Source organism: Ranitomeya variabilis, chromosome 1 (assembly GCF_051348905.1).
Source record: "Ranitomeya variabilis isolate aRanVar5 chromosome 1, aRanVar5.hap1, whole genome shotgun sequence".
Taxonomy (NCBI): domain Eukaryota; kingdom Metazoa; phylum Chordata; class Amphibia; order Anura; family Dendrobatidae; genus Ranitomeya; species Ranitomeya variabilis.
The window spans coordinates 1,004,167,305-1,004,228,252 of NC_135232.1; the positions used below are offsets into that span (position 1 = coordinate 1,004,167,305).

At 43.5% G+C, this 60,948-nt stretch overlaps 1 long non-coding RNA gene across 1 annotated transcript; it reads right to left on the reverse strand.

The window, feature by feature from the left end:
- Positions 1–28,603: 28,603 nt before the first annotated feature.
- Positions 28,604–59,885, reverse strand: LOC143782757 (uncharacterized). Its single transcript, XR_013217044.1, has 5 exons — positions 59,771–59,885; positions 59,161–59,244; positions 44,395–44,596; positions 42,796–42,910; positions 28,604–28,703 (listed from the first exon to the last, which is right to left on the reverse strand). It is a non-coding gene; the product is annotated as an uncharacterized LOC143782757 (long non-coding RNA).
- Between the last annotated feature and the right edge of the window lie 1,063 nt (positions 59,886–60,948).

A 60,948-nucleotide genomic window follows, 5' to 3' on the forward strand; every position in this document is an offset into this window, starting at 1 on the left:
GGCAAGCTGCCTATCCAGCACATACAAGAACAGCAGCAGTGTAAGGAGGTTGCTTTCCCTGCTCCTTGCCTGGAACCACTTAGCCAGACAGCTGGGTTGTTGGGGGGAAGACTTTCTGCCCTGGACAGAGGGGACAGGTTGACTGCTGGGAAAAGAGAGGGGAGTGGTCAGAAAAGTGCGGGAGAGAGAGCGCGCGAGAGAGGGGACAGCGTGCCAGAGAGAAAGCAGGCTGCAGCGCCGCGCTCCCCATGACAGAGTGCTCCCCGTGAGGGCACTGAGGCTGAGATACCCACCAGAGTGACGGCTGGATGTGAGGGTGTAGATTTGGAAGCCTCCAGAATCAGAGACAGTGACTGTGCAGCCCTGGTGACCGCAGTGACAAGCAAAGAATCCCTGGTGACCGCAGTGACAAGCAAAGAATCCCTGAGTGTGATAAGTAACTACCCAGAGCGTGTGTGACAGCGTTAATACAGGGAGACTGTCAGCCTGGTGCATAGAGGCTCTTGCAGAAGCAACGAGACTGTGCTATTTCCTGGTTTCACTTTCACTTTGCGAAGAACAGATTGCAGAGAGACTTAACCCCGGACCTTCCAGGAGACACAGAAGAGACTTCAGGATCCCAAGCCCTGCTGGTGACTGTATCCACATTGGGAAAAGGACCCTCCAGTCAGGCCCTCCCTGGGCTGATAAGTTACAAGAACACTCGTTAACCCTTTGATTCCGCTTAACTGTTTACTGTTTTACTTGACTATTAACCCCCTTTACTCCCTGCGAGGAGAATTTTACCCCTGTTAATAAATCCCCTTCAACAGTTGGTCTGTCTGTTCCGTGGTGACATATGCAACCCTGCACTCTATTACACTTGGCGTAGTCGGCAGGATGTCACACGGTGGCACGGAAGGGGCAGACCAAGCAGTTGAGGGAGGCCCCAGGTCTAGCATCTCCCTGGGAGCCATGTTAGCTAACCTACCAAAATTTTCAGGGAGTAATGTCATGTTGTGGGGTTGGATGGAGCGCATCCGAGGGATGATGCGGATACATCCTATGACACAGGCTCTGCAGGCGGAAATAGCTGTGATGGCCCTAGAGGGGGATGCCCGGGACTCTGTTATGCTAAGACCCCCCCAGGCGAGAGATACCCTGGACAAAGTATTACGTATACTTGAGGAGACGCATGGGGACCCCACTGACGTAGGGGAGCTGCGCATGCGACTGTTCCGCCGGGTACAAAGAGAGGGGGAGACCGTGACGCAATATATGAACGCACTGCAGGAGCTTCATACTGCCATTATACGGAAGGACGGCATAGGTGTGGGGTCAATTGACGTTGTACTGCGAGACCAACTGGTGACAGGCTTGCGAGATGTATTGATGAAACAGGCCCTGCGAGAGCGCATGCGTGTAAAGCTAGATATGACTTTCTCTGAGGTCGGGAGTGAGGCACGCACACGCGAGCAAGAGCAAGGGGTGGTAGTGCCAGTGGGAAAGGTATGGAGCAGGGAGGTAACAGCCCCTCAATGGGTAGAAGACTTGAAGAAGGAGCTTAAGCGAGTCCGTGAGGAGGTGGCTGAATATAAGAAGATCCCTGCTGCAGAAACCGCCCTCCAAAGTGAGACTAGTGCCGTTCGGCGAAGAAGACTGCCTAGATGCTACAACTGCGGAGCATCCAGTCAAAATGAAGAGGAGGCAATGTGGACCCGGGATTCCCAGCTGAAGATAAGAAGAATCTGGGAGGAGATTGAGAGTCTGGGGAAAGCCCTTACTGCAGTTTTGGGGACCAGCGGCATATCCCGAGGTAACGTGCGGAAGCCGCCAGAAAGAGATATAGGAGAGGTGCGCCACATAAAGAAGGCTTCGGTGGCGGCCCCAGAGTGTAACTCCGTATCCTGGGATGAAGAGCAACCGCAGATGAGAGATGTCCCCTGTCGAGGTCGACGATCCAAACTGAAGCGCCCTCCAGACAGACGCAGACGTGAGTGCTGGACGTGCAGAAAGGTGGGACACATGTCAAGAAATTGCCCTACCCGAGAAGAGCGGTGGCAGAGATCCGCTCACCCCTCTGAGGGTCCTGCTAACTGGAGGGAATGTCTCCCCTGGAGGGAATGGTACGGCAGGAAGAGAAGAGTTCCACCTAGGACAAGACAGTACCACAATGTCGGACGCCAAGGAGAGGTGGAGAAGGTGTCAAGCATCTCTGGTGAGACTCAGACCGGCAGGAAGAAAGTGACGTTCTCTCGAGAAGACCACCAAAGTGCTTTACTACCCTGTCCAGCACGAATTCCTGAAGAAGGAGAGAAAGTGCCAAGTGTTCCTGCGACACTCGTTTTCAATGTCGGAGCTGATGAGGAGGAGGAACCACTGATGTCGTCCCCTGAGGTGAAGAATGTGCTGGCTGTCAGCTCACCAGTTCCTGATCGGACAAGGGAAATGGAGCAGCTGTGTGAGACAGGGCGTGTGGCTGAGAATACCTGGGAAGTGATGCCCGCAGAGCCCGGCGCAGATGACAAAGAGTCCGGCCTGCATGGTCTTAATTCATCTGACTCAAGGTTTGACAAGAATGCTCCTGTCAAAGAGAGGGGGAGCTATGAAGAAGAATTGCGTGTACTAAGCCCCCAAACTGAGGAGCCTGAACAAGAAGTCCCTAAAGTTTCCGATAACGACAAGGAGGAGGATGAATCATCTACGCAGACATCTGCTAGCGGCAAAGCTAAGAAGAAGAAGAAGAAAAAGAAGAAGACAGCAGTTGTTGATGACGCAGGGAAAGCATATCTCAACCTGACTGATGAGCAGCTCCTAAACCATTTAGTCTTGGAGTATCTACAAGAAGAAAGGCAGAAGGAGATGCAAGAATCGCAGGTATCTGACTCCCCTCCGAAGAACAAAGAGAAGCACGAAGAGTCCTCGCCCGTGGAATGGCGAGCTTTAAGAGAGGGGGAATGTAAGGAGGTTGCTTTCCCTGCTCCTTGCCTGGAACCACTTAGCCAGACAGCTGGGTTGTTGGGGGGAAGACTTTCTGCCCTGGACAGAGGGGACAGGTTGACTGCTGGGAAAAGAGAGGGGAGTGGTCAGAAAAGTGCGGGAGAGAGAGCGCGCGAGAGAGGGGACAGCGTGCCAGAGAGAAAGCAGGCTGCAGCGCCGCGCTCCCCATGACAGAGTGCTCCCCGTGAGGGCACTGAGGCTGAGATACCCACCAGAGTGACGGCTGGATGTGAGGGTGTAGATTTGGAAGCCTCCAGAATCAGAGACAGTGACTGTGCAGCCCTGGTGACCGCAGTGACAAGCAAAGAATCCCTGGTGACCGCAGTGACAAGCAAAGAATCCCTGAGTGTGATAAGTAACTACCCAGAGCGTGTGTGACAGCGTTAATACAGGGAGACTGTCAGCCTGGTGCATAGAGGCTCTTGCAGAAGCAACGAGACTGTGCTATTTCCTGGTTTCACTTTCACTTTGCGAAGAACAGATTGCAGAGAGACTTAACCCCGGACCTTCCAGGAGACACAGAAGAGACTTCAGGATCCCAAGCCCTGCTGGTGACTGTATCCACATTGGGAAAAGGACCCTCCAGTCAGGCCCTCCCTGGGCTGATAAGTTACAAGAACACTCGTTAACCCTTTGATTCCGCTTAACTGTTTACTGTTTTACTTGACTATTAACCCCCTTTACTCCCTGCGAGGAGAATTTTACCCCTGTTAATAAATCCCCTTCAACAGTTGGTCTGTCTGTTCCGTGGTGACATATGCAACCCTGCACTCTATTACACTTGGCGTAGTCGGCAGGATGTCACACGGTAGCACGGAAGGGGCAGACCAAGCAGTTGAGGGAGGCCCCAGGTCTAGCATCTCCCTGGGAGCCATGTTAGCTAACCTACCAAAATTTTCAGGGAGTAATGTCATGTTGTGGGGTTGGATGGAGCGCATCCGAGGGATGATGCGGATACATCCTATGACACAGGCTCTGCAGGCGGAAATAGCTGTGATGGCCCTAGAGGGGGATGCCCGGGACTCTGTTATGCTAAGACCCCCCCAGGCGAGAGATACCCTGGACAAAGTATTACGTATACTTGAGGAGACGCATGGGGACCCCACTGACGTAGGGGAGCTGCGCATGCGACTGTTCCGCCGGGTACAAAGAGAGGGGGAGACCGTGACGCAATATATGAACGCACTGCAGGAGCTTCATACTGCCATTATACGGAAGGACGGCATAGGTGTGGGGTCAATTGACGTTGTACTGCGAGACCAACTGGTGACAGGCTTGCGAGATGTATTGATGAAACAGGCCCTGCGAGAGCGCATGCGTGTAAAGCTAGATATGACTTTCTCTGAGGTCGGGAGTGAGGCACGCACACGCGAGCAAGAGCAAGGGGTGGTAGTGCCAGTGGGAAAGGTATGGAGCAGGGAGGTAACAGCCCCTCAATGGGTAGAAGACTTGAAGAAGGAGCTTAAGCGAGTCCGTGAGGAGGTGGCTGAATATAAGAAGATCCCTGCTGCAGAAACCGCCCTCCAAAGTGAGACTAGTGCCGTTCGGCGAAGAAGACTGCCTAGATGCTACAACTGCGGAGCATCCAGTCAAAATGAAGAGGAGGCAATGTGGACCCGGGATTCCCAGCTGAAGATAAGAAGAATCTGGGAGGAGATTGAGAGTCTGGGGAAAGCCCTTACTGCAGTTTTGGGGACCAGCGGCATATCCCGAGGTAACGTGCGGAAGCCGCCAGAAAGAGATATAGGAGAGGTGCGCCACATAAAGAAGGCTTCGGTGGCGGCCCCAGAGTGTAACTCCGTATCCTGGGATGAAGAGCAACCGCAGATGAGAGATGTCCCCTGTCGAGGTCGACGATCCAAACTGAAGCGCCCTCCAGACAGACGCAGACGTGAGTGCTGGACGTGCAGAAAGGTGGGACACATGTCAAGAAATTGCCCTACCCGAGAAGAGCGGTGGCAGAGATCCGCTCACCCCTCTGAGGGTCCTGCTAACTGGAGGGAATGTCTCCCCTGGAGGGAATGGTACGGCAGGAAGAGAAGAGTTCCACCTAGGACAAGACAGTACCACAATGTCGGACGCCAAGGAGAGGTGGAGAAGGTGTCAAGCATCTCTGGTGAGACTCAGACCGGCAGGAAGAAAGTGACGTTCTCTCGAGAAGACCACCAAAGTGCTTTACTACCCTGTCCAGCACGAATTCCTGAAGAAGGAGAGAAAGTGCCAAGTGTTCCTGCGACACTCGTTTTCAATGTCGGAGCTGATGAGGAGGAGGAACCACTGATGTCGTCCCCTGAGGTGAAGAATGTGCTGGCTGTCAGCTCACCAGTTCCTGATCGGACAAGGGAAATGGAGCAGCTGTGTGAGACAGGGCGTGTGGCTGAGAATACCTGGGAAGTGATGCCCGCAGAGCCCGGCGCAGATGACAAAGAGTCCGGCCTGCATGGTCTTAATTCATCTGACTCAAGGTTTGACAAGAATGCTCCTGTCAAAGAGAGGGGGAGCTATGAAGAAGAATTGCGTGTACTAAGCCCCCAAACTGAGGAGCCTGAACAAGAAGTCCCTAAAGTTTCCGATAACGACAAGGAGGAGGATGAATCATCTACGCAGACATCTGCTAGCGGCAAAGCTAAGAAGAAGAAGAAGAAAAAGAAGAAGACAGCAGTTGTTGATGACGCAGGGAAAGCATATCTCAACCTGACTGATGAGCAGCTCCTAAACCATTTAGTCTTGGAGTATCTACAAGAAGAAAGGCAGAAGGAGATGCAAGAATCGCAGGTATCTGACTCCCCTCCGAAGAACAAAGAGAAGCACGAAGAGTCCTCGCCCGTGGAATGGCGAGCTTTAAGAGAGGGGGAATGTAAGGAGGTTGCTTTCCCTGCTCCTTGCCTGGAACCACTTAGCCAGACAGCTGGGTTGTTGGGGGGAAGACTTTCTGCCCTGGACAGAGGGGACAGGTTGACTGCTGGGAAAAGAGAGGGGAGTGGTCAGAAAAGTGCGGGAGAGAGAGCGCGCGAGAGAGGGGACAGCGTGCCAGAGAGAAAGCAGGCTGCAGCGCCGCGCTCCCCATGACAGAGTGCTCCCCGTGAGGGCACTGAGGCTGAGATACCCACCAGAGTGACGGCTGGATGTGAGGGTGTAGATTTGGAAGCCTCCAGAATCAGAGACAGTGACTGTGCAGCCCTGGTGACCGCAGTGACAAGCAAAGAATCCCTGGTGACCGCAGTGACAAGCAAAGAATCCCTGAGTGTGATAAGTAACTACCCAGAGCGTGTGTGACAGCGTTAATACAGGGAGACTGTCAGCCTGGTGCATAGAGGCTCTTGCAGAAGCAACGAGACTGTGCTATTTCCTGGTTTCACTTTCACTTTGCGAAGAACAGATTGCAGAGAGACTTAACCCCGGACCTTCCAGGAGACACAGAAGAGACTTCAGGATCCCAAGCCCTGCTGGTGACTGTATCCACATTGGGAAAAGGACCCTCCAGTCAGGCCCTCCCTGGGCTGATAAGTTACAAGAACACTCGTTAACCCTTTGATTCCGCTTAACTGTTTACTGTTTTACTTGACTATTAACCCCCTTTACTCCCTGCGAGGAGAATTTTACCCCTGTTAATAAATCCCCTTCAACAGTTGGTCTGTCTGTTCCGTGGTGACATACGCAACCCTGCACTCTATTACAGCAGCACCAGCAGCAGCTCTAACAACAGCAGAAGCACCAACAGGAATAGTTCAGACAATAGCAGCAGCAGATTGAATTGCTTGCAGAGGTGGTTTGTGGAAGTCTCCTGACGGTAGCTCCAGGTGGATCTGAAGACTTGTGAGGTTCTGAGAGGGTGATCCCGAAGATGTATGGACTGTGTTACAGCATTTTGTTTTTCTCTTTCCTGTTTTGCCCAAAGGGCCTTGTTTCTCCCTTCGTGTTAGTTTATGCCATCTATATAATACACCAACAGAAGATTTAAAGAGACAGTGTTCCTGTTTTCTACCTCCATGTACCGCTGAGTGAGCTGCACTACCACACCTCTTAAATGCTATGACTTCATCGCAGGGGCCTGATCGGTGCCATGATGACCCAATGTCATCATGACTACATCTGGGTCACCAGGCTCTAGCATTCTTGTTAGATCAAGCTCAGTGCATGATCTAAGAAGTTTGTGTGAGAGTAGACTATCATGTCTAATGCATTGCAATGCTAGTGCATTAGAACTGCGATCAGACTACAGAAAGTGAAAGTCCCATAGAGGGACTAAGTAAAAAAGTTAAAAAAAAAATTAGAAAAAGCTGTAAAAATATTATTTAAAAAAAAAAAATCACAAAATAAAAAATATATATATAGTGTGCCCATAAGTAAATATTTTTATGAAAAAAACAAATAAAGTACACATATTTGGTATTGCAGCATCCAGAACGACTGGACCTATAAAACTGTTCCAAAAGTTAACCCCTTTAGTGAACACTGCAAAAAATAAAAATACAAAACGAGGCAAAAATTTATGCTTTTCATCCTACCGCAGAACAAAAAGTGGAATAAAATGCAATCAAAAAGACGACTGTAAATAAAAATGGTATTGCTGAAAACGTCATCGTGTCCCACAAAAAACAAATCACCATACAACTCTATCAGCTGAAAAATAAAAAGATATAGCTCTCAGAGTAAAGAAATGCAAAAATAATTATTTTTTCTATTAAATAGTTTTTATTGCGTAAAAGTGCCAAAACACAAAAAAACAATATACCGTAAATATATTACCATAATTGTACTGACCCAAAGAATAAATCTACCTTATCAATTTTGCCACACACGGAATGGCATAAAAAAATCCCCAAAACATCTATTCCTGAATTACTGTTTTTTGTTTATTTTGCCTAACAAAAATCTGAATAGAGAGAAAGAATAGAAATAAAATGTTGTTTTCCTGACAATGGTACCAATAAAAACATCAACTTGTCCCACAAAAAAAAAGCCCTCACATGACTGTCAGTAGAAATATGGAAAAATTATAGCTCTCAAAATATGGCGATGCAAAAACTAGTTTTTGAAAAAAAAGCGTCTTTTAGTGTGTGACAGCAGCCAAACATAAAAAACGCTATAAATCTAGTATTGCTGTAATCACACTGACCTGAAGAACAGAGTCCTCTAATAACTTATACTTTACGAGGAATGGCTTAAAAAATAAATAAAATCAATTCTTCACCTGCTGTTGATTTGTTCATTCTGCCTCCCAAAGATCACAGTAAGGCTCAGCTCACATTTATCCTGCGCTCTGCACTGAGAACTTACACCAGGGGTTCAGTGTAAAGCTTTGAAATACGTATTCCCTATAATGAGGCAGATGGAAGCACTGTGGAAGTTGTCTGGCCTATGATTCAACGGTGTACATCTTTTTACATAAAAGTGCTGTCGACCACAGTTTTGTGGACTTCTGAAAAGAAGGACACAGCTGAACAGAGGCCAGATGCAGCTCAGAGTGCCTTATTATAGAGATTGGATCCCTCGGGGGTTTCATCTGAATTACGTCACTCAGAGCGTTAAATGGAAAGCCCAAAGCAAGGAAGTGCTCAACATAGAGCGCAGTATAAATGTGATTCCAAACGTTATGTAAAATGTTCCCAATAAAAGATTCAAATCAATCCACAAAAATCAAGTCCTCACTCAGGTGTAGAGGTGATACAAAGGCTCTGGAAAAGCAAAATGGCTTCTCAGCCCCCAAAAGAAATCCAGCTAATTCTGCGCCCCAATGTGCTTAAACAGCATTTAGCGTCCACATGTTTGGTATTTCTGTAGCAATGATAGTCCACCTATTTACAGGTGCGTGTCTCCAGAAGTATAAGCGGGTCATAACGCGCTGGTCACTACAACATACTGGTCACTACAATGGCAGTTTGCAATTTTCACTCAGCAACATCAACTGCTGCTTGTTTCTGTAAAACACCCATGGAGTCAAAATCATCACTACACCTGCAGATAAATTCTCAAAGAGGTATAATTTCCAAAATTGGGTCACTTGAGGAGGGATTCTGCTCTTCTAGCACTTAGGTGCTCTGTTTATGGAGTCCGCATACCATTCTAGGAAAATCTGCATTCCTGGAGGCAAATAGCACTCTGTCCCTCCCGAGTCTCGCTGTGTGGCTATTTCCCAGTGTGAAAATGTAAAATTTGTGGATAAAACTAAATTTTGGTGGTTAAAATGTAATTTTTCTCTTCACGGTCCAATTGTATAAAATTCTGTGACCCAACTGTGGTATCAATATGATCACTGCACCCCTAGATGAATTCATTGAGAGGAGTAGTTTGCAAAATGGGGTCTTATGTGGGGGGTTCTGCTGTTCTAGAACCATAGGGGGTCTGACAATGTGACATGGCACCCTCAAACCAGTCCAGCAAAATCTGAACTCCAATATGCCTCTTCTTCCCTTCTGAGCTTTGCACTGTGCCTCAAAAGTAGTGTATAGCCACATATGGGGTATCGGTGCACTCAGGAGAAAATGCACAACAAATTGGGGGTACATTTACGACTGCTATCCTTGTAAACATGAAAAAATTTGGGGCTAAAACAAAATTTTAGTTTTAAAAATATTTTTTATTTTCACAGCTCAACGTTATAAAGTTTTATGCTGGGGGTTCAAGGTGCTCACCACACATCTAGATAAATTCCTTCAGGGGTTTACTTTCCAAAATCAGGTCATATATGGAGCACCCCAAATGCGACATGGTGTCTACTAATTATTCCAGCAAATTTTGGATTCAAAAAGTGAAATGGCGCTCCATACCTTCCAAGCCCTGCTGTTCACCCAAACAGTAGTAATTCCTCACATATGAGGTATCGCTGTACTCAAGAGAAATTGCACAACATGTTTTAAGGTGCAATTTCGTGTGGTGAAATATGTATATATATATATATATATATATATATATGTGTGCAATTAACTATGTATAGATTTGTTGTGTGACTAGTAATAATGTAACATCTGTCCTGAAAACTGCAAGTCTCACCCAGGTGTTAATACGTATTTTCCTGAGACAGCAGACTTCTGTCTCCAATCTCACCAGGGGGTCGTGCTGGGAACCAAGAAGAAAGGGAACATATGTCCGAATCTGGGGGTGACCTTTGGCCAGCACACGCCTATCACATGTGCACGGGGGCTTATCTTAGTTATCGCATCATTGCTACAATATGATGAAAACACAAACAAGGCTATTGACCTATCAATTTACTGCAGGGGCTTATTTTAGTTATACCACTGCTGCTACAATATATCACGAACTGCAGGGATTTATGTATATCCCGTTTTCCAGTTCTGCTTCGGAACTTGCAGCTCTCCGGCACCCCCTTACCCTCAGGTCAGTCAGGGAACTACACTTAGGATTAGTTGCCGGACGGGCCGCTTCATTGTGGACTGGCTAGCAGGCACGCTGCAGCGAGGGAATTATAAGTGCTCAGGCCGCAGCCAGTCTATAGCTTATAAAACCCCGTTCCGTCGCTGCCAGCTGAACCCAACTAGCCAAGAACGCACTTCACTGCCACCAGCTCAGATTTCTCGACAGAGGGGTTCGAGCTAACCCAAATTAGTAGCGTAATTAACTTCAGAGGACTCAGGGTACGTTTTAGAGCAAGGAAAACGAAGCTAGTAATTATTATAACTTTTACTCCAAAAAGATTAGGCAGTATTTTACAAAAGGTCTATAAAGATTTTACAATATGAGACAAAGTATGTACATGAAATTACATATAAAAAACAGGGATTAAAGAAAATTAACACTCACATGCTGTTTAGATCATTTCAGGCCAACCATACTGGTGGGAGGAGCCATATATCCCAATTCATCAGGGAGTCTTGATGTTGTGAGGTCCCAGGCCAGGGACGCATTTGTGCACTATTATTTGTGTACATTTATTCGAAGTACAGTAGTTTTCAAAACACTGGCAGTTAAAACATGGCAGTTAGACAGGGCAGGAGACAGGTAAGGCTTCTTTCACACTAGCGTCGCAGAGCGTCGGGCCGACGTACCGACGCTAGCGTTGTTTGCGCTGCACAACGGGTGCAGCGGATGCTGTTTTTCCACACATCCGCTGCCCCATTGTGAGGTGCGGGGAGGTGCGGGGTGGTGGGGGCGGAGTTCCGGCCGCGCATGCGCGGTCGGAAATGGCGGTCCGTCGGCGGCAAAAAACGTTACATGGAACATTTTTTGCAGCCGACGGTCCGCCACAACACGGCGCAACCGTCGCACGACGGTTGCGATGTGTGGCAATGCTTCGCAAATGCGTCGCTAATGTTAGTCAATCAGGAAAAAAAGCATCCTGCAAGCACTTTTGCAGGATGCGTTTTTTCGCCAAAACGACGCATTGCGACGTATTGCAAAAAACGCCAGTGTGAAAGTAGCCTAAGACAATTTAAGATTTATATTCCTTGTTCATTTGGAACAGAACAAATATTCATCATATGTATTTGTATAATATATATCCTGGCTGCTGCATTCACTGCCCTTGCATTAACTCTTCAGACTCCATCCATATCGGCCCCTCTGTCCTTGCCTCTCCTATGTATAGCACTCACACTCTGTTCACATAGCTGAAGCGCAGTGCAGATCCACTCAGTCCCACCATCCAAAACAAGAGAAGCTTTCACAAATCACTTAACCATCTCCTCACTCTTTCTATCCTCCTTCTCCTAGTTGCAGGAGACATCTCTCCCAACCCCGCCCCCCCATGTTATAGCCAAACCTCCCAACTGCTACACTCAGAAACCCCTCTAACCTTATTAATATTCCATGCATGCCTTCTGCCTCTTTCAATTGTGCCCTTTGGAATTCTCGCTCTGTGTGTAATAAACTCACTTTCATCCATGACTTCATCCTTTCTAATTCTCTTAACCTCCTGGCTCTTACTGAAACTGGATCCAGCAGTCTGACACCACCACCGCTGCTGCTCTTTCATATGGTGGACTACGCTTTTCTCTTACCCCAAGATTAGACAACAGAGCAGGTGGAGGAGTTGGTCTGCTCCTATCAACAAAATGTACCTTCCAAGTTATCCCACACGTAACCTCACTTGTATTCCATTCCTTTGAAGTCCATGCTGTCAGACTCTACATCTCCTTCTACATACAAGTGGCAGTGGTGTATCGTCCTCCCGGCCCCTCTCATCAGTTCCTGGATCACTTTGCCACATGGCTTCCACACTTTCTCTCCTGTGAGATCCCACCCTCATCATGGGTGATTTCAACATCCCCTTTGCTTTCCCCCTCTCCCCATCTGCTTCTCACCTTTTATCCTCCTCTTTCGGCCTTTCGCAGCATACTAACTCTCCAACGCATGAAGACAAAAACTCCCTCAACTTGGTCTTCTCCCAGATTTGCTCAGAGGACGATTTCACATACCCTCTCTCCCGCTCTCTGACCACAACCTTCTTTCATTATCTATCAAGAACTGCCATCCCGCTCAGGTCACCCCCACTTTCCACAAGTATAGAAACATACAGGCCATTAACACCCAGAAACTTATGAAGAACTTGCAGTCCTCATTGGCCCCATCTTCTCCATCTCATGTCCTGATTCTGCACTGAAGCACTATAATGAAACACTGCAACATGCCCTGGATGAAATTGCACCTCATTCATATAGAACAACTCAGCACAGACGGCGACAACTGTGGCATACTCTGCAAACACGTTTCCTGCAGCGGTGCTCCAGGTGCACCGAACGTCTGTGGAGAAAATCTAATCTACCCGAAGATTTCATCCATTATAAGTTCATGCTTAAAACATACAACTCTGCCCTTCACCTCTCCAAACAAACCTATTTTAACACCCTCATCACCTCACTGTGCAATAACCCTAAACGTCTCTTTGACACTTTCCATTCCCTACTCAACCCAAGAGTGAGGCCCCAACCACAGACCTCTATGCTGATGGTCTGGTCAATTACTTCAAAGAAAAAATTGACCACATCTGACAGGAAATTATCTCCCAATCCCTTCATACCATGCACTTTCCTCCCACCCCCACTGCATCTATCTCTCTCTCTGACTTTGAACCAGTTACAGAAGAAGAAGTAGTCAGGCTCCTTGCATCTTCTCGCCCAACCACTTGCACCAGTGACCCCATTCTGTCACATCTCCTCCAGTCCCTTTCCCCTGCTGTCACCTCTCACCTAACAAAAATATTCAACCTCTCTCTCTTCCGATATTTTTCCCTCCTCATTTAAGCATGCCATCATACATCCATTACTTAAAAAACCATCCCTCGATCAAAACTGTGCCGCTAATTATAGATCGGTCTCTAATCTTCCCTTCATCTCTGAACTCCAAGTACGCCTGTTCCACTCCCGTCTCATCCGCTATCTCTCAGATAACTCTCTTTTCGACCCTCTTCAATCTGGTTTCCGCTCTTTACACTCTACTGAAACTGCCCTCACTAAAGTCTCTAATGATCTACTAACAGCTAAATCTAATGGTCACTACTCCATGCTAATTCTCCTGGATCTCTCCGCAGCATTTGATACTGTGGATCATCAGCTCCTCCTCACTATGCTCGCTCCATCGGCCTCAAGGACACCATTCTCTCCTGGTTCTCCTCCTATGTTTCTGACCGCTCCTTCTCTGTATCTTTTGCTGGTTCCTCCTCCTCTCACCTTCCCCTTACTGTTGGGGTTCCTCAAGGATCAGTCCTAGGACCTCTCCCCTTCTCTTTGTGTACCTCCCTATTGGACAAACAATCAGTAGATTCGGTTTTCAGTACCATCTCTATGCTGATGACACCCAATTATACACTTCTTCTCCTGATATCAAGCCTGCCTTTTTAGAAAACACCAGTCTTACCGCTGAATCTAACATCACGTCCTCCCTCTATCTGAAACTGAACCTGTCAAAAACTGAACTCCTTGTGCTCTCTCCCTCTACTAACCTACCTTTGCCTGACATTGCCATCTCCGTGTGTGGTTCCACCATTACTCCCAAGCAACATGCCCACTGCCTTGGGGTCATACTTGATTCCGAGCTTTCATGCACCCCCCACATCCGATCACTGGCACGCTCTTCTTATCTGCATCTCATAAACTTTTCTAGAATTCACCCTTTTCTTACTTTTGACTCTGCAAAAACTCTCACTGTTTCACTCATTCATTCTCGTCTGGACTATTGTAACTCCCTCTTAATCGGCCTCCCTCTTACCAAACTCTCCCCACTCCAATCTGTCCTGAATGCTGCTGCCAGGATTATATTCCTCACCAACCGTTACACCGATGCCTCTATCCTGTGCCAGTAATTACGCTGGTTACCCATCCAATCCAGAATCCAGTACAAAACTATTACCCTCATTCACAAAGCACTCCATGGCTCAGCACCACCCTACATCTCCTCCCTGGTCTCAGTCTACCACCCTACCCATGCTCTCCATTCTGCTAATGACCTAACGTTAGCATCCTCAATAATCAGAACCTCCCATTCCTGTCTCCAAGACTTTTCATGTGCTTCGCCAATTCTTTGGAATGTACTACCCAGGTTAATACGATTAATCCCCAATCCCCACAGCTTTAAGCGAGCCCTAAAAACGTATTTGTTCAGACTGGCCTACCGCCTCAACGCATTAACCTAACTATCCCTGTGTGGCCCATTCAAAAAACTTAAACCATAATCAGGTTCCTCGCATCATGTTCTCATACACTTTATGCAGTTGCCCTCTGTGTCTGTACTGTTATATAATTAGGTTGTTAACTGGTTCATGCAGCTTTACATGAACACCCAATCCTTACACTATGGCTGGTCCGAACAACAAAAGCAATTGTTACCATCCATCTCTCGTGTCTCCCCTTTTTCCTCATAGTTTGTAAGCTTGCGAGAAGGGCCCTCACTCCTCTTGGTATCTATTTTGAACAAATTTTTGTTATGCTGTAATGTCTATTGTCTGTACAAATCCCCTCTATAATTTGTAAAGCGCTGCGGATTATGTTGGCACTATATAAATAAAATTATTATTATAATTATTATTAATTTCTCCTGTTACCTGTGATGCTAGTCACTTCTCACTTCCAAGCCGTGAATCAGAATAGTCAAGGAGTCTAAGGTCAGAAGCTAAGATACCGGATCAGAGCAGAAAGAGTTAAACAGACCAATGGTCAGAATGAGGCCTGGCCTGAAAGTAATAGAAAAATTAAACCAAGGGAAAAACAGGGACTATCTGGCCTGTCTGGGATTTAACCTTTTAGACGATTCAATGTAAGTTAAATTCTTTTGATCAGTGACCACCGTAACTGGATGAACCTCCCCCTCCAAAAAATGCCACCGTTCCTCAAGGGCCAATTTGACATCAAGTAACTCCCGATTCCCAACATCATAATTTCTCTCTGCCGGCAAAAATTTTTTTTAGAAAAAAAGCACACGGATGCAGGTTAGTCAGAGTTTTGCGCTCCTGTCCGCACTCTGATCTCCGAAGCATCCATCTCCACAATGAACGTTTTTTGGAGATCAGGTTGGATCAAAATGGGTGCAGACATAAAACACTGTTTTAATATTTTGAAAGCCCTGATACAACCCAGCGACCAAACCTTGAGATTCTCCTCCTGACGTGCAAGGTCAGTAAGTGGTTTTGTAATTTGATACATTTTCCCTTGATAAATTTCCTATAATAGTTGGCAAATTCAAGAAAACTCTGCAAAGCCTTAAGATCACGAGGTTGAAACAAATCAATTATGACCTGCACCTTCCGAGGGTCCATCTTCAACCTTTTTGCTGACAAGCTAAACCCTATAAAAGAGATTTCCTGAACAGTTAGAGTTATCCCGCAATCTCTGTAATACAACACAGATATGTTTCTGCTGAGGATCAAAATCTGGGGAAAAAATTAGAATATCATTCAGGTAAATCACAATATATCTATCAATGCATTCAGAGTAAAGATCATTCATAACATTTTGAAATACAGCTGGTGCATTGGATAATCCAAAAAGCATGACAAGGTTTTCAAAAAGATCCTCAGATGTTAAAAAGGCCGTTTTCCACTCATCACCCTTCCAGATGCGTATCATATTATAAGACACTCTAAGATCAAGTTTAGAAAACACCCTGTCCCCCAGAAGCTTATTATATAGGTCGGGATGAGTGGAAGTGATTAAGAATTTTTAACCATGATTTTAAGTTCTCGGAAATCAAGGCAAAGAGGGAGATCCCATCTTTATTTTTAACAAAAAAAAATTCAGCAGCTATAGAGGAGGAGGAAGGACGGAGATGACCATTCCGTAAATTTTCATTTACATATTTTGTCATGGTGATACGTTCAAGCCCGACAAATTTTAAAGGTGAGCTTTAGGCAATTTGGTGCTAGGAATAAGATCAATAGCACAATCATAGGGATGATGGGGATGTAGTATCTCTGCCTCCTTTCAGAGAACACATCTCCGAAGTCCTTCAGGTACCCTGGAAGACCCTTCAGACTAGCGGATCATATTTGTACGTTTTTTTAGACATTTCTTGTAACAATTGGGGCTCCATTCATTATTTGAATGAGTCTTTCTAAACTAACTGTCTTTAACCCTAACTTCAGAACCAGCCCCGAATCAATAAAGTTAGCAACAAACCCACAGTTAAAGGGCCACTGTCACCCCCTCCAGCCGTTATAAACTAAAAGAGCCACCTTGTGCAGCAGTAATGCTGCAGTCTAACACGGTGGCTCTTTTAGTTTTTGATTCCGTTATTCCCTCAATAAAGCGTTTTAAAATTTGCCCTAACTACCTGTCTGCAGACCTGGAGGCGGTCCGAAGCCTCCTCTGTGAATCTCCCAACGGCCGTCACTCTTCTCTTCTGGGGATGTGGTCGCCGCCCCCTTCGCGCTGTTTCTTCTTAAATCCGGCGCCTGCGCTGTGCGTGCCTGCCTGTGACAGGCGCAGTCTTCATTGTCCGTCATAGGTCAGATGCAGGGTGCCTGACTGCGCCTGTGCGGGCAGTGCGGCCACCCTGTTGCTGAATCCCCGCCCCGCACTGTGTTATTCATTATGCACAGTGCGGGGCTGGGGTTCCTGGGCATGCGCACCGAGCTGTTCAGACGCTCCCCCAGCTCAGACGCTCCCCCAGCTCCCCCGCCTTCCAGCGTTGTTATTTGCGGCTGCTTCATTCCAAACGCTGGCAAGGAAACCTGTATATTATGGCAACGCTGGAAGGCAGGGGACCGGGGGAGCGTCTGAGCTGGGGGAGCGTCTGAACAGCGCAGTGCGCATGCCCAGGAACCCCAGCCCCGCACTGTGCATAATGAATAACACAGTGCGGGGTGGGGATTCAGCAACAGGGTGGCCGCACTGCCCGCACAGGCGCAGTCAGGCACCCTGCATCTGACCTATGACGGACAATGAAGACTGCGCCTGTCACAGGCAGGCACGCACAGCGCAGGCGCCGGATTTAAGAAGAAACAGCGCGAAGGGGGCGGCGACCACATCCCCAGAAGAGAAGAGTGACGGCCGTTGGGAGATTCACAGAGGAGGCTTCGGACCGCCTCCAGGTCTGCAGACAGGTAGTTAGGGCAAATTTTAAAACGCTTTATTGAGGGAATAACGGAATCAAAAACTAAAAGAGCCACCTTGTTAGACTGCAGCATTACTGCTGCACAAGGTGGCTCTTTTAGTTTATAACAGCTGGAGGGGGTGACAGTGGCCCTTTAACCCCTTCACCCCCGGAGCTTTTTCCGTTTTCGTTTTTCGCTCCCCTCCTTCCCAGAGCCATAACTTTTTTATTTTTCCGTCAATTTGGCCATGTGAGGGCTTATTTTTTGCAGGACGAGTTGTACTTTTGAACGACATCATTGGTTTTACCATGTCGTGTACTAGAAAACGGGAAAAAAATTCCAAGTGCCGTGAAATTGCAAAAAAAGTGCAATCCCACACTTGTTTTTTGCTTGCCTATTTTGCTAGGTTCACTAAATGCTACAACTGACCTACCATTATGATTCTCCAGGTCAGTACGAGTTCATAGACACCTAACATGACTAGGTTATTTTTCACCTAAGTGGTGAAAAAAAATTCCAAACTTTGCAAAAAACAAAACAAAACAAAATTGCGCCATTTTCCGATACTCGTAGCGTCTCCATTTTTCGTGATCTGGGGTCAGGTGAGGGCTTATTTTTTGCGTGCCGAGCTGGCATTTTTAATGATAGCATTTTGGTGCAGATACGTTCTTTTGATCGCCCGTTATTGCATTTTAATGCAATGTCGTGGCGACCAAAAAAACGTAAATCTGGCGTTTCGATTTTTTTTCTCATTACGCCGTTTAGCGATCAGGTTAATGCTTTTTTTTTTATTGATAGATCGGGCGATTCTGATACCAAATATGTGTAGGTTGGGTTTTTTTTTTATTGATTTATTTTGATTGGGGCGAAAGGGGGGTGATTTAAACTTTTATATTTTTTTTATTTTTTTCACATTTTTTTTTACTTTTTTTTTTACTTTTGCCATGCTTCTATAGCCTCCATGGGAGGCTAGAAGCAGGCACAGCCCGATCGGCTCTGCTATGCAGCAGTGATCATAAGATCGCTGCTACACAGCAGAAATGCCGGTGTGCTGTGAGCGCCGACCACAGGGTGGCGCTCACAGCCACCGGCGATCAGTAACCATAGAGGTCTCCAGGACCTCTATGGTTACAATGTACAAGCATCGCCGACCCCCGATCATGTGACGATGGTCGGCGATGCGCTCATATCCGGCCGCACGGCCGGATGCGGTAGTTAAATGCTGCTGTCTGCGTTTGACAGCGGCATTTAACTAGTTAATAGCGGCGGGTGATTGCGATTTCACCCGCCGCTATTGCGCGCACATGTCAGCTGTAAAAAACAGCTGACATGTCGCGACTTTGATGTGCGCTCACCGCCGGAGCGCACATCAAAGCAGGGGACCCGACATCTGACGTACTATACCGTCAGATGTCGGGAAGGGGTTAATGAACGCCAATGTTGATAACACCTGGTTCTCAAAGGATAATATCGTTTTCATCAGTACTTTATCAGAGGAAGAAAAACGTACCTGGGAGTCTGGGTGACCTTCTCGACTGTCAGCCAGATTCAGATGTTCTCCCAATTGTTTGATAGCTTGAGGACGAGTTTGGCAATTCTTAAGAAAATGTCCAGAGAGACCACAGCGTAGACAGAGTCCGAGATCTTGTATACGTCTTCTCTCTGCCTCACAAAGACTGGCAACTCTAACCTGAGGTAAATGCACCTCCTCCAGGGAAGTATACACTGTGTTCCAAATTATTATGCAAATAATATTTCCTCATATTTTCTCTAAATTACCTATCTGAATTGCAGTCATTGTTATTTTCCAGTCATCTACTATTCTAGTATAATTGCAATGTTTTGGAACAAACTGCCTATGAAAACAGTATCTTTTTTAAAAAAAAATAAACACTCAAAATGCATGTTCCAAATTATTATGCACAGCAGAGTTTTCAACCTTTTTTTTTATTTTGAACAAAAAAATGGTCAATTGTGAAGTTATAAGCATTATCAGCTTATTACAAAATGAAATCAAACAGTTTTCAAGTGAAAACTTTATTCTAGGTGATGTTACATTTGCACATAGGACCCCTTGTTCAAAAGAAGCTTCTGAACTCTCTCGTCCATTGAATTTGTCAGTTTTTGGATGGTTTCTGCTTCAATTGTTTTGCATGTGGACAGAATACCCTCCCAAAGCTGTTGCTTAGATGTGAACTGCCTCCCGCCATCATAGACACTCCTTTTGATGATGCTCCAGAGGTTCTCAATGGGGTTGAGGTCAGGGGAAGATGGTGGCCACACCATAAGTTTGTCCTCTTTTATGCCCATAGCAGCCAGAGATGCAGATGTGTTTTTTGCAGCATGAGACGGTGCATTATCATGCATGAAAATGATCTTGCTGCAGAAAGCACGGTTCTTCCTCTTGAACCATGGCAGGAAGTGTTGTTTTAGAAACTCCACATAGATTATGGAGTTCATCTTTACCCCTTCAGGGATCATAAAGGGGCCGACAATCTCTCTCCCCATGATTCCAGCCCAAAACATTACTCCACCTCCTCCTTGTTGGCGCCTTAGCCGTGTTTTCATGGGGTGTCCATCAACCAGCCATCCTCCACTCCATCCATCTGGACCATCGAGCGTTGCACGGCACTCATCGGTGAACAAAACAGTTTGGAAGTCAGTCTTCATGTATCGTTTGGCCAACTGGAGTCTGCTTGTGTGCAGTGGATAGAGGTGGTCGACAGGATGGCTTACGCACAGCTGCAAACCTCTGAAGGACCCTGCATCTTGTTGTTTTGGGGACGTTGGAGGCACCAGCAGCTTCAAAAACATGTCTGCTGCTATGACAAGGCATTTTTGCAGCTGCTCTTTTAACCTTATGCAATTGCCTGTTGGAAAGAGTCCTCAATTTTTCTTTATCAGCACGCACACGTGTGTGCTGGGAATCCGCTACATACTTCTTGATTGTGCGATGATCACGATGAAGTGTCTTGGCAATGTTGATTGTAGTCATGCCTTGACCTAAATACTCCACAATTTGTTGCTTCTCAGCAGCCGACACATGCTTTTTCTTTCTCATTTTGGCAAAAAATGTAGGCTGCTTAATAATGTGGAACAGCCTTCTTAAGTAGTCTTGCCTTTATTTGGACACACCTGCCAAACTAATTTGCACAGGTATCTGCAATTGCTTTCAGTGATATAAAGAGCCCTGACACACATCACCATCAATGAGTTTAAATGACAAGCAAAAAAATTATAACCTTATCACTCCTAAACTCTTTGTGCATAATAATTTGGAACACAGTGTAAAGAGCAGCCTTCTGTTCACCACATCTCTCACAGATTCTGTGGTCCATTCGTATGGCCTGAGTCATGGCCTCCATCAGGGAACAGGGGGCATCGTGAAGACCAGAGCATCCTTGAGGGTTTCGGAAAGGCCTTTTTGGAACTAGCACCTGAGAGCAGCATCATTCCATAGAGCTTTGGTGGACCACTGCTGGAAATGAGAACAGTAGGCCTCAGCTGTGCGACTCCCCTGCGCCAGGTTCATGATCTTAGCCTCAGCGACCTGGATTCTGTCGGGTTTGTCATATATCAGACCTAAACTGTCAAAAAATGGCCCAACAGAAAATTGTTCTAGGGCTTGTGGGTACAAAGAAAGTGCTCAGGTCTGAAGACACCCTCGCAGTAGGGACATGATTATTCCTACCAGCTGGAACTTCTCCCCTGACTACTGGGGCCGCAGGGTAAAATATAACCTACAACTCTCCCTAATTACCCTAAACTTGGTCTCTCCCCAAAAAATATATGAGGGAGGGATATCACAGGTTCCAGAGAGACCAACTATACATCATAGGGTACTGACGTCACAGCCACTGCCGGCAGTGGAGGGCTATAGAGGGTCTTCATCAAACTGTTAATCTGACCCTGCAACTGATATTGCAATGACTCCAGACTCTGAAAACCCTTAGCCAGGTCCTGAGTCATCTGCATCAAATTAGCCACATGGTCACAAAGCGTGTGAACAAGAGCCATACTGGCGAAAAAAAGAAACGCATCAGCCAGATGTAATGTGTCGCTAATCACTTCTCATGGCCAAGCCGTGAGTGAGAATAGTCAAGCAGTCCATGGTCAGAAACCAGGAGAGTACATCATAAACAGAAGGAAGAGACAAAAGCGTAGTCAGGTAACGTACTGAGGTTAGAACACAAGGAGGATAACGGATGAGAGCAGAACGATTTAAACAGACAGATCTCCAGAACGTGGTCCAAGGTTAAGCAACAAAAGATCAAGCATACAGAACTCAAGGCACAGAGAGAACAATCCTCACTAGTTGAATATACTTCTGGCAGAGATCTGGGAGAAACAGCTCAGTTAAGTAGCATGGCAATCACCTGTGATAGTGAACACTTGGAGCCATCCAGTGCCTCCCAGTCTCAAATTGGATAGTTGAGCTGTCAATCAATACACTGGCAGCTCAGTACGCCCCTGTTCCAGACTGGATGACTGAACTGTCAATCAAAGCATCGAAAGCTTCAGCCCACCCCTGTACAAGATTGGATGGCTCAGCTGTCAATAACTTCATCCCAGACACACTGAGGAGTGGAACAGTGACATTACCATTATGAAAATGCAAACATTGGGGCTAAAAAACATTTTTGTGGGAAAAATTCGATTTTCTAAAAGTCAGTTTCCAAAATAGTGTCACTTGTGGGGGGATTGCCACAGTTTAGGCACATCATTGGCTCTCCAACCAAGTCCTCTAATGATTTATAAAAAAATTGGGTCTAAAGTAAAATTTTTGTGAAAAAAGTTACAGTTGTGCTTAAAAGTTTACATAGCCCGGCAGAATTTTTGTACTGCTATGAAGTACTTCCTGTTGGCGACGTTTGGAACGCATTTGACAAATGGAGCAGAACCTCCGCCTTAGCTCCACATCACTTCCTGTTTGGGCGCCGATACCTACTATTATTTGTTCCCAGCTGCCCTCTTTCTTGAATGCAGGTGGAATGCATCTATGGCCAGAAGGCCATAGTAACACATATGTGCGCCTTGATACATTTTCCCTGACAATATGGATAACACGCATAAGCGCTATCAAGGTGTACCACATCAGTAATTATAGAGGCTTTAAATAAACACACATCTGGACCGAGGGTATGCAATGTATCAACTTTGCACAACACCAGGAGGGACTGATCCTCATGTGCCTGACACCTTTGTGTCATATTGGGTGGACCAACAGCAAGACTACTGCTAGCTAAGTGACCTCTAGATATTATTTTTCACTTCTGATGAACCCTGAATAGGGGAAACGCGTCAAGTGTTTCTAGAGTGTCTAATCAATTCCCTAATGGTCTTTTTTTTTCATAATGATTTATTGTCAGTCACATATCTACCTAACTCATGAAAGCAATATAGTTTCTAATCTCATTGCCTTTGTGTGATTGCATATCTAGCTGTCAGTAGCAATATACACTTGGGAAGTTCCATGCAACTGTATATTTATTTTTGTTATGCAATGATCTACCATTGACCATAGCTTGTCCAGTTTTATCTATACATTATGAGAAACTGTTAATGTTGGCAGCTAATTGTTTTTCAGGTGGCGACTTATGTCATGCTTGTTATACTGTTGCTCAAAACACATCAGTAAGGTTGCTAATTATCCTTTCTTCCCCCTTCTACCACATATTTTTATAAGCTATCTCTAATTATTCATAATGGTCTGTCTACAGCACCAATAGGGATAGAAGGGACAGACATCAGGAGCGGGGGCTCCATCTGAGCAGGAATATAGGGTGCCAACCCCCGCTGACAGGTAGGGCACATCAAGGGTATTTTACCCTCCCATTATTCTATTGAACCTTTTTCTGGCCTTACATCCTAAGCATGCTTGCACTTTAAAGATTATACAGTGCAATATACTATTATTTCTGGCTGGCTGAGCTCTGTAACAAAAAACTACAGCCACTTTTTTACCTTTATACTCTAGACTACATACAGTAACATAGTAGTTATTACAATGTAAGTACTTATTACATAGTACTTCTACCTCCCCCCCACCGGCTTTCTATCCTGACAGAGAGATTCAGTGATAGAAGGGCCTGTCAAGGAGGAGTGGGGGCGCCAGTGTGTAGGTTTCAGGGTGCCAACCTCCGTAGCAAGGCAGGAGAGCATATAGCAACCTGGTAGAATCAGGCACCTCCCTGACTCCTATCTTTTACTTTTAAGGGAGATGGTGGTCCCTTGTTTGTCTGTGGTTTGAGTTTTTCATGTCAATTTTGATTTTTAAATTCCCTAAATAAAGGTTACATTTGAATTTACAATTAAGTACAGAGGCTACTGCGGTGATTTTCCAGGCCTATCAACAAATGAAAAAAATGCCATTCTGTCTTTCCAATTCTCCGCTTTTTATTATATTGAGATTACCTTGCAGCAACCATAAAGTGACAATAGTTTGCAGTGTCATTCAGGAGATTTAAGCCTGACTTCTTGCAGAAAATCAATATTTTTATTTGCATAGTATGGTGCAGTGAATTCATTGTGCAGGGAAATGCATTGTGGCTCAATATAAGTGCAAGGGTGCGAACTTTTGAAAAATATGCTAATGAATACCAGATCGATATATACACTAAGCAGTCTGGAAATCCGCAGAGAAAACATGTCAACTTCAGCAAGTGAATATGAAAGTAGAAAAAGTGCTGTAGGATTTATACAAAAATACGAATCCTTTATTTAATTTTTATTAAAATTCTATATCCATTTCAGGAAAAAGCGGTAAGAAATAACACATTTTGACCGTTAAACGGTCTTAGGCTACTTTCATACTAGCGTTAACTGGAATCCGCCACAATGCGTCGTTTTGCCGAAAAAACGCATCCTGCAAAAGTGCTTGCAGGATGCGTTTTTTCCCCATAGACTAACATTACGTATTGCGACAGATTGACACACGTCGCAACCATCGTGCGACGGTTGCGCCGTGTTGTGGCGGACCGTCGGGACCAAAAAACGCTACATGTAACGTTTTTTGCTCACGACGGTCTGCTTTTTCCGACCGCACATGCGCGGCCGGAACTCCGCCCCCACCTCCCCGCACTTCCCCGCACCTCACAATGGGGCAGCGGATGCGCTGGAAAAATGCATCCGCTGCCCCCGTTGTGCGGCGGAGACAACGCTAGCGTCGGGAACCTCGGCCCGACGCTAGTGTGAAAGTAGCTTTAGTCATATCATAAACAATGCAGACAAAAATACTATTTAAAAACAAAGACCACCGCCCCTCAAAAGATGGAACAACAATATTTACATACAAATAAACGAAAAAAAAATCATATAATGCATATGTATAATATTAGATTAGCACCTGACAAAAGTCCAAAAATGTTGGTAGAGTGAAATACTGCAGGTTCGAATGGTAATGGAAGCGTGGTATGAGGCAGCAAACTAGGAGCCCTGGCCAGTGGGGTCTCTGGAGCTGGAAGCAAAGCAGCGAGTAGCATGTGACGTCACACAGTCTGTGGATCACGGAAGCTTAAGAAGATCACAATCCCTCCTTTCATATTTTGGAAAAACACTGTTTCCTTCATCAGAGGAAGCTGTAGACATGTTGTTACATGGTGCCCTAAATACCTGCAGGACCACCCAGCCGATTAGCAATCCAACTAGCAAGATATGAAAGGTGCAATCATGGTACAGAATAAGTATATTGAGGCTATTAAAATTGATATCTATTAAATATTAAAAATGTATTTACTTTATTAAATCAATATTAAAATCTTAGAAAATTCATATACAAAATGTGAATTAAAATAAATATATCCAATCTTATAGAAATGTAATAAAACATTAAATAATAAGTCAAGTATGTTGATAAGGCTATACTACACATGCAGAAATTCATGCCATTAGGAGAGCAAGTATTGAGCTGCCTTATCAAAAATGCCTTTACACCAGTCACCACCCTGTTTGTGTTGGTTGACCTTTTCTTTAGCCAAAAAATGAAAAATTTGTAAGCTGCCATTATATTAATCTAAAAAATGCTTGGTAGCCCCCCATACATTTACAGTGTTCTTTTTATCTATATCAGCCATATGTCCAGCAATTCTTGATTTAATTTTTTGTGTCGAACAGATATATTTAAGTGCCTTCCACAACATAAACCGCATATGTGGTGTCACAATTTATGAAGGACAGACTTTTATTTGTTTGTGACTCCACTGTTTGTGGAAAATGTGTTTTTGTTTGTAAATTGACAGACATTGCATTTGCTGCCTCCACATTTGAAAAAAAAAAAAACATGCCATATCAACCAGGTGTTATTGGATTTGTCATCATTTCAATAGAAGTAACTAGGAGACAGAGTGTCTCCAAAAGAAACCATCTTTTTTAAAACACATTTAATGCACTATTGCAGTGATTTCTAAAAAAGGTTTTAGATAAATCCAGTAGCACGTTTTCCATTTTCATAAGTGAATAAGGGTGTGCTGCAGTTTCCTGTACAGCCAATGGAAAAAAATTCAGCAGGGTTTAAAAAAATGTGAAAGTTGTACAGCACTAAACACTGTATTCCCTAAAATGTGAACTATCATTTTATTTGAAAAATAATGGAATGGTCCCAGGAATGTGAGGAAATTAGTTAAATTTGCTTCATTGGTTTGCACAGCTCCCAGATTAAAACACTCAAGTGTCATTGAATAAGACGACTCTATGCCATACAGCTTTATCTTGTAATTTACAGCTACACAAAACCTAGTAAAATACATGCCATGACAAATTGTTTAGCTTTAGATTTAGCTTTAGATAGTTGCATTACCTTTATTTTGGTGTCATATCCAATAGCACCTGTAATGGCTAAAATCAAGAGTAGATTAGTTTGGTTAAGACAATCCTAAACTATGGTACCTACATTTTGGCAAAAATGGTATACTGTGTATAATATATCACCTTGTTTATTCAATTGTTCACAAGGATTCAGATTACGTAACTTTTTTGAGGCAAATCCTAAAACAGAGGTGTTGGGAAACGGAGCGGAAAACTTTCTGTTAGTCACCTCTCCAAATACCAGAGCTGGGCCCTGCTTCCTGCTCCTATGGCCACCTCCGTTGGCTGTAGTCCCCACCAGGTTTCTGAAGTAATCCGGCAAAGTCCTTTGACATCATCACCACGGTCTTACTTGGGCCGACTCAGACAACTACGGTATGTTCTGTCTGAGTATTCAGTAAGTTTTGTATTGAGTTATCACTTGTACATTTGGGCTTTGCCTCACCATCCATTTCTCTCTGTTGGCCAAATATGTATTCCGGAAATTCCCTCTTTTTTATCATCTACCTACATTTACCCCCAGACCCAGACCATTCATTAATCACTCATCTGCCATAATCAGAAACTTTTCTCTGATTATACTGGTGCTGTTCACTCTTTTGTGCTTCAGTGTGTAATATTTTCTGCGAGTATGCAGTTATCCTGTTCTTCACAATTTGTTTCCTGATTGTCAAAGTCTTTGCCATTGATCATCTTTCTGCTGACAGTATACAACTCTCCCATTAACCATTTGTTTGCTGCAAATTATGGACTGACTATAGATCTTTAGTTCCTGTATATATTCACATTTCTGGCTTTGTCTTCTGCCATTTACTGCTCCATTTGTCTTTCTGCTTTTGTCCATACCATTAGTGTTTATTGTTCCAAATGCCATCTGGCAAGCCGTGCCTGCTATGCCATCGACTTGAACCTAGGTTGCTCACTCTGACCTAGGGCTTAGAGAATCCATTTCACCAGGTGAGCCCATAACACTTTCACTTTTGATAGGTATAATCAAGCATAAGAATATTCCAAATATCTTTTAAGATTTGGATACACTAAGGGGCAATATAAAAAATGGCAAGCAGTGCGTCAGTATCTATTTACTCTGTGCCTGATTTATCAAAAAAATCCAAACTCAGTTGATATTTTGTATAATTATGTCTCCAATTCATAAATAACTGTATATAGAAAGACAAAAGATAACAACAACAGTATATAAATTGAGAATCTGATGTTCATCTAAATGTAATCGGCCAACAGCATGGGGACACTCCTTAAAATTACGCGTCCTGGTGTTTCGGCTATACCCATACAAAACCGGTTCATTAAATCAAGCATACATCGTATAATCTCCACTTAATTCACCAACAATAAGGCCTTGAGCTTGAAAATGATGTCAAATGCCCATAGCGTGGCTACATTTTAACTGTGAAACAGTTATATTTTATCCACTTTTGCATATTTTGTTGGAGGAAAAGTTATACTGATGGCAACTGCAGTACCTTTCTAGTCTTGTCAGGCATTGTATACTTGGAGATCAGGTACCCTACTGGTACACATTCATAGTTGCCTAACATGTCTCCATGCTGCTCCATACTTTGATGTGTAAAACTCTAGTGTGGCTTTATATTTTTTTATATATATTTTTTTAAATTGTTTTCTCCAACTTGCTTTAAAATGTTATAAATAAAAAGATATATACTTATTTCCACTATAGATGCTATAATAATTTGATTGTGAGGAGGATGAACTACTCAGTCCTTTACAAATTTCCTGAATGATTTTCCCAGTCACCATAGTTAGCAGAATATTAGTTGCATATATAAGTCTCCATTATAGTGTTAGACTCACCAGGTGAAGTCGATCCTCAAAGCCCAAGGTCTGAGTGGGCACACGCACCACGGACATCAGTGCAGCAGATAGGAGGAGCACATGGGATATGTATGTTTTATATGGAGGTGGCTTCTCCTAGTATGCACGTATTCACACTAGCTTGGATATGCCAGTCAGTATTTTGTTGATGATGCTCACATGGGATCATGCCAGGCCATCTGCAGAGCGTGACGTAGAGCACAGCAGAGTCCAGCAGACCAGGAAGAGGGAAGCAAGGCTCAGATCCGGGACAAGTGCATAAAATATAGCCAAGGAAGAAATATAAACCCTTTTTTTTATTTGTTTTATCATTTACTTTCTCATTGTTAAGAATGCTCATCTAAAAAGAAGATTCACTGATTTGTATTTCCTAGAGTATAAATGAGTCAATTGTACTTATTTCAAATTTTCAGTAATTCCACATAATGCAAAAAAAACTGCAGGAACCATGAAGCAGATTCATGGAGAAGGTGTCCTACCGTACCACTGTTTTGTTTTTAAATGTATTATATTTCATTCTCCTTTGGCTCTTGCTTGCTGTCTCTGACAGTGTTACACATAATCCTATTCATGATAGATGAGCCTACAAAATAATGCAGTGAAAGCTCTCGTGTTAGTACAGGATTTATAAATGCTTTTCTCTTTTACCATCACTTATAACATTCCCTGGTAAATAGCAACTGGTGACGTTAAATATAAAGGTTTGTGACAGGACATCATTTCTTTTACTCACAATGTGCACCTAGACCCGACTTTGGGATAATAATTAGTCCCAACTGAAATGTTAGCGTCATAGACTGGTATACTGTTGGGAAATTAACAGATAGTTTTGATGTACATCTCACAGCTCAGAATAAGCTACTACTTATTACACAAATGTACTAAACTCAAGCTGCTGGTAAAGTGAAATAATTGGAATCATACATCTAATAATTTCCTCTTTCCATTTTGAGTCTTTGCTTCTTTTTCTTGCTTTATTGTTTTGCTTCTGCTTTGCAAAACTGATGTTAGAACATATGAAACTAACTGAGCTGTTAATGAACAAAAGAGGGAACTATGGTTGAGAATTCCAACATACTGTAGTCTCTTTGGAATAAGATAATTGTGATTATTACAAAAAGTAGATTATGATAGCATTTTGGTGGCTCGCTATCCCAGCAACCTTCCAGCAGAGTGGTTAGTGACTAAAAGGATTTCCCTATAGCAAAAAAAAAAATTAGCTTTGAAATGTAAAATAAATATACGAATATACATTATAATGCAAACCATGGGACATCCTGTTTCATATTCTTTCTCATGGTCTGTCAACCTCCCCTGTTATTCCAACAGAAGCAGAGTTTTCCCTCCTCTGTGTTGATATCATGCTTAAAGGAGCCAACCTCCGACTGTCTTGCTCAGATGTTTAGCCCTCTTCACTGTTTTCATCAAGTGTGATAGAAGGGGGCTGGCTTAGCTAATGAACTGTGGTCAGACAGCTAGTCCCTCTTTAGCATGTTGCTGACAGAGGAGTGGAGGAGATGTTCGGTGTAAGGGCTTGTTTCCATTTGCGAGAAACACGTCCGTGTCTCGCATGTGAAAACCAAGCTCTGGCGCCGGCACTTGGGAGCGGAGCGTTCGACTGCATGTATTCCTATGCGGCCGCACGCTCCGCTCTAAAGTGCCGGCACCAGAGCTTGGTTTCCACATGCGAGATACGGACGTGTTTCTCGCAAATGGAAACAAGCCCTTAGGAGGGTAAAAACAAAGGACTTCCGGGACCTGAGGGAGGGTACATAAATGGGAAGCTAAATGGGAAGTTAATAAATATTAGTAAGTTAATTTATTATACATTTTCAAAAACCATAAATAATTTTTTTGGCATCAAAAATACCTTCATCCATATTAGAAAATGACTGCACTTCTGAATCCATAGTTATCAGACTGCATACAGTGTTTCTTGCGCTCACAGTCGGAGTCTTGTACACTTTTATACCTTTACTTGTTAGGACAGGAAGTAACTGACTGTCAGTTCTTATTGGCAGCCATGTTAGCACTCGTAATGCTGATCTGATCTGTCACATGGTCACAAATTGTGAAAGTGACTGGTTCACTGTGTGGCTCCATGCGCTAGTCTGCATAGCAGATGGGTTCAGAAGTTGCTTGCATTTCCATGCACTAGTCTACATGTGAACCATGCCAGACTAGCAGGAGACCATGTTAACCACACGGACCTATAACCGGTGTACGCTAACACATAGGCTAACATTTGATCTGTGTGAGGTCCATTTTCCTCACAGACAGCATACAACTTAAAAATAGGTTTGTGTGAGCATAGCCTAAGGGTGAAAACAGACAATGTGGTTAGATGCGCTGCAGAAAATCTGCCCCAAATCGTCCAAATATTAGCTACTAAGGCTATGTGCACACGTCAGGATTTCTTGCAGAAATTTCCTTTTTTGAGCGTTTTTTTTAAGTTTTTTTCCGGAGGTTCTGCGGAAAAAAACGCAACATATGCATAAAAATTGTGGAATGCATTATAAATGATGGGATGCATATGTTTTTATGTATCACATTTTTATAGTGAAAAAATGCACAAAAAATGCAAAAAATCCAGAACGTGTGCACACAGCCTAAAGCTGAACTGAGTTTCAGCCACAAAACCAGTCACAACATCTGAGCTCACTCTTGAAATCGATTTGCAGTTTAATTATGTGAAAGTTTTCATTAAACAGAGTCATAAAGGAAAAATCTGCAGTAGTGACAGGCATTCAGTATCAAAATGAAAAAAAAAATTGCTGCATATTAACAGTTTTTCGCATTTAAGGCACTGGGTGAAAATTGTTATCATCAGCAATAAAATAAAGTACCATAAGGCCATAAAGAGATGAAGAAAATACCAGTACAGCAGAAGTGAACTTTGTCTCATTACAAACACATTTGCAGCAGCAGGAGTCGGCTTCATGGTGTTAGCTCTGCTGTACTGTGTTAGCTCTGCTGTACTGTGTTAGCTCTGCTGTACTGTTAGCTCTGCTGTACTGTGTTAACTCTGCTGTACTGTGTTAACTCTGCTGTACTGTGTTAGCTCTGATCTCAGTGCAGAGCAGTGTGTGATTATGAGAGCACTGTGTCAGTCATTACTTGTCTCACACTGGTAATGCCTCCTTTTATTTAAAATAACCTCTGGAGGCAGACTGTCAGGGAGATCTTAACAGCCCATTTAGATATAAGAGAAATGTGGATTTCTCAAACATATAACATCGGATGACAGATATTAAGGAATCGCTTTATTCAGCGTCCTATGACCAGAATGCCCATATAGATGGCTTAGGGGGGACAATAATACTAACAGATTCCCTTTACAGTTAATGATAATATTTTGTCACTGTACTTGAGCATTTCATATAAAGTCTTAACGCTTCTCAGCCAAAAGATTGGCAGTAATTTATCAGAGCACAGCTGCTATAACATGACCTTCACATTACAGAAGTCGTGCAGTCATTTTCATATTGATATGACATTACCTTGTAAAGCATTTTGCTCTCTTTCCCTGTTATTTATTTAGTGCTACTGACATATTGTGCAGCTCCCATCAGTTCCGGAATAAAGCACAACTTGTAATCTAATATCCCTATTTTAAACACGCCCAAGCTAGGGCCAATTTGACAAGTCACCGATTGACATATCAGTCTATCTTTGGAGTGTGGAAGGAAACAGCAGTATTTCTTACAGATTACACATTATACCGTAACAGCCAGAACATAATACCTGTTCCATAAATGCCAGACTTTTAGTTAAATAAATAAATGATGCCCATAGATTAATACATTTCTTATGCTTATAGGTCCGTAAAAATTGTAAACAGCATTTTGCACAGGAATATTCAATGATCTTTAAAAAATGGCAGCTATGATTACAGATTGCTGGGGTATGCTTGTGGAGGAGGTAAATTGCAGTACAAACATCAGATATTCAGTAAAATAAATATCACCAGGCTTCAGGACACTTATCTGGAGTATAAAACATTGCTACAAAACTATAAATATGTCCGTTTTAATGTCTGTGCTTCAGTGAAATGGATGCCACAGTGTTAGGCGGGATAATATATACTTAAATACCCGGCACGCTGCCTGTTTAACAAGTCTTATATACTGTGGACCTTGTGAATGAAAAGCATCGACGGTGCCCACTTGAACTTGATTTCTTCTTTAAAGGGAGCATATTTGCTGTGTAATGTTAGAGCAGCATGATGGACGGGCAGAGCCCCTGATACCGGAGATGTTTCATTTAGTGGGCTTTTTGCTGTAGGTTCAATAAAATTTAAAAGGAGATTATCTCTACTCAACTGATTGCCGTGTGCCTCCTACACCTGCGCTGTGTAATCCTGCCCCCATCACTGATTGGCAGCTTTCTGCCTATGCCCAGTGTGCACAGAAAGCTGCCAATCAGTGGTGGGGGCAGTGTTGTGCACAGATCACCTTTCTGAGCAATTCCATATCTGCAGAAGAGAAAAAAACTGCTTCACTAAGTGATACATCACTGGAATCAGGTTCTCTGCCCCTACCTCATGCTGCTCTCACATGGGGTAGCAAAAACCTGGTGACAGATTCTCTTTCATTTTCAACTTTGCCATTAAAAATGATCTTTATAACTAATACATGCAATGAGAATAACATGTAAGATGCAATGTGTGAAGGGGCATTTTACCATATGAGCCCCTCAGCCTCTGCCCGTCTCTCTAATGGGTCACATACATCAGCAGCCTGCTGCAGGCAGCACATTGATGTCATTGCCTTGCACCACTGACTGTTGTGAGAAAGAGGTCTTTTTACTGACCTGCGATATAAGAGACTAGCATCCCCATACAGGTGACAATCCGGCATCTGTCGGCTGTACACTATAGCTGACTACTTGTTGCATTATCCAGGATCAGTGTTGGCACCGTTCATATCTGTTTAACCCCTTAGAGGCTGCAATCAATAGTGACTATATCATATAATTGGTTAACAGGGTGTGGGGGCTCCCTCTTTATCCCCATGGGCACCCTGAGATCATGAATGTGTGGTCCTGATGTTTGCCATGGTAATTCAAAGCTAAATAACGGCCTTAGAGTCAGCCGGCTATAGTGGGCTGTTCAGAATTTAGCAACATTTAGGTGGTAAAGATACACTTTTTCATTCCTGTCATGACATTTTGCATTAATTCCTGAAAATCACCTGAAGGGTTAATAAACTACCTGACAGCGGTTTTCAATATGACAAGGGGTGCTGTTTTTAAAATAGTATCACTTTTGGGGTTTCCAATATACAGGAAGCTCAAAGTCACTTCAAACCTGGATAAGTCCCTAAAAAAATAAATTTTGTAAATTTCTTTGAAAACACAAAAAATTACAGCTATATTTTTAAACCTCCTAAAATGCTAACAAGATAAAATAACATTTAACAAATGGTGCAGATTTAAAGCAGACATGAGGGAAATGTTATTTGTTATTGTTTTTCTATGGTATGACTATCTGGTTAACCCCTTACTGACAGAGCCAATTTTTACAATTCTGACCACTGTCACTTTATGAGGTTATAGCTCTGGAACGATTTAACGGATCCCCCTGATTCTGAGACTGTTTTTTCGTGCCATATTGTACTTCATGTTAGTGATAAAAATATCTTTGATTTTTATGAAAAAAAAATATTTTTTTTGTGCCCTTAAATCAGAGACTCATATCCCACAAAATAGTTAATAAATAACATTTCCCATATGTCTACTTTACATCAGCAAATTTTGGAAACATATTTTTTTTTGTTAGGAAGTTATAAGGGTTAAAAGTTGACCATTGATTTCTCATTTTTCCATCAAAATTTACAAAACCATTTTTTTAGGGACCACCTCACATTTGAAGTGACTTTGGGGGTCAATATAACAGAAAATACCCCAAAGTGACACCATTCTAAAAACTGCACCCTTCAAGGTGCTCAAAACCACCTTCAAGAAGTACAGTATATTAATAGTGATGAGCGAGTGTACTCGTTGCTCGGGTTTTCCCAAGCACGCTCGGGTGGTCTCCGAGTATTTATGACTGCTCGGAGATTAAGTTTTCATCACGGCAGCTGAATGATTTACATCTATTAGCCAGTTTGATTACATGTGGGGATTCCCTAGCAACCAGGCAACCCCCACATGTACTCAGCCTGGCTAATAGCTGTAAATCATTCAGCTGCCGCGATGAAAACTAAATCTCCCGAACACTAACAAATACTCGGTCACTCGAGCGTGCTCAGGAAAACCCGAGCATGAGTACACTCGCTCATCACTATTTATTAACCCTTCAGGTGCTTCACGAGAACTAAAGCAATGTGGAAGGAAAAAATGAACATTTTACTTTTTTCACAAAAAACTTTTATTTTCACAAGGGTATCAGGAGAAAATGGACCACAAAATTTGTTGTGCAATTTCTCCTGGGTATGCCGATACCCCATATGTGGGGGAAATACACTGTTTGGGCACATGGCAGGGCTCAGAAGGGAAAGAGCACTATTTGACTTTTTGAACACAAAATTGGCTGGAATCAATGGCGGGCGCCATGTCGCATTTGGAGACCCCCTGGCGTACTTAAACAGAGGATACCCCCCAATTGTAACTCCAACTCTAACACAGCCCTAACTCCAACCCTAACCCAACACACCCCTAACCCTAATCCCACCCTAACCATAACCCTATCCACAACCCTAACCCCATCCCTAGCTCCAACCCTAACCCCTACCCTAACCCTAGCTCTAACTCTTGCCCCAAGCCTAACCTGTTATGGTTCTCAATGGCAAGAGAACATAGCCCAGCATACATAGGAACTAGCTCTTGGAAGGATGGAAACTTAAACTGACCATGAACTAAACCTGCCGCACAACTAACAGTAGCCGGGTAGCGTAGCCTGCGTTTTATCCCTAGACGCCCAGCGCCGGCCGGAGGACTAACTAATCCTGGCAGAGGAAAATATAGTCCTGGCTCACCTCTAGAGAAATTTCCCCGAAAGGCAGACAGAGGCCCCCACATATATTGGCGGTGATTTAAGATGAAAATGACAAACGTAGTATGAAAATAGGTTTAGCAAAATCGAGGTCCGCTTACTAGATAGCCGGAAGACAGAAAGGGTACTTTCATGGTCAGCTGAAAACCCTATCAATACACCATCCTGAAATTACTTTAAGACTCTAGTATTAACTCATAACATCAGAGTGGCAATTTCAGATCACAAGAGCTTTCCAGACACAGAAACGAAACTGCAGCTGTGAACTGGAACAAAATGCAAAAAACAAACAAGGACAAAAGTCCGACTTAGCTGGAAGTTGTCTGGTAGCAGGAACATGCACAGAAAAGCTTCTGATTACAATGTTGACCGGCATGGAAGTGACAGAGGAGCAAGGTTAAATAGCGACTCCCACATCCTGATGGGAACAGGTGAACAGAGGGGATGATGCACACAAGTTCAATTCCACCAGTGGCCACCGGGGGAGCCCAAAATCCAATTTCACAACAGTACCCCCCCCTCAAGGAGGGGGCACCGAACCCTCACCAGAACCACCAGGGCGATCAGGATGAGCCCTATGAAAGGCACGGACCAGATCGGAGGCATGAACATCAGAGGCAGTCACCCAAGAATTATCCCCCTGACCGTATCCCTTCCATTTGACCAGATACTGGAGTTTCCGTCTGGAAACACGGGAGTCCAAGATTTTTTCCACAACGTACTCCAACTCGCCCTCAACCAACACCGGAGCAGGAGGCTCAACGGAAGGCACAACCGGTACCTCATACCTGCGCAACAATGACCGATGAAAAACATTATGAATAGAAAAAGATGCAGGGAGGTCCAAACGGAAGGACACAGGGTTAAGAATCTCCAATATCTTGTACGGGCCGATGAACCGAGGCTTAAACTTAGGAGAAGAAACCCTCATAGGGACAAAACGAGAAGACAACCACACCAAGTCCCCGACACAAAGCCGAGGACCAACCCGACGCCGGCGGTTGGCAAAAAGCTGAGTCTTCTCCTGGGACAACTTCAAATTGTCCACCACCTGCCCCCAAATCTGATGCAACCTCTCCACCACAGCATCCACTCCAGGACAATCCGAAGATTCCACCTGACCGGAGGAAAATCGAGGATGAAACCCCGAATTACAGAAAAAAGGAGACACCAAGGTGGCAGAGCTGGCCCGATTATTGAGGGCAAACTCCGCTAAAGGCAAAAAAGCAACCCAATCATCCTGATCTGCAGACACAAAACACCTCAAATATGTCTCCAAAGTCTGATTCGTCCGCTCGGTCTGGCCATTAGTCTGAGGATGGAAAGCAGACGAGAAAGACAAATCTATGCCCATCCTAGCACAGAATGCCCGCCAAAATCTAGACACGAATTGGGTTCCTCTGTCAGAAACGATATTCTCCGGAATACCATGCAAACGAACCACATTTTGAAAAAACAGAGGAACCAACTCGGAAGAAGAAGGCAACTTAGGCAGGGGAACCAAATGGACCATCTTAGAGAAACGGTCACACACCACCCAGATGACAGACATCTTCTGAGAAACAGGAAGATCCGAAATAAAATCCATCGAGATGTGCGTCCAAGGCCTCTTCGGGATAGGCAAGGGCAACAACAATCCACTAGCCCGAGAACAACAAGGCTTGGCCCGAGCACAAACGTCACAAGACTGCACAAAGCCTCGTACATCTCGTGACAGGGAAGGCCACCAGAAGGACCTTGCCACCAAATCCCTGGTACCAAAGATTCCAGGATGACCTGCCAACGCAGAAGAATGAACCTCAGAAATGACTTTACTGGTCCAATCATCAGGAACAAACAGTCTACCAGGTGGGCAACGATCAGGTCTATCCGCCTGAAAATCCTGCAAGGCCCGCCGCAGGTCTGGAGAAACGGCAGACAATATCACTCCATCCTTAAGGATACCTGTAGGTTCAGAATTACCAGGGGAGTCAGGCTCAAAACTCCTAGAAAGGGCATCCGCCTTAACATTCTTAGAACCCGGTAGGTATGACACCACAAAATTAAACCGAGAGAAAAACAACGACCAGCGCGCCTGTCTAGGATTCAGGCGTCTGGCGGACTCAAGATAAATTAAATTTTTGTGGTCGGTCAATACCACCACCTGATGTCTAGCCCCCTCAAGCCAATGACGCCACTCCTCAAAAGCCCACTTCATGGCCAAAAGCTCCCGATTCCCAATATCATAATTCCGCTCGGCGGGCGAAAATTTACGAGAAAAAAAGGCACAAGGTTTCATCACGGAGCAGTCGGAACTTCTTTGCGACAAAACCGCCCCAGCTCCGATTTCAGAAGCGTCGACCTCAACCTGAAAAGGAAGAGCAACATCAGGCTGACGCAACACAGGGGCGGAAGAAAAGCGGCGCTTAAGCTCCCGAAAGGCCTCCACAGCAGCAGGGGACCAATCGGCAACATCAGCACCCTTCTTAGTCAAATCAGTCAATGGTTTAACAACATCAGAAAAACCAGCAATAAATCGACGATAAAAGTTAGCAAAGCCCAAAAATTTCTGAAGACTCTTAAGAGAAGAGGGTTGCGTCCAATCACAAATAGCCCGAACCTTGACAGGATCCATCTCGATGGAAGAGGGGGAAAAAATGTATCCCAAGAAGGAAATCTTTTGAACCCCAAAAACGCACTTAGAACCCTTCACACACAAGGAATTAGACCGCAAAACCTGAAAAACCCTCCTGACCTGCTGGACATGAGAGTCCCAGTCATCCGAAAAAATCAGAATATCATCCAGATACACGATCATAAATTTATCCAAATAATCACGGAAAATGTAATGCATAAAGGACTGAAAGACTGAAGGGGCATTTGAAAGGCCAAAAGGCATCACCAAATACTCAAAGTGGCCCTCGGGCGTATTAAATGCGGTTTTCCACTCATCCCCCTGCTTAATTCGCACCAAATTATACGCCCCACGGAGATCTATCTTAGAGAACCACTTGGCCCCCTTTATGCGAGCAAACAAATCAGTCAGCAGTGGCAACGGATATTGATATTTAACCGTGATTTTATTCAAAAGCCGATAATCAATACACGGCCTCAAAGAGCCATCTTTCTTAGACACAAAGAAAAAACCGGCTCCTAAGGGAGATGACGAAGGACGAATATGTCCCTTTTCCAAGGACTCCTTTATATATTCTCGCATAGCAGCATGTTCAGGCACAGACAGATTAAATAAACGACCCTTAGGGTATTTACTACCCGGAATCAAATCTATGGCACAATCGCACTCCCGGTGCGGAGGTAATGAACCAAGCTTAGGTTCTTCAAAAACGTCACGATAGTCAGACAAGAATTCAGGAATCTCAGAGGGAATAGATGACGAAATGGAAACCAAAGGTACGTCCCCATGCATCCCCTTACATCCCCAGCTTAACACAGACATAGCGTTCCAGTCGAGGACTGGGTTATGAGATTGCAGCCATGGCAATCCAAGCACCAACACATCATGTAGATTATACAGCACAAGAAAGCGAATAATCTCCTGATGATCCGGATTAATTCGCATAGTTACTTGTGTCCAGTATTGTGGTTTATTACTAGCCAATGGGGTGGAGTCAATCCCCTTCAGAGGTATAGGAGTTTCAAGAGGCTCTAAATCATACCCACAGCGTTTGGCAAAGGACCAATCCATAAGACTCAAAGCGGCGCCAGAGTCGACATAGGCATCCGCGGTAATAGATGATAAAGAACAAATCAGGGTCACAGATAGAATAAACTTAGACTGAAAAGTGCCAATAGAAACTGACTTATCAAGCTTCTTAGTACGCTTAGAGCATGCTGATATAACATGAGTTGAATCACCACAATAAAAGCACAACCCATTTTTTCGTCTAAAATTCTGCCGTTCGCTTCTGGACAGAATTCTATCACATTGCATATTCTCTGGCGTCTTCTCAGTAGACACCGCCAAATGGTGCACAGGTTTGCGCTCCCGCAGACGTCTATCGATCTGGATAGCCATTGTCATGGACTCATTCAGACCCGCAGGCACAGGGAACCCCACCATAACATCCTTAACGGCATCAGAGAGACCCTCTCTGAAATTCGCCGCCAGGGCGCACTCATTCCACTGAGTAAGCACAGACCATTTACGGAATTTTTGGCAGTATATTTCAACTTCATCTTGCCCCTGAGATAGGGACATCAAGGCTTTTTCCGCCTGAAGCTCTAAATGAGGTTCCTCATAAAGCAACCCCAAGGCCAGAAAAAACGCATCCACATTGAGCAACGCAGGATCCCCTGGAGCCAATGCAAAAGCCCAATCTTGAGGGTCGCCCCGGAGCAAGGAAATCACAATCCTGACCTGCTGAGCAGGATCTCCAGCAGAGCGAGATTTCAGGGACAAAAACAACTTGCAATTATTTTTGAAATTTTGAAAGCAAGATCTATTCCCCGAGAAAAATTCAGGCAAAGGAATTCTAGGTTCAGATATAGGAACATGAACAACAAAATCTTGTAAATTTTGAACTTTCGTGGTGAGATTATTCAAACCTGCAGCTAAACTCTGAATATCCATTTTAAACAGGTGAACACAGAGCCATTCCAGGATTAGAAGGAGAGAGAGAGAGGAAGGCTGCAATATAGGCAGACTTGCAAGTGATTCAATAGAAAGCACACTCAGAACTGAAGGAAAAAAAAAAATAAAAAAATTTTCAGCAGACTTCTTTTTTCTCTCCTTTCTCTGCCAATTAATTTAACCCTTTAAGGCCGGTCAAACTGTTATGGTTCTCAATGGCAAGAGAACATAGCCCAGCATACATAGGAACTAGCTCTTGGAAGGATGGAAACTTAAACTGACCATGAACTAAACCTGCCGCACAACTAACAGTAGCCGGGTAGCGTAGCCTGCGTTTTATCCCTAGACGCCCAGCGCCGGCCGGAGGACTAACTAATCCTGGCAGAGGAAAATATAGTCCTGGCTCACCTCTAGAGAAATTTCCCCGAAAGGCAGACAGAGGCCCCCACATATATTGGCGGTGATTTAAGATGAAAATGACAAACGTAGTATGAAAATAGGTTTAGCAAAATCGAGGTCCGCTTACTAGATAGCCGGAAGACAGAAAGGGTACTTTCATGGTCAGCTGAAAACCCTATCAATACACCATCCTGAAATTACTTTAAGACTCTAGTATTAACTCATAACATCAGAGTGGCAATTTCAGATCACAAGAGCTTTCCAGACACAGAAACGAAACTGCAGCTGTGAACTGGAACAAAATGCAAAAAACAAACAAGGACAAAAGTCCGACTTAGCTGGAAGTTGTCTGGTAGCAGGAACATGCACAGAAAAGCTTCTGATTACAATGTTGACCGGCATGGAAGTGACAGAGGAGCAAGGTTAAATAGCGACTCCCACATCCTGATGGGAACAGGTGAACAGAGGGGATGATGCACACAAGTTCAATTCCACCAGTGGCCACCGGGGGAGCCCAAAATCCAATTTCACAACACTAACCCTAGCCCAACCCTAAGCCTAGTCCCAACCCTAACTCTAATGAAAAAATGGAAATAAATACATTTTTTTAATGTTATTATTTTAACTAAGGGGGTGATAAAGGGGGGTTCGACTTACCTTTTTTATTCTGATCAAAGTGATAGGGTCTATCACAGAGATCAAAATGAACCAATAGGAAAAATCTCTTATTGTTGTCTGGTGCGCATGTGCCTATTTTCTTCCCGGAAGAAGACGCCAAGGGCTGGGAGACATCACCGGGGGATGCAGGAGGTGCCGGAGGTACCAGGGGGGCTCAGGGGACCCCGTTTCTCTTTTCTCTGATGTGCTAGATCATATCAGAGGAGAGATAAATAAATAGCAAACGGGACCTTTTTTTATTTGCGGTCGCCATTATTCATCGCAACACTGGGGACGGTAAAAACCTACCAGAATCATGTTCTCCAGGGTCTCAGCTACCCCCGGTTAAAAGGCGTATCGACGATCGTTAAGGGGTTACAGGGATAACCATTCAAAGTTTGAAAATTGCACATTTTTTAAAATGTGTCATATTTGTAATTTTTTTTATAAATAAACACTAATATCAACCTAAATTTACCATTATCATAAATTATAATGTGCCACGAAAAAACAATCTGAAAATCACTGGGATATGTTGAAGCGTTCCAGAGTTATTACCACATAAAGTGACACTGGTTAGATTTTAAAAATTTGGCTCAGTCACTAAGGGGTTAAGAGCCACCATTACTTTGAGGAGGCAAAAAGGGGAACAATATTGCTGTGGAGGATGCATAGTGGCCATTTATTCTATTTAGGTCTCAAATGGAAAGAATTCACAGGTTGCAGATTTTAAAAACGCTGCAATTCTCATATTCAGTCAGGAGAAAAAAAAACAATTGCGTGAATGAGATTTCTGAAATTTCAGTTTTTGCTGGTACTGCAAAAAGCAACTTTAATTTGTATTAAAAAAAAACTACAAAAAAGCTGCATGTGAACAGAGCCTTAGAAAAACTCTGAACAGTCAAGTTTTGACTATAAGACATTTTATTTGATCTAGGTTGAATAGTGAGAAAAAAGGAAAAGAAATGACTCCAACGACTAGTAAATATTGATAAGGCAATAGGCCCACCAAAGTGTTAAATCTGTGATGCTGAGTCACCTTTCACTGGCAAGTTGTGAGACAATGTAGTCAGGAGGTCTGAGGACAGATACCAGGGGGTTCGTAGTATAGAGGGGTTAGACAAAGGTGTGGTCAGGTAACAGTCCAGGGTCAAATGCCAGGAGAGTACGACAAGACCAGAGAGTACAACAAACGGATAGTCAGAGACCAAGTACGGGGTCAGATACCGGAAGTCAGTAGGAATAATCAACACAAATAGTCAGAACATATCCGAGGTCAGCAAAAACATCTAGAAGTCAGACAATGAGCAAGCACCCACACCTAACTGAGCAAAGCTATAATTGACACTTGACTACAGACAGCAACCCAGCTAAATAGCTTGCAAATAATTAAAGACAGGAGGCACCTAGGGAAATACCCGCAGGCTCGACCTGATTGAGCAGCAGGGCTCTCAATCAAACTGCTGACAGCCAAGCATGACCCAGCAGGATCATATTGGATGACTAGACCGTCACTCACGAAACCAACAGTCCAGCACACTTCAGATCCCATACGGTAGTTGAGCTGTCACTCAAGGCATCACTAGGCCACAGTCATATGAAACCATGACAAAAACTGTTCTGAATGTATGTATCTGAATTAAATGATTAAAAGATTTGGTATGGTAATGTATACCCTGACATATTGATTTTTATAAACTTACTGAAAACCCAAAACTCTAATAAGACTAGCTAATTTTTAGCTGTTCTTGATTATGACACTACTTTTATAACTGCACCTAAAAGGCATTGTTAAAGGGAGTTTAAAGTAATCTTAACCCACGTCCTTCCTCCTTACTTTACATTGACTCCCTGTTTGCTCATATTGGCTGCTAAATATGCACAAGGAAGAAAGAAGCCAGAGCAATGGGGAAAAGATCTCTATATCAGCAACAGTGGAATGATTAACCAAGTGCTCAAACGAACATCAGGGTGAATAATGAAAGTTTTGCAAATTTAGGTAAATGAAACTCAAAATAGAATACACAATTTTGACTTTAAAAATTATTTACCCACTTCTGTGTGTTAAAAATGATTTTCATTATTCTTTGCCTTGCACAGTCTTTCAGATGCAACTCTGGCAGGAGTCCAAGCACATCTAAATACACAATAGAGAGTTTTCTTTCTCTTCCTGGAAATATCAAAAACCAACATTCAGTTAGAGCCAGAAAAGTCAGCAACTTATGTTTATTCTTCAGAATGTTGGTCCCTCTTGCACTGAAGATGTTACCAATACAGATAGATGGAAAATAATCTTACGCAAGAATCTACGAGGGGGAAGTATTGTTTATTGCAGCCTTAGAACAGTTTGGCTGTAAAAGATGTTAGTATTCATGTCTGCTCTGCAGCATGGCTCTCAACCTTTCCAAGCTCAGAGAAGGTCAATAAAACGTAAATGGACAGTATGTTCTAATTCTCCTCAATAATGTAGTGCCTGGCATAATAAAGGTTTAGGAGGAACAAGTGGTGGTCTGGAGTCTTTCTTAGTCACATATGAAAGCTGTGATCTTTCATATCAGGAGAGTTTAAGAAGTGCCTTTTTAAGCATATAAAGCCTTGCACAAATGCAGCAACAGAAGACTGCGGCATTCGCCTCCGAGAACATCTAAACTGACTGTAAGCTTTGTGAATTTCATCTTTAGAAATACAGTCTGTGAATTCCATACAGTAAGCATTTCTCTACTTGAAAAATAGCAAATAGATATCAAAATATTAATTTGGCTGGAAGCAACTTTATCAAGCAATTACATGATGGAGTTAATATCCTTCCACAACAATTGATGAACAATGTTTGGTGGCTCAAGCGGCTATTCTCCTACTTCTTTTCACTTCTCACCAACATAGCAGCTTTTTCTTTTCCAGACTGCTCTGTTGACAGTAAAACTGCGAACATCAAGCTGATTGATATCCAGCTCCCCGCAGTAAGGCAGTGGGGAACCAGCTCTCAATGGGCATGATATCAGCAGAGACGCCCTATCAGCAGAGCAGTGCAGAAGAGAAAGCGATGCTCTGTTGACGTGTTGTCAGCGGAAGCTGCAGAAACCCCGTCAGGAGCGGTCCGTGTCTGTTATCATAAAACAATCCCTTTACTTGTCTACTTTGTTATACTCCTCAGTAGGAAAATATTTCCCATGTTTCTATCTAGGGTACTTAACCACAGGTAGTGCTTCATGGGAAATTTTTCAGCTTTATTCTATTGATTTGCATACTGTTCACCTCTCCTACAAGCTGTGGCTAATGTATCTTACTCAGCCAGATAAAAGAGGAAGCAGTACTCCACAAAGTCCAGTAGAATGTGTCACCGTGAGTACAGGCAATATTTTTGCAGGGAGAAGAAAAAGATCATTTCAAATCAAACAGCCCGATCCTTCCCGACCACCATCATCTTGGGTGAACCGGAATGGCCTTATACACATTGGAAGATTGTTGTCGGCCGACTTTAATCTATTGTGCGTGAAAGTCTTCAGGGTGAGTAACACAGAACAAAAGAGATTGTTTATGCAATGTGCATGTGGCCTTAGATGAAAAAATGTAGTAATTCCAAATATTTACAGTCCTAGAAAAGAGAACTATAATGTAAAATATTAGAAACACGTAAATATGTGACCAGCCCACCTGTTTATTCAGAGGAATGCTGCACAAGGCTACGTATGTAAAGAGCATGCCAGCATTTGCTCTTTCACCTGAGAGGGTGAGGCAGTTGCAGATGGAAACTTTCTTTTGAGATCTAGCAGCCACGTAGATATCCAGTATGTGGACTTCCTGGTACATATCCTGGTTACTTCACTTCTGATAAGCGAATGACACGTACACGTAGCTGTGAAGAGACAAACAAAAGCAAACAAGCAATGATTCCTCCACAGCAAGTCTACAATAAAGCTAGAGACAGATGACTACTCAGCATCAGTATAGCATCTGCTTGGTTCCCCGGAGTTTATGAGCGGTTCTCAGGTTGAATTCCCATATTGTAGATTTTGTTGCAGAAATTAACTGGAAATCAGTTACATTCATCTGAACGGGTTGCTTCTGATAAATGGGACAATTGCAGAACTTTCTGCGTCAAAACCTACGCTGTTTGCATTTACCCTTATAAAAATATTAGGTTTCTCCAGCATGCTAGACACATTGTAAAAACGCAGTTCACACAAGGTAGTTTTGTCACAATTTTCTGACAGTGTTTTGTTTAGCTAGGAGTTAATATGACAGTGAGGTGCATGGGGCACAGACACAGCAGATTTCCCACTGAACATTTACTTGGAGAAATTTGTGTTGTATTGCGGTAACAGCGTTGTAAATGAGATTTCATGAAATGTAATTTATATATGCTGTGTAAGGCTGACAGCATAAAATGACCAGTGCTACAAATGTGGAATCTGTGTATGCCAGTATAGACTGCAGAGACCAAGAAAGGGTAACATTCAACGAGGTCGCGCTGCAAAGGTCCCATGGAGATAAGTTTTGGGTACAGTGATTCACAAGTATATTTAACGGTTTTAAAATTGTCCCTGATGTTTCGCTTTAGGATATGTTCAGATGAGCTTATTGTACGTATGTATGCTTCAAAACTGGCTAACATATGGATGACATCTGTGAGCTGTCCCATGAGTTAACACTAGACCAATAGAATCTTTGGGGTCATTTTGATCTGAGACTCGGACAAAAAATGGATGTGTCTGTAATTTGTCTGAGTACATTAGATATACTTGGAACTCAGACAGATATAGAATTTTTTAATTGCTTTAACAGCAGTGGAGTAGTACAGATGCACACATTTCTGTCAGTAAAGACCTTCATCAGTGTGCACACTGCTTTAGGAAAGTGGCGCAAGGAACACAGTGTCCGGTAGTGTACCATCAAAGTTCCTTAGTGTTAGGTGTGTGACTGCGATGTGAACGCAGTATCCACTGCTGGTTCTTCTCTGGGTTGGTGTACACTGATCAAGGTCTTTACTGACTAAAAGGCCGGCATCTGTACTACTCCACTGCAATTAAAGCAATTTAAAATTTCTATATCCATCTGAGTGCCAAGTTTAGCTAATGTACTACTAAGGACTGGGACCCTACTTGAACACTTTATTATAGGTGTGCCGCAATTGTGCTATCTGTAATTTGTTTGTGGACACAGCCTGCAGAAAGAAGCAGACTTTGAGAACAGCTCAATAGATTATACTGGGTACGTGTTCTACCTGTGAAAATCATGTACAGAACACATGGAATTCACATACAGCTGAATGAGACGTTAAAAGAAACAGGTCATCTGAGTAATGCTGACCAAACCACGGGAGGCATGAATCAGCCTGGGTGGATGATTGCAGCTACCTATATTTTTCTCTGAAATGCCCCGGTGTGTATACTTTAGAGGTCTGGCTCTTGCCAGAGAGGCTACATGTGATTGAGTGGTCTATCGCTATGCAAGAGACCTGTCAATCACCTGCAGCTGGGCCTAGGCCAGAGGCAGGACTGAACTCGTCAGGTCTCACTATATAGTCCATGGCCAGACATTTAAAGAGGATATTTCACCAAATTTTTCATGTTGAACTGGAGACAAGATATATGGTGTGGGGGAAAAAGTATTTGATCACTTGCTGATTTTGTAAGTTTGCCCACTGACAAAGACATGAACAGTCTATAATTTTAAGGGCACGTTAATTTTATCATTGATAGAATATCAAAAATAAAATCCATACGATCACATTGTATAAATTATATAAATTTATTTGCATTTTGCAGTGAGAAATAAGTATTTGATCCCCTACCAACCATTAAGAGTTCTGGCTCCTACAGACCAGTTAGACACTCATTATCAACTTGTTACCTGCATTAAAGACAGCTGTCTTGCATAGACATACAGTACAGACCAAAAGTTTGGGCACACCTCATTTAAAGATTTTTCTGTATTTTCATTAATATGAAAATTGTACATTCACACTGAAGGCATCAAAACTATGAATAAACACATGTGGAATTATATATTTAACAAAAAAGTGTGAAACAACTGAAAATATGTCTTATATTCTAGGTTCTTCAAAGTAGCCACCTTTTGCTTTGATGACTGCTTTGCACACTCTTGGCATTCTCTTGATGAGCTTCATCTTGAAGGAGATCCCAGAGATGCTTAGCACTTGTTGGCCCTTTTGCCTTCACTCTGCGGTCCAGCTCACCCCAAACCATCTCGATTGGGTTCACGTCTGGTGACTGCGGAGGCCTGGTCATCTGGCGTAGCACCCCATCACTGTCCTTCTTGGTCAAATAACCCTTACACAGCCTGGAGGTGTGTTTTGGGTCATTGTCCTGTTGAAAAATAAATGATGGTCCAACTAAACGCAAACCGGATGGAATAGCATGCCGCTGCAAGATGCTGTGGTAGCCATGCTGGTTCAGTATGTCTTCAATTTTGAATAAATCTCCAACAGTGTCACCAGCAAAGCACCCCCACACCATCATACCTCCTCCTCCATGCTGCACGGTGGGAACCAGGCATGTAGAGTCCATCCATTCACCTTTTGTGTGTCACACAAAGACACGGTGGTTGGAACCAAAGATCTCAAATTTGGACTTATCAGGCCAAAGCACAGATTTCCACTGGTCTAATGTCCATTCCTTGTATTCTTTAGCCAAAACAAGTCTCTTCTGCTTGTTGCCTCTCCTTAGCAGTGGTTTCCTAGCCGCTATTTTACCATGAAGGCCTGCTGCACAAAGTCTCCTCTTAACAGTTGTTGTAGAGATGTGTCTGCTGCTAGAACTCTGTGTGGCATTGACCTGGTCTCTAATCTGAGCTGCTGTTAACCTGTGATTTCTGAGGTTGGTGACTCGGATAAACTTATTTTCGGAAGCAGAGGTGACTCTTGGTCTTCCTTTCCTGGGGCAGTCCTCATGTGACCCAGTTTCTTTGTAGCGCTTGATGGTTTTTGCAACTGCACTTGGGGACACTTTCAAAGTTTTCCCAATTTTTCGGACTGACTGACCTTCATTTCTTAAAGTAATGATGGCCACTCGTTTTTCTTTGCTTAGCTGCTTTTTTCTTGCCATAATACAAATTCTAACAGTCTATTCAGTAGGACTATCAGCTGTGTATCCACTAGACTTCTGCACAACACAACTGATGGGCCCAACCCCATTTATAAGGCAAGAAATCCCACTTATTAAACCTGACAGGGCACACCTGTGAAGTGAAAACCATTCTCGGTGACTACCTCTTGAAGCTCATCAAGAGAATGCCAAGAATGTGCAAAGCAGTCATCAAAGCAAAAGGTGGCTACTTTGAAGAACCTAGAATATAAGACATATTTTCAGTTGTTTCACACTTTTTTGTTAAGTATATAATTCTACATGTGTTAATTCATAGTTTTGATGCCTTTACTGTGAATGCACAATTTTCATAGTCATGAAAATACAGAAAAATCTTTAAATGAGAAGGTGTGTCCAAACTTTTGGTCTGTACTGTATAAAAGACTCATGTCATCAGACTCAATTAATCAGTCAGACTCTAACCTCTACAACATGGGCAAGACCAAAGATCTTTATAAGGATGTCAGGGACAATATCATAGACCTGCACAAAGCTGGGATGGGTTACAAAACCATATATAAGACGCTGTAGTGACAAAGTCACTGGTAAAGTAAAGAAGGGGAGATATGTGTCACTACGCTTATCGGCATCAGAGATGTGAAACTCAGAGTATTTTCCTCCAGTACACTAAGTGCTGTGAGGGGTTGAGCTAATTTTCATAATGAGCTGGCTATTATATGGACATCCATAGAGTGGGTGGGAGGATGTCCACCTTATTTCCACCGCAGGGTGTGATCTAGGGCTTAAATAGCTGAGCTCCATAGGCAGTCTTGGTTCAGCAGGACTGGAGAGAGGATCTTCAGTGGTTTTGAATCATGAGGAGGAAGGACTGAACATGTTTTTTTCCAGAGACGGCTGCTACCTGCAAACGTATGAACTGTGTTACAGCATTTTGTTTTCTTTATTTTCCTGTTTTTGCCTGAAGGACTGTGCTTACTTTTCCATTTTTGTTGGCTTATGCCGCCATATAATAAACCAACTGAAGATTTAAAGAGACAGTGTTCCTGTTTTCTATCTCCGTGTACTGCTGAGTGAGTTGAATATACAGTGGGGCAAAAAAGTATTTAGTCAGTCAGCAATAGTGCAAGTTCCACCACTTAAAAAGATGAGAGGCGTCTGTAATTTACATCATAGGTAGACCTCAACTATGGGAGACAAACTGAGAAATAAAAATCCAGAAAATAACATTGTCTGTTTTTTTTATCATTTTATTTGCATATTATGGTGGAAAATAAGTATTTGGTCAGAAACAAACAATCAAGATTTCTGGCTCTCACAGACCTGTAACTTCTTCTTTAAGAGTCTCCTCTTTCCTCCACTCATTACCTGTAGTAATGGCACCTGTTTAAACTTGTTATCAGAAACACCAAAATCATATCCCTAATAAAGCCATGAAGGTAAATCAATACTACCACACTGAAAGCAAAACACCCTCACATCAAGGCCATGTACTGAAAGATATATATATATTTTATTGATTAAAAACAATACATATAACATATAAAATTATTAGAGGTGGTAGCCACCAGTGCAGAAGCAATGGTGGGTCACATACAGGCAGCAACCTCAGTAGACACGAATGTAAAGTAACAGAGAGTAGTCTATGGCAGAGCATATATAGCAGTGGTTATACAACAAGTGTCTAAATATTCCTTCAACATGTAGTGTAATAGATACATGCACATGTAAGATATAGCACAATGCCCATAGGCCAAATTAAGCAGCTGAAAACAGCTTGACAAAAACACTCACATATCACATAAGTATAGCGTCTAAATACTGGTATAGTTACCGAGAGGAAGAACCCGAGGACCCACCACACCCGACGCGCGTTTCGCACCGAAATGCTTCGTCCGGGGTGGTTGGGTCCTGGCCAGATAGGGTTATATAGTGGTCATGACCAATGGGAGGACAGAGAATTCAAGAGTAGAGACACCAACACCTGTGGTCAATAACACGCATGCATCAAGCCCCCCTACCGTACATGCAGCTCCAACCGCGCAGTGCAGTTTCTTTACGGCGCAGACGCGCCATACAGCCATACAGCAGTGTAATACCGGAAGTGTATCCGGCATCTATGAGGAACCCATAGCGCAGGCGCGCACTACTGAGACAGGAAGCGTACCTGCTTGACAATACACACCCTCGCACGTGCATCGCCGCGACCGGAAGCCTGCCCGGCGTCCAGCAAAGCTCCACAGCGCAAGCGCGCGCTGCTGGAAAAAGAGAGGTCTCTATAGCGCATGCGTATGGTAGGGAATCACTGGAGCCTCACTGGAACAGCGCATATATAAAATAAGATAATAAAGGCATAAAGGTACGCGCTGTGGAAGGGAACGTGTGTCTATTAGTCTACTAAAGTGCATGAGAGTGCATGCAAAAATACAAGTGATATAATAACAATAAAGAATACCGAAAATAATACAGTGAAAAGTTGGGTGAGGGAACGTGGAGGACAATAAGAGAAAAAGCTGAAAAAATTATTCTCATATGAGTGAATAGTAGCAATCAGAGCAATTAATAAATAAGTGAGATACCCACAAGATAAGTGGTTAAAAGAAGAACATAATAAAACACAGATATAACCAATGAGGGACAAAAACGTAATTTGATAAACTTGGGGTAAAGTGACATGATTGCTAATATAATGCTGATAATGAATATACAGATAGAAGACCACAAAACAAATAAAAACAAGACAATGTATATTGTAGAAATAAAGTGAAACAAGTGCAAGCGAATAGCCATAAGAGATAATAATAACGCTCTATTATGACCAATACAAGGAAGGAATAATATAATGCCAAAAATGACATAAAGTGACTTAAGTACCAATAAAGTGACTGTGATAAATAAATATAATAGATATTTCCAACTATTTGATTAATACCACCAATATAGCTCAACTCACAATGTATACTGCATCATAGAGGAGTAAAGTGACATAAGTGCAAATGAATAAGTATAATGATTGACAAAACACAAAACTAACCCTAATAATATACAAAAAGTACATGACATATGAAAAAGATAAGACCCGTAATAATAATTAGACTATTAAGAAAAAGATCTAAAAAATGGATAAAAAATTGTTATCAGTATAAAGACACCTGTGCACACCCTCAAACAGTCTGACTCCAAACTCCACTATGGTGAAGACCAAAGAGCTGTCAAAGGACACCAGAAACAAAATTGTAGCCCTGCACCAGGCTGGGAAGACTGAATCTGCAATAGCCAACCAGCTTGGAGTGAAGAAATCAACAGTGGGAGCAATAATTAGAAAATGGAAGACATTCAAGACCACTGATAATCTCCCTCGATCTGGGGCTCCACGCAAAATCCCACCCCGTGGGGTCAGAATGATCACAAGAACGGTGAGCAAAAATCCCAGAACCACGCGGGGGGACCTAGTGAATGAACTGCAGAGAGCTGGGACCAATGTAACAAGGCCTACCATAAGTAACACACTACGCCACCATGGACTCAGATCCTGCAGTGCCAGACGTGTCCCACTGCTTAAGCCAGTACATGTCCGGGCCCGTCTGAAGTTTGCTAGAGAGCATTTGGATGATCCAGAGGAGTTTTGGGAGAATGTCCTATGGTCTGATGAAACCAAACTGGAACTGTTTGGTAGAAACACAACTTGTCGTGTTTGGAGGAAAAAGAATACTGAGTTGCATCCATCAAACACCATACCTACTGTAAAGCATGGTGGTGGAAACATCATGCTTTGGGGCTGTTTCTCTGCAAAGGGGCCAGGACGACTGATCCGGGTACATGAAAGAATGAATGGGGCCATGTATCGTGAGATTTTGAGTGCAAACCTCCTTCCATCAGCAAGGGCATTGAAGATCAAACGTGGCTGGGTCTTTCAACATGACAATGATCCAAAGCACACCGCCAGGGCAACGAAGGAGTGGCTTCGTAAGAAGCATTTCAAGGTCCTGGAGTGGCCTAGCCAGTCTCCAGATCTCAACCCTATAGAAAACCTTTGGAGGGAGTTGAAAGTCCGTGTTGCCAAGCGAAAAGCCAAAAACATCACTGCTCTAGAGGAGATCTGCATGGAGGAATGGGCCAAAATACCAACAACAGTGTGTGGCAACCTTGTGAAGACTTACAGAAAACGTTTGACCTCTGTCATTGCCCACAAAGGAAATATTACAAAGTATTGAGATGAAATTTTGTTTCTGACCAAATACTTATTTTCCACCATAATATGCAAATAAAATAAAAAAACAGACAATGTGATTTTCTGGATTTTTTTTTCTCAGTTTGTCTCCCATAGTTGAGGTCTACCTATGATGTAAATTACAGACGCCTCTCATCTTTTTAAGTGGTGAAACTTGCACTATTGCTGAATGACTAAATACTTTTTTGCCCCACTGTATATATAAATATGTATATGAATACACACACAGTTGTGCTCAAAAGTTTATATGCCCCGGCAGAATTTTTGCTTTCTTGGCCTTTTTTCAGACAATATGAATGGTAACACCAAAACCTTTTCTCCACTCATGGTTAGTGGTTGGGTGAAGCCATTTTTGGTCAAACTACTGTGTTATCTCTTTTTAAATCATAATGATAGCCCAAAACATCCAATGAACATGATCAAAAGTTCACATACCCCATTTCTTAATACTATGTATTGCCCCCTCTAACATCAATGACAGCTTGAAGTCTTTTGTGGTAGTTGTGGATGAGGTTCTTTATTTTCTGAGATGGTAAAGCTGCCCACTCTTCTTGGCAAAAAGCCTCCAGTTCCTGTAAATTCCTGGGCTGTCTAGCATGAACTGCATGCTTGAGATCTCCCCAGAGTGGCTCAATGATATTGGGTCAAGAGACAAAGATAACCACTCCAGAACATTCACTTTGTTCTGCTGTAGCCAATAACAGGTTGTCTTGGCCTTGTGTTTTGGATCGTTGTCATGTTGGAACATCAAAGGATGTCCCATGGGCAGCTTCCGAGCTGATGAGAGCAAACGTGCCTCCAGTATTTGCTAAAAATGTGCTGCATTCATCTTTCCTTCAACTTTAACCAAGTTTATTGTGCCTTTGTATCTCACACATCCACAAAACATCAGCAATCCACCTCCATGCTTTACAGTAGGAATGGTGTTCCTTTCAGCATAGGCCTTGTTCAACTCTCTCCAAATGTAACGCTTATGGTTGAGGCGAAAAAGTTTAATTTTGTTCTCATCACTCCAAATTACCTTGTTCCAGATGTTTGAGGCTTGTCTCTGTGCTGTTTTGCATTTTGAAGGTGAGATACTTTGTGGCATTTGCGCAGTAATGGCTTTCTTCTGGCGACTCGACCATGCAGCCCATTTTTCTTCAAGTGCCTTCTTATTGTGCATCTTGAAACAGCCACACCGCTAATTTTTAGAGAGTCCAGTATTTCAGCTGATATTATGTGTGGGTTTTTCTTTGCATCCCGAACAATTTCCCTGGCAGTTGTGGACGACATTTTTGTTGGTCTACCTGACCGTGGTTTTGTTTTTACAGAGCCCCAGATTTTCCATTTGTTAATCACAGTTTGTACGCTGCTGACTGGCATTATCAACTCCTTGGATATCTTTTTGTATCCCTTTCCTGTTTTATACAGTTCAACTACCTTTTCCCGTAGATCCAATGACAATTCTTTTGCTTTCGCCATGACTTACAATCCAGAAATGTCAGTGGCTGGATGAAAGCTGCAAGAGTCTGTCTGGATCCCAAAAACTCACTCAACTTTTATGCACCCACACTGATTACAAGCAAACAGGTCACAGATGAGGATGTTACCTTTAGTAGCCATTAAAACCCATTTGTGTCAACTTCTGTGCATGTTATCAGGCCAAAATCACCAGGGTATGTGAACTTTTGATCACTGTAATTTGGATGTTTTGGGTTGTCATTGAGATTTGAAAAGAGAAAACACAGCAGTTTGACAATAAATGGCTTCACCTAACCACTAACCATGAGTGGAGAAAACGTTTTGGTGTTGTCATTCATACTCTCTGAAAAAAAGCCAAGAAAGCAAAAATTCTGCCGGGGCATGTAAACTTTTGAGCACAACTGTATATACATATATATATATATATATATATATATATATATATATATATATATATATATATACATATACACTCACCGGCCACTTTATTAGGTACACCTGTCCAACTTCTTGTTAACACTTAATTTCTAATCAGCCAATCACATGGCGGCAACTCAGTGTATGTAGACATGGTCAAGACAATCTCCTGCAGTTCAAACCGAGCATCAGTATGGGGAAGAAAGGTGATTTGAGTGCCTTTGAACGTGGCATGGTTGTTGGTGCCAGAAGGGCTGGTCTGAGTATTTCAGAAACTGCTGATCTACTGGGATTTTGATGCACAACCATCTCTAGGGTTTACAGAGAATGGTCCGAAAAAGAAAAAAAATCCAGTGAGCGGCAGTTCTGTGGGCGGAAATGCCTTGTTGATGCCAGAGGTCAGAGGAGAATGGGCAGACTGGTTCGAGCTGATAGAAAGGCAACAGTGACTCAAATCGCCACCCGTTACAACCAAGGTAGGCCTAAGAGCATCTCTGAACGCACAGTGCGTCGAACTTTGAGGCAGATGGGCTACAGCAGCAGAAGACCACACCGGGTACCACTCCTTTCAGCTAAGAACAGGAAACTGAGGCTACAATTTGTACAAGCTCATCGAAATTGGACAGTAGAAGATTGGAAAAACGTTGCTTGGTCTGATGAGTCTCGATTTCTGCTGCGACATTCAGATGGTAGGGTCAGAATTTGGCGTAAACAACATGAAAGCATGGATCCATCCTGCCTTGTATGGAGCATCTTTGGGATGTGCAGCCGACAAATCTGCGGCAACTGTGTGATGCCATCATGTCAATATGGACCAAAATCTCTGAGGAATGCTTCCAGCACCTTGTTGAATCTATGCCACGAAGAATTGAGGCAGTTCTGAAGGCAAAAGGGGGTCCAACCCGTTACTAGCATGGTGTACCTAATAAAGTGGCCGGTGAGTGTATATCTCACACTTTGCTTTTTTGCCTAAAATACAAGAGAAATGTGTCAACTTTAACTTTAGGCCTTTTAGAGATCATTTCATCTTCAACATGCTTAACTGTTCAGAATAATAGAGATTTTGATGAGAGGTGCCCAAACTTTTACATGCAAATGTACACAGTCTAATACCTTATTCAGATGTCAGTGATTTTTCAGGTTTGCAAAAAATAATCCAGTTATCTTCAGTGTTTTGAAGCTAATTTTCATCAGTGTTTGTTCAGTTTCCATTTTTGCCATCAGTTATTTTCTTGTCACTCTCCCCTGGGCTCTCATGTGATGCTGTGATGTGTGACGCTGGTGCCCAATCAGCGCTAGCGTCACTGTACCTGCCCTAGGACAAATTGAACATGAAGAGGAAGCCTGGGATCAGCTGCAGCCCTGACTTACTCTACATGATTGATTTGTTCAAAGGGGGAGACAGTGACACCAGCACTGATTTGGAGCCGGCGTCACACGTGTCACAACACCGCACGAGAACCCCATGGAGAGCGACTGTCAACATCGCGGGAATGGTGCTGGCACCGGAGGCGAGTATAGCCTTTATTATTTTTGGGGGCCAAACATTTTGATCAAGAAGGCGTTGTCCTAGTAGTCGACAACCCCTTTAAAAATGTACAGAACGCAGATGGACAGCACACAGATGCCAATAAGATTTTCACAGACCTATAGACTTGTATGGGTGATTTTCATCTGCAACTCAGATAAAAAACAAAAGGCAAATTGCCATGGCATGCTGGATATCAGCCTCTGGGCCAAATCCTGACTGATGGCATTGTTGCCTAATCAGTGATTGCCATTTATCACAATGTATCAGCTTTTGTTTCTAAGGGTACTGTCACACAGTACCATTTTGATCGCTACGACGGTACGATTCGTGACGTTCTAGCGATATCGTTACGATATCGCAGTGTCTGACACGCAGCAGCGATCAGGGATCCTACTGAGAATCGTACGTCGTAGCAGATCGTGTGGAACTTTCTTTCGTCGCTTGATCACCCGCTGACATCGCTGGATCGTTGTGTGTGACAGCGATCCAGCGATGTGTTCGCTTGTAACCAGGGTAAACATCGGGTAACTAAGCGCAGGGCCGCGCTTAGTAACCCGATGTTTACCGTGGTTACCAGCGTAAAAGTAAAAAAAAAACAAACAGTACATACTCACATTCCGGTGTCTGTCCCCAGCGTCTCAGCTTCTCTCCACTGTGTGAGCGTCTGCCAGCCGGAAAGCGAGCACAGCGGTGACGTCTGACGTCACCGCTGTGCTTGCCGGCTATGGCGCTTACACAGTGGAGAGAAGCAGAACGCCGGGGACAGACACCAGAATGTAAGTATGTACTGTTTGTTTTTTTTTACTTTTACGCTGGTAACCACGGTAAACATCGGGTTACTAAGCGCGGCCCTGCGCTTAGTTACCCGATGTTTACCCTGGTTACCGGGGACTTCGGCATCGCTCCAGCGCCGTGATTGCAACGTGTGACAGCAGTCTACGACGCTGGAGCGATAATCATACGATCGCTGCGACGTCACGGATCGTGCCGTCGTAGCGATCAAAATGGTACTGTGTGACAGTACCCTAACTCGCTTTTTGAGGCATGAGTACAAGTTCTCAATGGGATTAGAGTCTGGGGAGTGTTTTGGTCATGGACTCAAAATTTAATTTGTTCCATGAGCCACTATTACTGGAAAAAGCATTGTTCATTAACAAAGTTCTCCTTGATTGTTGGTACAAGTTGGTCTTGGAGGATGTTTAGATGCCACTTTTTTTTCTTTGGCAAAATGAGTGAGCCCGCTCATGGATAAAAGCAGCCAAACACATAAATGCTCTCAGGATGCTTTAAGCCCTTAGTGATGGAGCCAATTTGCAGCTTAATGACCAGGCCAATTTTTACAATTCTGACCACTGTCCCTTTATGAGCTTATAACTCTGGAACGCTTTAATCGATTCTCAGACTTTTTTTTCGTGACATATTGTACTTCATGTTAGTGGTAAAATTTCTTCGATATTAGGCTACGTTCACATTAGCGGCGGGCGCCGCAGCGGCGCCGCATGCGTCATGCGCCCCTATATTTAACATGGGGGCGCATGGACATGCGTCGCACGTGCGTTTTGCGCCGCATGCGTCCCTGCGGCGCCCGCGTCCGGGCGCAGAGGACGCAGCAAGTTGCATTTTTGCTGCGTCCAAATTCAATTAAAAAAAGGACGCATGCGGCGCAAAACGCAGCGTTGTGCATGCGTTTTGCTGCGTTTTTGTTTGCGTTGTGCGCTGCGGCGCACAACGCAAATGTGAACGTAGCCTTACTTGTGTTTATGAAAAAAATGGAAATATTGTAAAGAATGCTGTAGATAAGCCCCTGATGCCGGTGGGCTTACCTCACCCGCGATTTTGGGCGTTACAGATTCCCTTTAACCCTTTACGTGCTTCACAGGAACTGAAGCAATGTGGAAGGAAAAAAATTGCATTTAACTTTTTTTTACAAATATTTTACTTCAGAACCAATTTTTTTTTATTTTCACAAGTGTAAAATGAGAAAATGAACCAAAAAATTTGTTGTGCTATGTCTTCTGAATACGCCGATACCCCATATGTGGGGTTAAACCACTGTTTGGGCGCACGGCAGAGCTTGGAAGAGAAGGAGTGCTGTTTGACTTTTTCAAGGCAGAATTGGCTGGAATTGAGATCGGACACCATGTGGCATGGGAGAAAACTACTGTTTGGGCACACATCAGGGCTAGAAAGGGAAGTAGTGAAGTTTTGGAATGCAGACTTTGATGGAATGGTCTGCGGGCATCATGTTGCATTTGCAGAGCCCTTGATGTGCCTAAACAGTAAAAACCCCCAACAAGTGACCCCATTTTGGAAACTAGACCCTCCCAAGGAGCTTATCTAGTGTGGTGAGCACTTTGAACCCCCAAGTGCTTCACAGAAGTTTATAACGTAGAGTCGTTAAAATAAAAAATCATATTTTTTTCACACAAATGACTTTTTAACCAGCAATTTTTGATTTTCACAAGGGTAACAGGAGGAATTAGACCCCCAAAGTTGTTGTGCAATTTGTCCTGAATACGCAGATACCCCATATGTGGGGGTACACCACTATTTGGGTGCACGACAGAGCTCGGAAGGGAAGGAGCACTGTTTGACTTTTTCAATGCAGAATTGGCTGGAATTGAGATCGGATGCCATGTCTTGTTTGGAGAGCCCCTGATGTGCCTAAACAGTGGAAACCCCCACAAGCGACACCATTTTGGAAACTAGACCCCTTAAGGAACTTATTTAGGTGTGTGGTGAGCATTTTGAACCCCCAAGTGCTTCACAGAAGTTTATAACGCAGAGCCGTGAAAATAAAAAATCTTTTTTTTTTTCAAAAATTATTTTTTAACCCGCAATTTTTTATTTTCACAAGGGTAACAGGAGAAATTGGACCCCAAAAGTTGTTGTCCAATTTGTCCGGAGTACGCCGATACCCCATATGTGGGGGGACCACTGTTTGGGCACACATCGGGAAAGTAGTGACGTTTTAAAATTCAGACTTTGATGGAATGTGTTCCTGGGGCTGTGGGAAAGGGACACGGTCCTTGACACACCAGGTCACAGCTCCGTCATCTCGTGGCTTCGCTATATCGACGATATACTGTTTATATGGCAGGGCTCCACGTCGCAGCTGGACTCCTTTTTGAACCAACTTAATGTCAGTGCACTTAGCATCAGGCTTACATGGAAGTACAGTCAAAAGTCTATCGACTTTTTGGATTTATTGATTACCAATTCAAGCGAGGGTACTGTGGGCACGACTATTTTCCGCAAGGAAACTGCTACTAATTCATTGCTGCATTTTACATCATGCCACCCCCCTAAACTCAAGAGTTCAATACCGACGGGACAGTTTTTGAGAGCCCGCCGCATCTGTTCGGATGACGCTAATTTCATCAATCAGGCTAAGGATTTATCTTCCCGGATTAGAAATAGAGGTTACAGACGGAGAGACATCTATAGAGGCTTCTCCCGTGCCCTCAATTCCGATAGAGCAACCTTATTGTCAAAACCACCCAGAAGAACTAACAACAAAAATGTAGATCTGACACCTCGTTTTATCACCAAATTTAACTCTAATTGGTCAGAAATCAATAGCATTTTTAAAAAACACTGGCCAGTTTTATTAACTGATAGGGATCTGGCTAACCAACTTACTCCCTATTCTCTCATTACGTGGCGTAAATCCCGTACTCTGGGCGACCTTTTATGTAGCAGCCATTACGTACCTCCTAAGAGTAATCCTTTTGGTTCGGTCAGCCGTGGTCCTCCTTGGGGGTGTTTTCCTTGTGGGAAATGTTCGGCCTGCGGTACTATTAAAAGAACAAAAAATTTCACCAATTCTGCAGGAGATAAAAATTTCAAAATTGTTCATCACATTACTTGTAACACCGAAACAGTAGTGTATTGTGGCCGGTGCCCATGTGATCGTTTGTATGTCGGTATGACAACTAGGCCTTTAAAAATTCGAGTACAGGAACACCTGAGGGATATAAGGGGCTTAGCCAACTGTTCCGAACCACAGCTGTTAAAATCCATTCCGAAACACTTTTTTGAGAGACATAACAGTAATCCCAAGGGGTTTTCCGTATGCGGGATTGATCGTATCTATATGGGGATTCGGGGTGGTGACGTTAAACAGAAACTGCTTAAAAAAAAAGCACGCTGGATAGTAATCCTGGATACGCTTTCACCGAAAGGGTTAAATGAGGCCCTCAGTTTCAAGTCTTTTCTCTAGATATGTCTATTGCTATTTTTATTATTCTCTTTGTGGTTGGGGTATATTTTATATTTTTTATGTCTTTTGTCATAGTATATGTGCTTATTGTTATATCTTACTTTTATTAGATGCTGTTCTCATTCATCATTCTTCCATCCATGTATACGAGGTGGGGAGGCCACATCGGAGATACCGTCCGGAGTGATAGAAGATTTATGGACTGACCTATGCCGGATAAATTCATGATATAAACGTTTATTAGCATGCCCGGTGTTTTTTTGGTTAAATAATCTTAGCAACCTTTTTTACAGTCTATTTGCGGCTCTGTACTTATTAGACATACAGTTCTGTTCTATATAAGTATATTGTATATTTTGACAATTTGTCTGTTACTGTCTATCAGTCTGTATGTCGTTTTATTACATCATTTTATTAGGCACATAGTTCAGTGCAATACAAACATGCTGTAATTACCAGTCTCTGTAATTGGATGCTAGTGCACTCCGGCTGATTCCTCTTGGTTTATCCAGGGTTAATCTAGTTGGCTAAATTACCTTATGTCCTTTGATCTACCGGTGACGTTCTCCTAGCATATCCTGCTTCTAAGTACATGATTATGCCACCAACTATTTTATACGGGTGGTCCTGTGAGGAATCCAGCGCCTGGCAGGAGACCCCTGCATATGCCTTCTATGTTTACCTCCCTCAGTCCGGCGCAGACGCGCCCCACGCATGCGCTGTGTCGCCTCGGTGGCGTCGCTGGCCGGCAGCGTTGCTGTGGTGATGGGACGGATGACGTGTGTCCTCCTGCCCATACTCCACGGCGCGCCCCGGCCCGCCTCGCAGCTGACGCGCTTACACATCATGCTGGGCCTAGCGCGCCGATTCGCTGGCTCTCCCCTCACTCTCCTACATATACCCCGGCCCTCATTTTATCGGCCACGCCTCCTGACAAAGCCAAGGCAGTGAAACGCGCGTCGAGGCTCTCTGCTCCCTGTCTGCACGCCGGCACCCTGCCTTCATGATGTCTCAAGGTACTGGTACTTAGTATTCATTTGTTGCACTCTTATTTCATGCTTTATCTGGCCCACCTTGTGTTGCACGGTGCAGTATTGCGACCCAGTAATCTGGGTATGTAGTACTGGCACCCGATATCTCGCCCTTTCATATGCTTTCCTTCATTAGGTGGCATTTTATTTATTTGTGGGCGTTTATACTCGTTTGGCATTCATGTTCCAGGTGTTGTAGGCAGTGCAGCAGTAATTTTTCCTGTGCAGTCTTTCAGTGCATCCCCCCC